The 70,406-nt window shown below is 37.7% G+C and overlaps 6 protein-coding genes and 1 long non-coding RNA gene across 17 annotated transcripts in view; 3 read left to right on the top strand and 4 right to left on the bottom strand.

The window, feature by feature from the left end:
- The first annotated feature begins 12,112 nt into the window (after nt 1-12,112).
- LOC148854134 (homeobox leucine zipper protein) lies at nt 12,113-14,619 on the top strand. The gene is made up of 2 exons (XM_088941612.1): nt 12,113-12,632; nt 13,992-14,619. Exons 1-2 carry the CDS (start codon nt 12,324-12,326, stop codon nt 14,214-14,216), a joined length of 534 nt encoding a protein of 177 aa, XP_088797738.1. The 5' UTR covers nt 12,113-12,323; the 3' UTR covers nt 14,217-14,619.
- An 898-nt stretch (nt 14,620-15,517) lies between these two features.
- Nucleotides 15,518-20,521, bottom strand: LOC148854133 (LRR receptor-like serine/threonine-protein kinase FEI 1). The gene is made up of 13 exons (XM_088941605.1): nt 20,236-20,521; nt 19,991-20,126; nt 19,819-19,890; nt 19,605-19,676; nt 19,406-19,477; nt 19,230-19,301; nt 19,064-19,135; nt 18,141-18,247; nt 17,805-17,978; nt 17,395-17,727; nt 16,814-17,062; nt 16,205-16,338; nt 15,518-15,898 (listed from the first exon to the last, which is right to left on the bottom strand). Exons 1-13 carry the CDS (start codon nt 20,315-20,317, stop codon nt 15,674-15,676), a joined length of 1,800 nt encoding a protein of 599 aa, XP_088797731.1. The 5' UTR covers nt 20,318-20,521; the 3' UTR covers nt 15,518-15,673.
- A 5,907-nt stretch (nt 20,522-26,428) lies between these two features.
- LOC148854132 (uncharacterized) lies at nt 26,429-27,936 on the bottom strand. The gene is made up of 2 exons (XR_016094992.1): nt 27,420-27,936; nt 26,429-27,230 (listed from the first exon to the last, which is right to left on the bottom strand). It is a non-coding gene; the product is annotated as an uncharacterized LOC148854132 (long non-coding RNA).
- A 256-nt stretch (nt 27,937-28,192) lies between these two features.
- On the top strand, nt 28,193-38,239 carry LOC148854131 (Regulator of chromosome condensation (RCC1) family protein). Of its 6 annotated transcripts, XM_088941610.1 has the most exons (11): nt 28,388-28,528; nt 28,784-28,846; nt 28,991-29,108; nt 29,174-29,273; nt 30,476-30,628; nt 32,774-32,932; nt 34,628-34,795; nt 35,492-35,623; nt 35,727-35,840; nt 37,600-37,698; nt 37,791-38,239. In XM_088941610.1, the coding sequence occupies exons 5-11, from the start codon at nt 30,487-30,489 to the stop codon at nt 37,958-37,960; spliced, it is 984 nt and encodes a 327-aa protein (XP_088797736.1). In that variant the 5' UTR covers nt 28,388-28,528; nt 28,784-28,846; nt 28,991-29,108; nt 29,174-29,273; nt 30,476-30,486; the 3' UTR covers nt 37,961-38,239. The 6 variants fall into 6 exon arrangements, with proteins under 6 accessions (XP_088797735.1, XP_088797733.1, XP_088797732.1 ...); XM_088941607.1 differs by lacking the exons at nt 28,784-28,846; nt 28,991-29,108; nt 29,174-29,273 and having other exon boundaries at nt 28,194-28,528; nt 37,603-37,698; XM_088941606.1 differs by lacking the exons at nt 28,784-28,846; nt 28,991-29,108; nt 29,174-29,273 and having other exon boundaries at nt 28,194-28,528.
- Nucleotides 38,240-39,431: 1,192 nt separating this feature from the next.
- On the bottom strand, nt 39,432-47,972 carry LOC148854130 (protein PTST homolog 2, chloroplastic-like). 5 transcript variants are annotated; one of them, XM_088982371.1, is made up of 8 exons: nt 47,018-47,972; nt 46,754-46,920; nt 43,623-43,817; nt 43,093-43,325; nt 41,819-41,964; nt 41,571-41,718; nt 39,999-40,067; nt 39,432-39,922 (listed from the first exon to the last, which is right to left on the bottom strand). In XM_088982371.1, exons 1-8 carry the CDS (start codon nt 47,668-47,670, stop codon nt 39,827-39,829), a joined length of 1,707 nt encoding a protein of 568 aa, XP_088838497.1. In that variant the 5' UTR covers nt 47,671-47,972; the 3' UTR covers nt 39,432-39,826. The 5 variants fall into 5 exon arrangements, with proteins under 5 accessions (XP_088838497.1, XP_088838499.1, XP_088838503.1 ...); XM_088982373.1 differs by having other exon boundaries at nt 43,623-43,712; XM_088982377.1 differs by having other exon boundaries at nt 40,010-40,067; nt 43,623-43,712; nt 47,018-47,969.
- Nucleotides 47,973-55,851: 7,879 nt separating this feature from the next.
- Nucleotides 55,852-58,797, top strand: LOC148854129 (Major facilitator superfamily protein). Its single transcript, XM_088982895.1, has 3 exons — nt 55,852-56,184; nt 56,321-56,538; nt 56,954-58,797. Exons 1-3 carry the CDS (start codon nt 55,989-55,991, stop codon nt 58,370-58,372), a joined length of 1,833 nt encoding a protein of 610 aa, XP_088839021.1. The 5' UTR covers nt 55,852-55,988; the 3' UTR covers nt 58,373-58,797.
- Nucleotides 58,798-68,410: 9,613 nt separating this feature from the next.
- LOC148854128 (uncharacterized) overlaps nt 68,411-70,406 on the bottom strand; it is a 2,662-nt gene continuing 666 nt past the window's right edge. The window contains exons 1-2 of one of the 2 annotated variants that reach the window (XM_088940920.1): nt 70,095-70,406; nt 68,411-70,009 (exon numbers count right to left, since the gene is read on the bottom strand). The exon at nt 70,095-70,406 is cut by the window's right edge and continues 343 nt beyond it. In XM_088940920.1, the coding sequence (XP_088797046.1) occupies nt 68,589-69,551 (963 nt within the window). In that variant the 5' untranslated portion in view covers nt 69,552-70,009; nt 70,095-70,406 and the 3' untranslated portion in view covers nt 68,411-68,588. The other variant, XM_088940918.1, reaches the window with a different exon arrangement.

The raw sequence follows: 70,406 nt of genomic DNA, 5'->3' as shown, positions 1-70,406 counted from the left end.
CAAATACTAATAAAACATAGGATTAATATATGTAGTGAAAGTTGAATTAAGATCTTAGATTAAGAAGTTCTACAATATTTTAAGGGATGGGAAGAAGGTGGGGTTGGGCCCAACCCGAGGTTGGAGGTATTTAGTTGAAGTTAGGGTTAGGGTTGGGTAGGTCGGGTTGAAAATAGGGTTTGGTTAAGTTTAGGGTTGAGAGTTTAGAACTTAGAGTTGGGCTAGGGTTGGCCTCAAACCGACCTAATCCGGTCCGACTTGTAGCCCTACAGCTAGGACATGAAGATTGTGTGCTTCTTGGTTCTTCCTTTTCCTTTATTTGTCCCTTTGATGTTTGGGGAAGAGCTATAGCTACCCATTATGCAGCTAGATCTTCTCTAAGTACCAAATAATCATGGCTTTTAAAGCCAACTCGAAGACTAAACCAGTCAATGTCCGGTTATCGGGTCAAACGGTTCAACCGTTCGAACCAAATGGCCGACCCGTTCTGATATAAAATAAAAATTTTAAGAAAAATAAAAAATGGTCAAAACCATTCGAACGGTTAACCACTCGGGTCAATGGTTTGTTGACCAAAATCAATGGTTTTTTGAGAAAATCCAGTTTTGAGGAAAAACAAGACCAATTCCCGGTTTTTTCTGGTCCAGTTTTGAAAACCATACAAATAATAATAATAACAATAATAATAATAATAATAATAATAATATATATTAAAAGTAAAATTAGTACCGATGGAGCACCCATTTTGTAGCAAATGGAATTTCAATGTATAAAGTTGTGAAATGTATGAAGGCCTTAGCCCTATTTTATAATTGTTATTAAGCATCAAAATATTTACAATGATATCACTATATAAAACAAATTGCCGTTTTATAATTGACATTAAGCATCAACATATTTACAATGATGCCATTATATAAGACAAAAGGTTATAATGACGCTTAAAAAGATATTTTATATTTATTTTTAAATATTCAACTACTTATGAGATTATGCCATTGTATCTATATTATTTAAAAAGTACCAATAGCCCCTAAAAATTTCTATAATTGTAGTTGGATAAATTTTTCCCTTTTGTGTTTTCAGATTTGAATTTGAGGACAATTTTGATATTTTGTCGATTATTTTAAATGAGTTACTGTAACTGAAATTTGATGAAGTGTTTAATTTGATATATTTATCTCTCTTTTAATTAATAGTGAATTGTAATTGAAATTTAATGGAGTTTTAGCTAGATGCATTTTTCTCTTTTAATTAATATTGAACAAAACCATTGTTATTTGATCATCTTTAAAATGTGGATTTTGAGTATGGCTCCACAATTTTGACTATGGTTTTTGGTAAGGTTTTAAAAAACAACCCAGAAACAGAACCACTTTAACCATCAGTTTTCGAGTTAGTGATTTAACTATCCAGGTTGAACAGTTCGACCCACAATATTATTTTTTTGAGAAATAAACCCCGTAATGCCCATATTAGATTCATATTCTAATTTATATTTTTTGTTCCTGTCATTCCATTAAAATTGGCGTTTAAAACTTAAAAACCTATGATGATACATTAATTGTATTAGGAGATAGGGGACTAGGGGGAGAGATAAAAGTTGAGATGTGTGAGAGATGACAGAGAGAGTGTGTCAAAATAGCATAATAGAATAGGGGGTAAGGAGGAAGAGAGAGAGAGAGAGAGAGAGAGAGAGAGAGAGAGGGAGGGAGGGAGGTTAATTGACTAAAAACCTACAAATCGTTGCTCGGGTCAAATGGTTTAGTGGTTCAACTATCTGGGCTAGTGAAACTATAACTAGTTCCTAGGTTAAATAGTGCGATTATCTGACTCGATCCTATATTTAAAATAGTGGTTTTGGGGTTATTTTTCAATTGGTTTATAAGTAGTTTCTCCCCAATCTTAAGATGTTTAAGATCTCATCCGAAATATCCATTTCAAAAAGTAATTTTTTTCTAAAAAAAAATTCCAGATAAGCTTTAAAAACTGATTTATAAGATTATGAGCATCCCATGTTTGGGTGCTTCAATTATTCAAGACATAACTAATAAGAAGGCTCTGAATAACATCACAACTGGAATTAAGAAGAAAAAGTTAAGGTTAGAATTTGAAAACTCCCTTTAAAGATGAAAGAACCTTATCAAATAAGTTTTGAATGTGGTTCTTCTATTTACAAGGTGCCAATATGCCAGTCGGTAAGGTTTCTTAGTGGTTATAGCTAAGAGACTTGGAATCAAATCCCACCTGCACGTGGGTTTGGGGGGTTATGGGTTTAGGGGATGGCGCACCCCTATTGTGTAGCCCCATGGAGCCAAAAAAGAAAAAAAAAATGTAATTCCTCTATTTCAAATGTTGTTCAAATGAATATACCCTAAAATTAGTGACTTTACCAAAAGAAGCCAAGGGAACAATTGTAGGACAAGATAGAAAAGGTTTTACAAATTAGTGACTTATTTTTGGGATAATAGTTAAGAACCCCAGGAGTTTTTGGAAAATCTATAGGAATTATTTTTCCCCACTGTGTTAATGTTTCCGTATTTGAATTTAAGGAAAAATCAAGTATTTTGTTGATTGTTTAAAATGAGATCAAAGTACTTGATTGTAAACTTCAAATTGAGCCGTCCATTGTTAACTTCTTAATGAATTGTATAAGAGGGCATAAATGAAATTCTTTTATGCATATTAAATAACTACACAACATGTATATTTTTTTTCATAACTCACAACGTGTCTAAATAGACATCTATAAATCATATAACTTAATGAATTGTACTTTAACTTGCATGGGGTATTTAGTTTAACAAATTTAATTACTCTAGACACTTAGAAATACATGTTGATTTGTAGATGAATTACAATTTACTTTGAATCTATAAGAAGTGATAATAGATCTTTAAGGCTTTTAGACTTTTTCTTGACTTAAAATACTACTTTTCATTTCATTCCACTCTATCTTGTTAAGTTTAATGAATTTTTGTTTCTTATCATTAAATTTTATGAATTAAATTCATGAATAACAATTTTAATAATATAAAAATGTGCATATTGAAAATCAACTTGGAAACAAAATTGGTTTTTAAGTATGATAAATAAGAAGAATTTTAATTATTGATAAAAAGTGAATACAAAATTTAAAATTGATTAGCAATGAAACCACTTTCTTATTTGTTAAATGATAGAAATGGAATACAAAAATTATGAAAAGAGAAAATTAATCTCTATTCCATCACCTTATTAGACAAATCAAATGAATCAATGGTTTGATTAGCTTGGTCACCATGTTATTGGTTAAGTCTGGCTTTTTATAGACAAGCAATTTGGGGGAGAATGAACTTAAAATCCAGGTCAAGGTTTTAGGTTCAATTAGTCTAATCGGTATCTAGGCAAGCAATGGTTCATAGCACAATAAATTGAAAATATTGACATAAGTTATAGAGTAAGAAGATTTTATATAAGTATATATATATATATATATATATATATATATATATATATACGATTATTGTTGTTATCATTTGAAATTGCCACGTACAAAGCACATGCACATTTACTAATAAAGCAAATGAAAATGATTGATAAGCAATGTTTTAAAATGTGTAAAGGGCTTAAACTTCTTTGAAAATTGCTATTAAGCATCAAAATATTTACATTGATGCCACTATTTAAGTAAAAAATAATTTATAATTGCTATTATTTATTAAGCATCAATATATTTATAATGATGCCACTATATAAGGCAAAAAGAAATAATGACACTTAAAAAGATGTTTTATATTTGTTCTTAAACATTCAACTATTCATGATTATGTCATTATATAAAACAAAAATCAAGGATGATCAACGTTTTTAAAACCAACCCTGAGGCCAAACCTTCTTCACCTCTAGGTCGTGTGTTACTAGTTCGACCATCTGGGTTGAAACGATCAAAGGTTATTTACCAAATGGCGGTTTTTACTAAAATAGGACCCAAAATTATGGTCAAGTGATGGTTCAAATTGTTCAACCGATCAAGCTAGCGATGGGTTGAAAATACTACTGATGAGAATTAAAGCCAACTCCATAACCTGATCCGATATTCAATCCAATTATCTCGGACTTGAATGACATGTTTACATTATTATATCTTATTCAGATTTTATTATCTGCATTCAATTAATAATCAGATCAGGCTCAAGTTTGACTCCATCTGATCTATTTAACATCCAAATTTGATTATATTATATTATAATATTTATTGATTTTAATATATAAAATCTATGTAATTATATTTAAAATTATAAAAAATTATATATTATATTATAATGAATTTATATATATATATATATATATATATATATATATATATATATATATATATATGTGTGTGTGTGTGTGTGTGTGTGTGTGTGTGTGCTGTGTGTGTGTGTGTGTGTGTTGTGTGTGTGTGTGTAATAAATTTTAGTATGTTAGATTTACATTAATTTATTATATATAAAAGTTGAAAAATAATTAACTTTTTAATTTTTATATTTTAAAAATTAAAGCAAAGTCAGATTAAATCCAAATTCAATATGAGTCCATTCGAATTCAAGGTCTTCAAATTTGATCAAATTTGGATGCAAGTTTTAATAATTGGACCACTTTCGGTGCCAAATTCAAGGTCTTCAAGGTCTTCAAATTCCCACAGACAACGCCAAATGATGTTGCGCGATCTCGCTGCTCCCAGTTAGAGGTGATCTGGCTTCCAGGCGGATGACGAACTAAGTTGTTCTGCAAGAGAAGGATCAGAGAATCCGAGGTTGCTAGCGTGGTGATGTCACTCCGATGCTTAAGTTAGTACTCTCATAGTAGACTACGAGCTAAAAATCACAAAGTATGAGAACTACAATATGCTTATTTGCCCCCCTCATGTCATTGGGGTTGGTGCCTTTATATAGGCATTGTTTGGCGTGGGCTTCACGCAACTTATTCAATATTTCCGAGCGGTCAACTAAGTGATCCGAGATTCCTGGAGGCAATTGCCATGCACGTTGACCACCTTTCGGATCGTTCGGCACATGGTCCAACTTCCAATGATCATGGGAGTGTTAGGATATGCATGTCAAATTCGTTGGCGAGCACATCTCCTAGGCCGCCGACCTGGCGACCTGGCACATCTCTCGTGCTTGTCATGGAGAAATGTTCCCAATACACAAAGAGGATGGGTTATGGGGTTCACTCTATGGGGAGTCCATCTAGTTTATCTTATAACTGAATTAGCGATTTATAGAAAAAAATCCAAAAAGTGCTCTTTACCCGAAAAAGGTTGTTTTGAAGAAGATAGAATTTTTAGGCGTTTGGCTTTTTACATTTTGGAGAAGCACTTTATATAAAAAAAAAGGCCCATATTAAATGTCACACCATGATCAAATGCACTTATCTAAATAAACACAAGTGACAAGTCATACCAATGTTTTAAAAACCAACCCAAAATTGAAACCGCTCTAGCCACCGGTTTCCAAGTCGACTGTTTGACCGTCTGATTCAAACGGATGGCCTGTTCTAACGAAAAATGTTAAAAAATAAAAATAAAATAATTAAAATAAAAAACAACCAAAACTGTTGACCAAGGATGATGATTCAACCAACTGAGTCAACGAATCATTGACCAATTCATTGACTTTTGGCTAGGGACCGGTTTTGGGGTAAAGGGGAACCGGTTGCTTAGATGGTTCCCGAGCCGAACAGTCTTACAATGTGAGTCAACAACTGTTCAAAAACATTGGATCATACTACCTACCTTCAGCACTACTTGTATAGAGTTCACACGTATCTAATCACCCTACAAGTGACAAGCCAACCTGTCCAACTAGACATTTCAATTCAATTGAAAGCATTGCTTCACACTATTCATCTCTCTCATCATCTTTAGGCAATTCAATTCAATTGAAAGGATTTGCTTCACACTATTAATCTCTCTCATCATCTTTCTACTATGAACTAATCTATACTGTATATATAAAACAAGGTTGTCCATGCCACATGGCCTCTCCTTTCTCCAAAGCCCACTTCCTACATTCTCTTTAATTCTCATTCCCACCACTCTCAATATGCCAAGTCATAACCCCTCTCTCTTCCCATTCCTGCCCTTTACCATTCTAATTACATAAGGTTGTGTTTGGTTTGAAAGAAAAAGTAGGGAAAGGAAAGGAAAGGTAGGGAAACCTTGTATAGGTTTTGATATCTTTCTCTTCCTTTCCCTACATTTTCCTTCAAACCAAACATAGCCTAAAAGTACTCCTAAAATCTCTATCACCTCTTCCCCCATCCGTCTTACCCCACTTCTCATATTCCTAAGATCTCTCTTCTAAAATATCTCCTTTTTTTATGCCACATTTATAGGTTTGCTAAAAATTAGCTCCAACTTCTCAACAAAAAATTTGTATACCACCTACACCTAGAGCTGTTCATGGGCTGGTTCAGGCTGGGTTTGGGCCAGACTTTATCTCTATATTAATAGAATATGATGTAACCGTTTTTGGCCACGTACCAATGTTTTGTGATGTAAAATTTTTTGGCTAAGTACCTCGTCATTTGACCCAGTGGTGGCATGCCTTAGTGATGAGCTATTTGGTAGTGAACTGCCTACTGGCAAACTGCTTGGTGGAGAACTGCCTGGGGGCAAACTGCCTGGTGGCGAACTGCCTGGTGGCGAACTGCCCGGTGGTGAACTGTCTGGTGGTGAACTGCCTGGTGGCGAGCTGCCTGGTGGCGAACTGCCTGGTGGTGAACTGCCCGATGGTGAACTGCTCGGTTGTGAACTGCCTGGTGGTGAACTGCCCGGTGGTGAACTGCTTGGTGGTGAACTGCTCGGTGGTGAACTACCTGGTGGCGAACTGCCCGGTGGTGAACTGCTCGATGGTGAACTGCCTGGCGGAGAGCTACCTGGTGGCGAACTCCCTACTAGGCAGCCGATGACTTAGAGAATGGTGGAGCTCTCTGGGGCGGCGCAATCCGACTACCCTCAGCATGAGGTGATCTTCTTTCCTTTGTAGGCAGTGGGAGCTGAGGGACCTGCGAGAACTGAATCAGAGGTCCCGGGGGTATTTTCCCAACAAGGGCTCTCTGACGCTTAAGTTAGCACTCTTATTGTAGAGAGCTTTGAAGATAATATGAGAGAGCTAGAGAGCAGGGGTTACTTCCCTTGTTTTCCATCCTCCTCCCCTTTGGGGGGATGAGGTCTTTATATACTGGAGTCATCGCGGGTTAGGTGGGTGAAAAGTCTCCAAACGGTAAGACTCATCACATCCTGTCAGAACCGAGGTATGGTGGTGAACTCCTCGAGGTCGTCAGGCTGTCGCTTGTGTCAGGTGGCCAGGTCGGCACCTGGGCCGGGTTGTCAGGAGGGCGCCTACGTCAGTCGGTGGGTCGGTGTCTGGGCCAGGTCGTCAGGTTAGCGCCTGTGTCAGCCGACGGGTCAGTGTCTAGGCCAGGTCGTCAGGTTGGCGCCTGTGTCAGTCGGCGGGTCAGTCTAGGCCAGGTTTGTCGGTGGGCGTCTTATGGGCGGCTTGGCCGGATCATGTGCTAGGCTGGTCCAGGTCGGCCAGGTCGCGCAGGCCGCGTGCTAGGCCGTGCGCAGTTCGCACAGGCCGCGCACAGTTCACGCGGGCCGCGCGTCAGGCCGCTCGCATGTTGCTTCTGCCGCGCGCAGGTCGTGCAGACGCGCGTCAGGCCGCGCGCAGGTCGTGCCAGGCCAGCCAGACTGGTGCCTGGGTGGGTCACCAACTTCGTAAGTTTGTTGGCTGGGTGTTTACCTAGTTGTCACGAGGTGCCACGTGTCACAATTTCACTGGAGGGCCAAATTTGCCCTCATCAGAATATACTCAGGCCCAAGCCTGAGCCTAGCCCGACCATTAGGCCTAGGTCTTGAGCTCAAGCCCAACCCTCATATAAAGCCCAAAGCCCAGGCCCGAGCCTGAGCCTGAGCCCATAAAAAAAATGGAAAAATATTTTTTTTCTTTTCTTATTTAATTAAAAACTATTTTGTTTATATTAAAAGACTTCAAAACTTAAAAAAAAATAATAATGAAAGATCTCATTATTACTTGAAAAAGAGAAGAATAATAAAGAAAAAATATATTATATATATATATATATATATATGTTTTATTATATAATAGATTATCAAGTCGGGTTTAGGTTTTTTTGAGAAAGCCTGAGCATGTCCTAAAAACTATTTTATTGTATGCCCAAGTCCAAACCCACGGGCCTGAAATCCTGTCCAAGTCTGACTTAAATCGGACCATCGGGCTACCCGGCCCATGAACAACTCTACCTACAAGAAATTCCCTAAATTGATTACGTTATGGAGTTGATCTTTACTCCTATTCAAAAAAAATATGGAGTTGATCTTTACTATTATCCTTTAATACAAGTGCAATATGTCAAGTTACTTTATTATCTTAAATTAAATTATTATATTTTAGTGAAAAATATTTAAAGAGGCTTAAAAAAGAAAAAAATAAAGTAACATAATTATTTATTTGACTTTAAAAAAAGGGGTTTTTATAGGTCGGTATAGGAGGGGGGGAGGGCTACTATTAGACTAAGACAGGGCTGCAATTCAGATTTCTGAGGGAGGATTGAAGTCCAAAAATCCCTTCACTATGGGATAACATTAAATTATCAAAATCTGAATTTTATAAACTAAATTAATTAATTAACCAAACTAACCTTTACTAACCTAATAATTTAGTTAGCGTTGATTTATTATGAACTTAATTACTTTATTCAATAAACTGATTAACCCGTTTACTATCCAAATAAAGCACTAGGGTTGCAACTCAGGTGGATTGAGTCGGGTTGTCCGTCAACCTAGGCCCAATCCTAAAGGTGCAACCCTTAGGTTCAAGCCAGGGCCAACCTGAGGTTATTAAGCCTGAATTTATCGCCCAGCCCAACCCGAGCTTAATCCAACAGAACTCGAATTGGGCTCTGGTTGAGCTGGGTTAGTTGCGCTTGGGCAGATTGATTGAGTTTAAAAAAATTATGTATACATTTTTATATAGCCATCCTTTATTATATTTTATTGGGCTTTTATGACCCAAATTAAGAGAAATTCATCCAGAATATGTATAGATTCTCATTTACAAATGTACATATACATTGAAAATATGTTTTTACATAAACATTATACACATATGTATGTATTTATTCAATCAAGCTTGGATTGGGTTAGGCATAGGTTGGGCTTAAGCTACAGGAGACCTGAAACCAATCCCATCCAAAGTTTAGGTCGAGCTCAACTTTTTTGGCCCAATTCAATCTTGCATACCTAAAACTTAGGCCCACCACGAGCAAAAATTAAGGCCCAAACATTTAGGTCCAGGACCAATCCAATAACCGAAAATTCTTTCCCAGCCCATTTAAATTTATAGGCCAGGTCGGTCCAGACTCAGGTTGGACTGGCTCAAGTTGCACCCCTAGATATAGGTCCCTTTTTAGTTTAGACTCATACTACATATGGATACATTAATTTGATACCAATATGGCTTCATATGTTATAAAATAGTTGTAAGTGCAAATTATTTAACAAGCCCGTGCTTTAGGTTAGCTATTTACTTAGGTAACTTATTTATGTGGTTAAGCAATCCTAATTAACTTAATTAGGGAGCATAATTACTATTTGTTATTACTAATAAATCTATGAGCTTATAATTTCGGTCCATTTAAATAATATTTAAAATTTATAAAAATTAATTGAAATTTGTTAATATAACAATAATAATAATGATTTTTATTAATTGAAAGTCCAATTAAATTACTAGTCTTATAAATACAATTAATTTACAATAAAATTAATAAAATATATTAAGCTTATAAAATTAAAATTTCTATGAGAATTTTATTAATTTAAATTCTGTTTAAAATAATTACATTAATAAAGCTTTATAATAGGCCCATAGCCTAACCTGGCCCATGATCACACACCAACCAGACTCAATACTATGCAGTTTCAATTGTATTTTTGTGATACTTCTTGAAAACTTAAGAGCCATTAATTTAAGTTGGAAATTGATTTATGGGTTCCAAATTACAAGAAAACCCTTTATATGTGTAGGGGTATCATGACCCAATGGCCAGGATTAACCAAACCTAAACCCAATTTGAGTCAAATAATCAAAACTCTAACCTAGTCCTACACCCAATTTTGGTCAAAACAAACATTGAAAGAAATCCTAAAGCTTAGGCCTCATCGTTTATTAGTAAATAAGAGGGGGAAAGTTGGTCAATGGATATCTTTTTTCCATTGACCAATTTTGTAGTGTTTTTTTTTTTTTTTTGTAGTAAGTACTAGGCCCCACGATAAAATCAATTTCACTTACTTGGGTAAAACTTACCCATCTCTTAGGTGGGTAAGTAATTTTCCCACATGGGGAGAAAGCTTATAAAACATAATGGAACAAGTTTACCCATTTTAACTTTGGATTTTTTATGGGTAAAAAAGTCATTATATTACTTACTTGGAAATCAAAAGAAGCAATGTTTTCAACTCATTGTTGACCCGGGTGGTCAAACCATTTAAACCATCACCCAACCAGGATTTCAGGTCCGATTCAGTCAAGGTCTGCTAAAACAGTAAAAAACTGTTCGAGCTAGCCGGTTCAACCATTGACCCATTTGACTCACCGGGTCGCAAGTTGCACACTCAATGCATACAAAACTTTCGAATGCCATAACTTTGCACTCCGATGTCCAATTAGGGTGATTTTTTTTTTATTTTGGGTAACTTTTTGAGATCTATATACCCCAAGGTGATGTACATAGGCACCTTACCCCACTACTTTCATGGAAAAACCCCTTTTGGCCTCAAATTATAAATTTTAATATTTTTTATAAATAAAAGAATTAAAAACATAAATTGAATATAAAATAATACATATAACATATCTAAAATATATTTATACACACATATATACATACATATATATATATATATAATCCACTAATGTGACATGGTTAGAACTGTTCGACTCAACCGATTGAACTAATGACATATGACCCAGAGGCAAAAATGATTCAGCCTTCGGATCAGTTTTTAAAACATTGAAAAGAAATATAAGTAAGTATTAACCAAAAAAATCATTTACATGAAAAAGTGTACTTACCCGAATAAATTACAAAATTTTAAGGTTAGGGGTTAAAAGTTAGAACAATTTATAAGAATATTTCAATAATCAAAAGATTCAAAACTCTAACATCAACCTATACCCAAATACTTGGCCATGTTGGGATGAATCAAGCCGAATTTACCACTTAAGCTCATTCATTGACATAACTTTACAAGATTAACCACACCAATTTGAATTATGGTAATAACAACTAAACATTACTCAAAATTCAAAAATAGAATAATTGAGAGGGCGTTTGGTTCCATTTATGTTTATTGAATAAAATGCTGTCATATAGGTGCCCCATCATCAAAGGCCTCATTATGTGCATCCATATTTGCAAATATCAATTTCTGTGTGCCTCTCTTGTTTTAGGAAGCTTCATTTTGGAACTTCCCCTAATGGGTAAGCGTTTATTGGCATCTTTGCTGATGTGGTGCCTAATGGCGCCTATGTATCATAAACACCCTCATTAATTGCTTTTCTCGGTTTTGCAATCACACAAGTACACAATGTTTACTAAATAAATGTAAACGGAACCAAATACATACTGAGTTTAGCTCGATTAGAAACGTATGGGTAGTTTTAGAGATTTACCCTTGAAATTAGGAAAAATTCCTAATTATTACCTTGTAGTTTGGGCATGGTGCCACATTGGTCATCGAATTTTAAAATGTGACAATTTAGTATCCGAACTTTCAAAACATGACAATCCCTGTTAACTAATTGTTACCAGCCATTAAATGAATTTTGAAAAAGACACAAATGCCCTTTGAGTGTCATCTAATTTTTTTTGTCAACCATTCAAACATCGACAAAAAATTAACAATATCAAATCTTTGCCTCTTCTATTCAAAAAAGTTGAAGTCACTAGAATATCCACTCAAACATGACCCCAACTTTCTTAAATGTAAAATTAAATAATACTTAAAGGGTAGTTATATCTTTTTGAAATATCACTTAACAAAAAATTTGGGTATTGAATTATCTCATTTTTAAAGTTCGGAGACCAAAATAGTAGTAGCCCAAATTACAGGATACTAATTAGAAAATTTTCCTTGAAAACATGCCGCGACTCCTAATAGCGTTGGCTCCTACACTCGATAGTCGAATGTAGGAACTAGGATTAGAGAAAGAGATAGCAGCAATTAGCAGGCTTCTTCCGATTTCTTTGTTCGGCCGGCCGCTGATATGAGTCGGAAGAGAGACAACCGATATGCATCCTCCTCTCTCCCGAAGCGGCGTCGCCCCATGCCTTCCCCCTCCAAAGAACCCGACACTGTGAAGCCGACATCGGCGGCCGTTGTGGTAACGGGACTCGGCTCTGATTGCTCCGTCCTCGACCTCAAATCACGATTCGAGATGTATGGTTCCATTTCTCGCCTCCGTATTGACCGTGGTGGAGTTGGCTATATCACCTTCCGTTCCAAGGAATCCGCCCAGTCTGCTATTAACGCTTCCCTCGATCCCTCCTTCGGTATCATCGTGGATTCCCATAAGGTATGCGGTACTACTCTTCAGCTTCTTCTTTCTGTGTTTCTTTATAAATATTTTGATCGTAGAATTTGAAATTCAGCTTTGGATGCTTCCTTTGCCAGTTGGTAGCTAGTTACCCTCCAATTTGTTAGGGTTTTATAAATTGAATCTTTTTCTTTGTCAGATGAGTCTGTGGAAATTAGGGTTTGAGTCATGTACTTTACGCTTAACCAGACTTTTGTGAAACTATGGGAAAATTCTGCACATCTGGTTGCATAACGAGTCAACGGAACGGATTTATGTGTCGCAAATGTTTTGGTCTCGACGTCTCGTCTGTCCAGTCCACTGCTGTAAAGACTTAGTGGAATATAACTATGCTCGAGTCAGAGAGGAGTGAAGCAAGCAACGCTATATAAGGGATTTCCATATTTTAATTCGCCCAATTGCGTAACCGTTGCAACATTGGGGGAATTCTGCTGCAGATATGTATGCTATATCTGCAAATTGATGGTTCTAGACTTCTAGTCGTGTTGATTTTCAGCGAAGGAGAACCAACTTTTACTACCCACGCTCAGTGTCTTGGATTTTCTTCAAATATACGAATTTTTCCCCATGTAAAAGGAGCAGAAAACAATGCTTTGGCCGTAATATCTGCCCCTTTTACAGGGAAATAAACGAGCCTAAAGAACTTATGTTTTTCATTGATTAGTAACACTTTACTGTTCAGTAGCCTGGAAAGGAAAAAAGAATGGACACCGGCTGGTTACCTTGTTGATAGCAATAGTAGTATGAAATGGCAGTTCTTCTGCAGATAGTTAAGAGGTTCATGGACTCAATTAACTGGAACCTAGATAAAATCTTGGGGCTCATATCGAGCCAGCCTAAGGTGTTCACCTTTAAACTTTCATTCAAGTGGGAACCACACCTGAGGTACTAAAAGTTCTAGAGTAAAGAAAGATACGAACATCAAAACCCAATTATTAGCATTTTTAGACAGAAAAGAAATGGAAGGAAAAACATGGAGACTAGACGAGATAAATAAAGGGAAAAAGATATGGGTGATGAAAGTCCAAGTTGCACAACTACCTTTTCGACTTCCCCTCTCAGATCTGTGTCTTCAGTTTGGAGAATTAGTCATAGGAGTTTTTGGTGATGATGGGTTGTGGAAGAGAAGTGGGGATGGTTTCTTTTGGCAACAACATTTGGCAGGGACAATAGGCAAGGTTGGTAAAAGAGAGAGGAAGAGGAAGTAGACAATGATTTGAGAAGGATTAGTTCTCACCTTCTATATATCTTTCTAATAATTATTGAGTAAAAATAGTGGAATTCTATGTTTTATTTTCACAATGGTGTTGTCAATATAACTTTGTGGTTGGTTTGCAGGTCCAGGTTTCGTGGGCAGATGATCCTCTTCCTCAGTGGAGGGAAGGAATTGGACTCTCTTCTAGCAAGGAGCGGTCCTCATCCAAGTTGCTGCGAGCAGAAGTACCTCTAAGGAGACATGGCAGAGGTAATAGGCTAAGTACAGGAGGTTCAATAAAGTCTGGAATTGGGTTAGACTTGCCTTTCAAAGGCCGGGAAATTGTTGCCTATGATGATCTTCTCTAACTTGCAAAGAATTTGAAGGGCTCCTTTCTTCCATTACAAATACGAATCCTGCTCAAGGTATGGAGAGGAATTAAATTATACTTGGGCCCGCTGCTGCTGCAATGGTGGGACCATTTCAGAACTAGAAAAGCATTTGGTTGTGAGTGTGACATCAAGTTTTGTTTTCCCAACTCTTGAAGGCGTTTAATGTCTGGTTAGTATCTCTTGTTTGGCGAGTTAGTTGGGTAAATATCCGAAGCCATCTTTTATGCGTTTGGCTTCTGATGCATCAGTTTGTTCTTCATCTTTCACTCTCTTTCTTTGGATCTGATTCTGTATTCTATTAGATATATTGAGTAGAGATGCTATTGTACTCAATGTAGTAAGGGAATGGGCTGTCGTCCACTCGAGTTGTTTCCTTTTACTTATCTAGTTCGGTGAATTAATTCGGTGGCACATGCATCTGCATACTCAACTGTGTGTGTCTGTGTCTTTGTGTGTGAGAGAGAGAGACCTCCATTACGTACTGGCTGTTTACATTGGACCCATACTAAGAGTGTCATTGCTCAAGAGAATGCACAGGACTTTAGAAGGAAATTGGTGGAGGTCAGGACAAGCTATCTAAGCACCTATCAATGAGAATTGAGATATTGCAATCTCTTTCTTTCCTTTTTAGGCTTTAATCATTACTGGTATCTTGTGGAGGTAGGTTGGTCAATTAGGTAAACAACTTAATTATATTCTTGCATTGTTATTCCCTTAAGGCAATGTTTGGTTTGAAGGAAACTGTAGGGAAAGGAAGGGAAAAGCAGGGAAACCTTTACAACCCTTGGATTGGTTTTCCTGCCTAAGGGTGGATAAGTTGTTTACCCATCTGTCAAAAACATAATCTGTTTCCTGATTGCCTGTTACCGGTAAGTAATGGCAAAAAAGAACATTTACTTTAAAAGTTACCCAGACAACTTTTTCCCACGAACCACTTGCCTGGGGAAAGCAGGCACCAACAATTTGGGTGCCAGAAACGAACAAGGCCTTGATGAAATCTTCTTTGCTATTAATAAAAGGGACAATCCACTGAACTAGGATAAAAAATAGCAAGTATAAAGTGATATATATGAACATAGTTCATAGGGTAGATTTCTTAGGAAGTATAAACGAACAAGGCCTGATTATTCTCGTTCTTCAATTCATCAGGGTAGATTTCTTAGTTCAGAACTTACCTCTATTCTTAGTTGCGTCATGCTTAACCCTTTTCTTTCTTTTGCTCTAATGTGCGCTGAAGAAGCTTTAAATAACTCAAGTGTGCACTGGGGAATAGAAAGTTGTACCTCCAAATTTGTTTTGAAATTACTTGCAAATCTTAGCAAAATTACTAAAGGAATGTACATAGAGGCCCCTAAGATAGGGGAAGAAAGTCAGAAATTGGAGGGGCGCAGCCTAGCAACTGTGCTCCAACTATATTCCACTGCCATTCTCTTTCAGAGACGGTCTGAATGAGATTCAGAGAATTCACTTGGGCAAGGTGACATGACCTCTTCTTCTAGTATCTGCAAGACCTCACTCGTAGAGGGACGAGCATCTGGGTTTGCATTGGTGCATCTAGAAGCAATATCTAGAACTACTTCCACAGTCCCCACATCTGCATCAGTGCATCTTTTGTCCACAATGTCTTCCAACCGTCTTTCTCTGACTAGAGTGTTCATCTACAAAATTTTTGCCAGAATAGATGTCAAATAAAATGCTCTTGCATTGAGAAGATTAGAGGTTCTAAAACACAAAGAAACAAAGATATAATTGATCAGGTGGTTACAGTCTTTTCTTTTTTCTTTTTCTTTTTTTTTTTTTGGGGGGGGGGGGGGGTAAAGTAATGCAAGTTGAGAACCTAAGGAAGTTTTCTCTTCTCTTCATTGCCAGAGGCAAAATTGGGTTGGCATCCCCTTTTCAGCAGTAGGCAAGACAAGAAAAAAAGAAAAAGCACAGAAGCAAAATGTAGTTTTTCAAGAACTTACCCAGCCAACAATATTTAAGCCCTTCTTGACAAAAGATGGATCATTAGGCCTCTTCCCAGTTACAAGCTCTAACAAAAGAACTCCATAGCTATAGACATCTGATTTCTCGGTTGCTTGCCCACTCTGCAGATATTCTGTAAGGTAGTAAATAAGATGTAAGCAAACAATGTTATTTACATTATATTACACAGTTAAAGTTTGGAAAAACAGAACATTATAAGTTTATTACATGAAGTGGCTAATATCAAAAGTGCAATTAGAGAAAATGTAAGGGTTATTAGAGTTTTATTACCAAATTTTCCAACATGAAACCATGTTTATCCAAAAAAGGGTGCCCTCACCTAATATGTTCTTTTTTTTTTTATCAGTTGGAGGATTATTGCCCAATACAATTTACTACTACTTGGATGAAATAAGATGAAATATGGCATCAGTGCATGCACAACTGTCAAACCCAAACACCCAAGGCTTTTGTATCAAATTACATCAGCAGCAACCTTTTTGACCCCGTTGACATAAAAGTCAAACCTAAACTGGGTCTCTCAAAGTACCAAAATAGGTCTCTTTAGGCTAACCTGTAAAATACGTTATACGTGTAACAACACACACCTGGTGCTAAATAACCAAAAGTGCCAGCAACAACGGTAGTGACATGTGCATCCTCATCAACTAAAAGTTCGGAAAGACCAAAGTCAGAAACATGAGGCTCCAGATCTTCATCCAGGAGTATATTGCTAGATTTTATGTCTCGATGCACTATTCTTGGACAACAGTCATGATGTAAATATGCCAATCCACGAGCAGAACCAAGAGCAATTCTTAGGCGAGCATTCCAGTTCAAATGTTCTTGCTCATTCTCTGAGACAACATAAGGAAATACATCAATAATAATTAATTGCCACAGTAATACCAACGATGTTGGTTTTGTCCAGAAATGATAAATGAGCATTTCCATGGGAAGTCGTACAAAATTAATGCAGTTAAATGTTTTTCCTTCTAAGTGATGATTGTCAAATCTTTCCTTATACTGTCTAAAATAGTGCAACAGTCCAGATGGCCTTTTGTTTTGATACCTATTATGTACTGATATTCTTCTTATAGAAGAGAGCGAATGGTGTGTGTAAGGTCCCCAAGTTACATTATATGAACTATGAAGTATATGCCAATATTCAGTTAAAGAATCAGCATACCATGCAGAAAATGATCTAAGCTGCCCAAGGCTACATAATCATAGATGAGAAGCTTCACATTTGCAAGTCTGCAGTACCCTCGCAGGTTGACAAGATTTATATGCTTGATGCTACCCAAGATCTCAAGCTCCCTTTCAAATATCTTATCAGATCCTTCACAACTTCGGTCGATCCTTTTAACAGCAAATGTACTATAATCGTTCATTACCATCTTGTATACAGTGCCAAATCCTCCTGATCCCACCACATCTTCTTCATCAAGTGACTCGAGCTTTTCTATGATTTCAGAGGAGGAATAAGGAAGATCACCTTGGAATGTTATGAGCTTGATACCTATCAGTAAGAAAATAATTAGGTTTAGATAGGCAGATGGAAAGATAGAAAGCAGATACGTAAAACAATTTTATTACCTGGATCCCGACCAACTTGCTTTTTTACTTCAGTATATTTTTTAGCAACTCTTTCTTTCCTTGATAGTAAACAAACCCAGAGGAAAACAAGGAGCAGCATAAGCACAAGACCCATTGCTGACATGGCACCAATAAGGACCCCATTGAGGTAATGAGGGACTCGCTTAGTAGGGACTGCAGTAAATCCATCCATCACAGATGGTTAAACCAGTGTTAGTACTGTTTGAATGATACCACTTGTTTTTAGGTATTGCAGAAGGAAAATAAACTCAGACATTATTGCTAATAACAGTTTCTCAGAATATCATATGCTCAATAGTGTGTTCTACATCTTACCTGGTGCTTCATTAGCCTCTGCATGTGGTAATTCCGCAGGGAATCCCAATGAGCTTAGGCATGGTTTCTGAATCTGATGACCACACAGATCTAAATTGCCAATAAACCTGTGAATAAGCAAGGTACTTGGCAGAATTAGTCCAATCAGAAAGTATGCAAAAGAACTTATCAGGCGAGTTAAGAGAGGAAAATTAATACAGGGCAGTACATGATACTATTCTAGAGATACCATCATGGCTTGTAAAAAGCCTATTGATCTTCTTTGTCCAATTGTTAGGCTGCACCTATGCATGTTCGAACCCCTAAAACAGCTGGTTCAGATGATTATCATCGGTATCTTCTCAATGTTGACGATGTACATAACAACACAAGTAGGACTTTTGCTTGGGACTTGAGAAGCTCTTTGGAGGGGTTTGATCCATATTCAGTCCACCACTCCCAAGACCCCAAATAGCTGAAACCAACATAGGGCAATGGCCTTTTTTTGCCTCAAAATGAAAATCATATTTACCAAGCCAAAAAGCCACCAAAACTTGACATGCTCTCTGAAGCACAGAATGTGTGTAGTTCAGGAACTTAACAACAACCACTACAAAATGGAATATCCAATTCCATATGTACATATTCCACCTATTCAGTCTCCTATTTTGAAGGTAAAATGCAACAGGAGAATGGCAAGCAGTAAAATAATTCACAGTAGCCGGTGTGTCATGCTGATGCACTCAAAAGTATCAACATCCAACATTTTACAGGTTCAACCTGCCTAGATTTTTTATGTCAGAATTTATCTTTCCAAATTACTTATCTATCTATGGCATTTTACTCGCATCTTTTATATAGAGGGTCACATTTAGGATCTTCACCAAAAACTATCATGATAACTAAGCATAGTTAAAATTGAAGGAAGATGATAGGTCACTTACGACTTTTTCCCAAAGGTGACCAACATGCCGAAGTTTGGAATTTCACCAGACAAGAAATTGGTTGATAAGTTCCTGAGATGTCAGCACCAAATAAGTACATTATTGGCATGCAATCTGATGCGTTTACAACAGAGCATTATTAATTATTTTCATGTTTTTAACTTACAGAAAGCGTAAATGTGTCAGACGGCCAATAGAGGGAGGTATGGATCCCTTCAGCGAATTGCTAGAGAGGTCCCTGCATTTCATGTCATACAAGTATAAAACCCATAAGATTTAGAATAACTGAATAAGGTACTTCATTTCTCCAGAATTCAAGTAAAGGAAAACCAGAAATCTTACAGTATGGTGAGGTGAGAAAGATTTCCAATTTCTGGTGGAATGATTCCTTGGAGGTAATTAGCCCTCAAGTATCTGTTGATTCATTATTGGAAACCAGAACAGTTAATGTGACTCGTATTTAGGTAAACAAAAAACTAATAAAGGTGGAAACTAGAAGGGGAAATATTCCATTAAAAACATAGAGTCCTTTTTCTCTTACAGTGCTTTGAGCTCAGTACAGTAGGTAAGTTCAGTAGGAATTGATCCATGCAAGCTGTTCTGGTGAAGTGCCCTGATCAACAAAAGACAAATGAATAGAGAATATATCTACATAGTAATAACACAGAAAACAGTAGAAAAAGAGGGCTTCCGGCTCCCCCCCCCCCCCCCCCCCTTCTCCTATTTTCGAGAATAAAGTAAAGTAGAAGACTTACAATCTCTGCAACCTACTAAGCTTCCCAATGCTTGGTGATATGATCCCTCCAAGTTGCATGTAAGGAAGGTTTCTGAGGATCCCATTGTAGAAAGCATAAGAAAGAATAAACGCAGAAGGACAAAGAGAAGAAATAGAAATGAAAAGTAAGTAGTTAAGAAATTGTGACATACATTGAACTGACCCGTTGGTCATGGGGATGACAAGAGATGCCGGTCCAGTTGCAGGGGTTGTCATCAGAAGCCTTCCAGTTTCTGAGGAAACTCCGGCTATCGTTCAGAGCCCCTTTTATTTCCAGCAATGTCTTGCCTGAAGACAAAGAACAATGTTAGACGCACCAACTAGAGAAATATAGCTGCAAATAAGAGGGGAGGAGGAAGAGGAGCAAGACTGGAGGAAAAAAAAAAAGGAACACTACCATCTTCAGTGAGAGCAAGACTGAAGGTGCTTAAAAGGGTTGCTCCAGCAAGTGCCGAGAGGAGCAAAACCAGCAAACCCATTTCCTTTCCTGAACCAAAAGGAGCTTATCTTAGCTAGCTTCCTCTCAGTATTTCGATTCACAGTATACAGAGGTTAGAGAGATGACAGCAAATGAAAAGGGGTGCGAGTGAGAGAATGGCGGGGAAAGCAGGAGAATCAGGTTTAAAGTTTAAAAACGAGAGCAAGAGATTGGGATTTGGGAGAGAGTGAAGATTTTAATTTTTACTTCTGCAGACTACAGTTTCATTATTATTATTATTATTTTACTATTTCAAATTTGTTGTCGGATACTGGGCCTCAGACTTTAGTCCTCCGGATAGAAAATGTGTATACGGGAAGTCGTGCAGGAAGAAATAGCCGTTGCTAATAGGGATTAAAAAAAAAAAGAAAAAGAAAAGAAAGAAGATGGCTTGGGCAGCCAAACAGAGACCAGAGGGTAGAGACAGCTGCAGATGTCGGAGTGGCTCAGACAAATTTAAAAGCGCAATGAAAAACAGGACAAGAAGGAAGTGTAAAACTGTAAATGAATGTGGATATGTGGAGTTGTCTTCATGCACCACGGGACCCACATATAATAGATCAAAATGGGGATCATGAGATCCTCCGAATTGGTGCACCACATCATCATACTCGGTTGTCCCACCGGCTACCACCACTCGTGAGTCGTGATATTCCGGCAATGAGATGAAAACTGGGAATTTGTCGTTTCTATAGTTTTATTTTAATAACAGAATCTGTATAAAATATAAATTATCAGAGATGGACCCACAGCACGATAATCGAAATACTATGCTGGACCAATCATGATATGCCACGTCAGACAGATACTTATATGGAGGATGGGGATTGGGGGACCCATGGCTGAAACTGAAATCAACATGATTTGACCATATCCACTGTGCATTTCCAATTCAAAAATCAAACCTTATTTGAGTACATTTCCAATCAAAGGATTAATTTTGATTTCTCCAAAAATAATTTGATTTCTAAAGCCCAGTTCTTCTAATGCTAAAGCTCTTGGATTCTTCAATGCTAAAGACCACCGTTTATACGAGTTCGGCTTCAGTCAAGCAAAGGCCGTTCCACCAGCCTTTTCTGTCTTGCATTGAGAATATATCTGTAGTTATATTTTATTTCATGGAGAGAAATTTTTAATACAAAGTTGGAAAAGGATGTTAGAATGAGACCCATATCCTTCTCGCACCTGATGCCTCACATGTACATCCTATCATGCATCATGCATTGGGAACATTTCCTGTATTTATTAATTATTATTCACCAGAGGTGTTTCTAATCATAGTGGATGTAATTGTGAGGCACTCATTTGTGAGGAATAGATCCCAATTCTGTTAGAATGGTGTGGGCATAAGTTTGCCTTGATGGAAGCCAATCTCCATTTATACACATACAAGGGCTCGTTTGATAACAGCTTAGAATGGAGCGACTTATTGTTTTGTTTTTCTCAATAAGATAAAATAATTAAATATTCAAGAGCTCAATAATGAATAATCTATTTGATTTCTTTTCTTAAGTCATAGTTCAAATATCGGTACTTGGAGGACCAATATAAAAAGTATCGGTACTTTTAATATGCAAACATATCATACATCGAATTTTTCAATAGTTGATATTTTTCTTTTTCTTTTTTTTTTCTATTTTCAATTTGATAATTCACATATAGACAAGCTCAAAGTATTGATATGTATCGACCGATACGTACCATGTCAGTGGCTTCTCGATAAGTCCCTACAGGGATTGTATCGGGTCAGCCACTGCTTCAGAGGATAGTCAGCCTTAAACCGGTCCCTCTGAGTCGATTTTGAAAAAAATAAATAAAACATAAAAAACACTAACATAGGTCGATACGCCGATATTTAATATATTTAGAACTTTGCATATATATATATATATATATCCATGTAGGATGAATTTTAGTATATATTTGGCATCAATGATGCAGATAGAAAATGGTGCATCAACCATGTGTTTAGCTATGACCATAGTAATATTATGGCTAGCAATATGTTGTGGTCAATAAATCTGGATTCACATAAAAAAATCAGTTTAGCTATGACCATAATTTGTAGATAATGATCTTAATACAAGAATAGAGTACGAATATAAACCTCTCATCGGCTAAGTAAGGCACCTTGATCAAATGCCTCCAACTAGACCTTGATGGGCTTATGAAAAAACGACTATGCTTCCCATGTTCTTAGATAATCTTGATTCATACATTAGAAGATAGGAGGGAATGATTTATCTCCCGAGTAGAATAGAATGGTACAATAAGATTCATGTAGTAGACTCCATTTGGTTGGGATAAGGCTTAATTGAGTTAGATTTAGACTACTCCCAAATTGAATTGGCAGCCTCAATCAGGTGAAGCCTGAAACATTTCATAATATGAAGTACTAGCAAATGCGGAAAGGAGACTGCAACTTTTTTAGTCACTATTCCATTAATTTTTAAGCAGTTTTTATCATTGTTTAGAAAACCAGACTTGATCGAACAGTTGGACCATCTGACCGGGAACTAGTCTGATTTTTGGGTCCGGTTTTAGTCTAAACCGCTGTTTTGAAAAAAAAATGTTGATTTGGTCAGAAAACCATTGACCCGAATAGTTGAACTGTTTGACCAAACAACTGTTCACAGTTTAATGAAAATTTATTTATTTTTTTTTGTTGGGAGGATTAAAGAAAAAAGGATAGATTTCAGATTTGAGATCATTATGAGAGAGAGAGAGAGATCAGATCTGTTGCCTGCCTCTACCATCATCAAAATATCGACACATATCGGCCTGTATCGCCCGACACGTATCGGCCTGTATTGCCCGATATGTATCGTTCTGGGACCCCTTCAATACATCAGAGGTCTGACCGGTTCAGGGGGTAGAGGAGACCTAAATTGGCCCCCCTGAACTGGTTGCGAAAAAAAAAAAAGCTCCAAAATGTGTATCTATTCGCCCAATACGCCCCTATTGACGTATCGATATTTTGAACCTTATATGATACATTTTACCTTAATATTCCAATTTAAGGATTAAATTTATCAAAGCGTTAAAACTATTCAACTCGGATGATCGAACTGCTGACCCAAAAGCTAGTGGCCAAAACGGTTCTGTTTTAAGATCAGTTTTTAAAACCTTATTTTTTATTGTCTTAAAAATGGGCATTTATAATCTTTATAACATGGGACAGTAATCATGCAAATTAAATAAGGTAATGCTGAGGTGCTGGAATGGATGTAGCTGAGGCAAAGTAAACCCAATTTGGAGAGGATATTTCTTGATATAGAAGACAATGGATGAAGCAATCTGTAGCGCATTCCTATCAGTCTCTTGCTGGCTCTTGTTAATAGATAACCAGCTTAGTAGCTCACAAATTGTCAAAAATATATCCGAGATTGTGTCGTTGTATTCTGTTTGAGGATCTCCTCCATGATCACCAAAGTTGGTCAAAAGAGTTTGTACTCTAGTTACCTTTCCTAAAATTATTTGGTTTGAAGGAAAAAAGGTAAAGAAAGGTAGAAAAATCTGTACAAGGTTCCTTTAAATCAAACATAGTTTCAAGGAATTCAGATCTGCTATCAGCAATACACTACCAACATATTGCAACTGGCAACTGCAGCTATACATCTCTTCATAACTGACAAGAGAGATGTTCTCAATATACATCTGCAATGGCCTGTTGGGATCCCTACCCGCCTTCAACTATGATGACTTGCTGAGATTTGGCGTTTGAGTGCAGCGTATGAGATCGGCTTCAATTAGCACAAGGCCCGTTCAAACACTGTTTGAGTAGCCTTTATAGCCTTTCACTAAGAATGTCTCCGTACCCATGTATTTTATTTCATGGAAGATATTCCTAATGCATGACTATGAGGGTGCTTGGTTCCGTGGGCATTTATTCAATAAACGCTATTACATAGGTGCCACTTCAGCAGTTCTTCTCTTATGCTCTTCCATAATCATTGAGAATAGTAAAAATGGACTTTGGTTTCTATGCATGCCTACTATTTATGGAAGTTATTTTTTAAAAATTTTCACAAACAGTTAAGAATTTTTTTCACTGTTATGCTGATGTGGTGCTTAATTGTCATAAATGATTATAATTATTATCTTTCTCACTTTAGGATCAAATAAAATACAAACATTGAAGATAATTACTTAGTTAGACAAAGGCTGTAACCAATCGTTTCTCATTTAAACGCAGTGGGGCAATCAATTCTGACGTGGATTGTGGATTAATAGATCCAGCTCGCCCAGTAATTATCTTGGGACGGATGCTTTCGTTCGTCCTTGAATGAGCGAAAGTGAACTCATCTAGATGCATTCAATATTTCATTTTTTTTCTACACAAGCAAATATTTTTAGGTGCTGTAAAAGATCTCATTCAAAAATATCATTAAGATATTATACATATAAAAATAACAGTTAAAAAATTTTACATCCAAAACATAAAAAAAAAAAATTGAAAATTCGTCAGGGATCAAGAATAGTCGTGATTTCCTAAATTTAAGGGAATGTTTGGAACTGTAGCCATTTTTCAACATGTCGGATCCATATAGGCGTTTCAACAAATATCTATGTATTTTATTGTTTGGTTCAGCCAATTATTAAAAAATCGGGCATGCCTTGAAAATCGGGACCCCACCGATGCATGAAAATCGGGACACTAATAGTTGATTGATGTGCATCCTATGTGATAATTACCTGTCAACACATACATGAAAAGCGGTGATAAAAATCACCTTACCAAACAGCATAATATTGCTCACTGCCTACGTGGCAAAAACATTTTTTTTTTTTTGTGAAAAAAACAGGTCTTGGAAGCATGGATGTTTTTTCTTGAAAATCAGTTCCAAAAAGCGCCCACACTTCCAAACACCATGTAAAACCTTAGCATGGAGGAAATTCTACAATTCAATATATACAAATTAATATAAATCATTGAGAAAAACATTTTTTTTCTTATGACTAAGTATAAAATAGATTTGGCACATGAAAAATTCGATACATGCATAGTAACAAATATTACTACATTGCCTAAAAAAAGAATATTACTATATCGCCTCGAGAAATTAAATGGATTGCCCAGTTTAAGGTGGTGTTTGGCATCAATGTTGTTGCTCTAGAAAACGGTGACACATCAATGCCACGATAGAAAAATTAGTGCTCAAGAAAACGGTAACATGTTTAGAACCATTTTTCCATAAAAAACGGTGCTCCAAGTTATGTCTTAGAAATTGAGAAGGCGTGGTTTGGAGCAACACCAAATTTGATGTTTTTTCAATTTGGAGCTCGTTGCTTCTAACAGGGATATGATGTGGCAATGACATGGATTTCCTATAATGAGTACTAGTGCTGAAAACAGATACAGAGCACTGGTACCAAACAAAAGGTGTTATTGCTCCAAGAAACGCCTACTTGGCAACAACATTTCCAAACAAAAAAAAGACAATTTTCTCATAAAACAGTACTTTCAACCCACACATAGAAAACAATGTTGTATATGCAGCATTGATGCCAAACATATACTAAATCAATGTAAACCTTCCCATATGTTGAGTTTTATATTAATAAAATCAGAGGGATTTTACCGTTTAATCCACCTCTGAAATACTAGTTCCATCGTACAGTTCAGGTAGGTGCTAGCTCGAAATTGATGACACTTCATGAGCAAGTATAGATGTTATAGGTGGAGCTGTTTATAAATTTAAGTTGTTCTAAGTCAGCACATCAAATCAGAGTTTTGAGGTGGAGTGCAGTGCAAAAATCCCAAAAATCAATTATAGTATTTGGATGATTATCACTTTAAAAAGTTCCATCGGTTCACTGAAGCTTTAAAACCCATTGGCATTGAATGAAGTTTACACTATGAGGGACGACAGTCTGTCAACAAGGGACTAAGTTTGTTGGCCCCTCACCAGCCTGGTTTTCTAACCATTATTGAACCAAACACTCAGACCGTTTGACTGTTTCAAAAACAATTGACTTGGTCATTTGGCCATTTTTTTGTTTTAATTATTTTTAGGGTAAATTATAAAGACCCTCCTATAATATGGGATTTGTGACAAAGACCCCCTGTACTATAGGGTTTATGACAAAGACTCCTTTTGTACTATGACTGTGAGACAAAGACCCCTTCATTTAACCTTCCGTCCAAAAATGTCATTACAATATTTTTTAATCCCCGTATAATAAACAAATGAGAAAAACACTATTCATCTTCCCTGACCTATACTGCCCTTCCGTTCCTTCACATTTCTCTCTCCCTCTCCTCTCTCCTATCTCTCCCCCGATCTCTTTTCTTGCCCTTCCCCTTAACAATGTTGGGATTGGACCCATTTAATTCTATCCCAATCTCTCTCTCCATTACTGCTTTCTGCAAATCTCTCTCTCTCTCTCCATTTGCCTGCTTCCCTAACAAGTTCACAACTTTCAACCCGTCTTCAAATGCAGCAGAATAGGCAACTTTTGCCACCGTGAAATTGTAGAGTGAAGCTCATCTTCTTGTTAGGGTTTGTTACAGTGAAGCCGACATCCCAATTGCCGGTGACCTGAGAATTGTTGATGTTCATAGAGGAAATAGAGACCGAATTGACTCGGAACTCAGGTACATGAGGACGGAGAACGAGCCACTGATGGCGCTGATGATGAGGAACACGACAATAATTGTGGCGATGAAGTAGCAAAAGAAGGTAGTGCATCGTTGGTCGTAATGCGGGGTATACTATGGATTGGTGTTGTAGCAAGCTGCTGGCGGTGGTGCGGTGTATGGGTAGGATGTGTCGGTGGCGGTGGATGCGGCGGAGTAGCTAGACTGCGCTGGTGGGTAGCTATTGGAATTGTAGCTAGCTTGCCCCTGGTGGTAGCTGGGTAGCCTGTTACTGGTTTGTTTGGATCTTCCATGATCGAATTGAAGTCAAGAGCTTTCTCAAAAAAAAAAAAAAAAAAAAAGTCAGAAGTCGAGAGCGAGCGAAGGAGATAAGTACCATACAAGAAAATCAGAAGTAGAAGTGGATCGAAGTGAAACCCATGGTGGTGGAATTGGAGAAATTAGTTTCAGTAGTAGAAAAAAATAAGCAGTTAAGTAAGGATACGTTGTTCAATGAATCTACCCTTGTCAAGTGGTGGAGAAAACAAGACCCTGAGATCAAGTCGGTGGCTACCATTATTGCAAGACTCGTGGATGGCAAAGGAAGGATTAGCAACGGCGACAGGGTCTTCAGGTCGGGACGTGATGCCGGCTCCGGCTCCACAAGTGTTGCAGGGGAGGCGGCTCCGACTCCGGCTCCGCAAGCGTTGTAGGAGGAGAGTGTTCGGCTCCGTCAACTACAAGTCCTTTCGTCCTTTTTTTTCTCCCTCTGCTGGTTGCCATGGAAGTAGAAGAAGTCGACGATGACGATGAGGAAAAGATGGAAGACGGAGAAGACGAAGATATGGGCATACATCTGTTGTTGGGCTATCAAACATTGCAGTTTACCATGATCGCAGCATCGTCGACGACAACCATAGAGACGAGATTGAAAATATAGAAGAGAAGAAAGGGAAGATGAGAAATGGGTTTCTCTGTCCTTTCATTTCGGAGAGAGAATGAGAGAGGGTGGTGAGCCAGGGAAAAGAAGAGAAAAGAAAAACAATGGGTTAAATAGGTTCTAAGAGAAAAAAAAAAAAAAGGAAAAAAAAGGAGAATAGAAAAAGTTTAGTAGGGTATTTTGATAATTTAATATATTTTATCATTTAACTTAACGGTCAAGGGGGTTTTTGTCGCAAAATAAAGTACAGGGGACAGGAGGTCTTTGTAACAATAGGCGGTCGAACCTCTGACTCGGAAACCGGTGGCCAAAGCGGTTCCGGTTCCGGGTCGTTTTTTTAAACATTGGCTCAAGTTTTCTCCAGTCCGCCGCCGCCCCCCCGGGCGTTGTCAGAACAGAGAAGTGACACTCCCCGCCTTAATTAGGAAATTACGGAGTAGCTTCGCCGTTGTTAGCAGTGACTACGAAAGAGGTTTGCACCTGGCCGATGGACGAAACGAACATTGAAGAAGAAGCAGTAACGGAGGAGGAGACTGGTGGCGAGTGGTGGAGTTGGGGAGCTGGAACTGACGGGCAGCTTGGTACGGGAAGGCTCGATGACGAACACCTCCCGCAACGGCTGCCTGACCTCTCTTCTGGCCGACCCATCTCTCAGCTTGCCTGTGGTGGTGCCCATGTTATTGCCTTGTCTGGTAATTTCACATAAGAGGCCATTTAAGCCATTTACATCATCATGCCTTTCTGATATGCTCGGAGTTTTTGTCTGTTCTTTCTGGTCGCGTTAAGGTCCAAAACGTGCTCGTTGCTCACATAAAGTCTGTAATTTCACCTGTAACAGATACGGTTATGGCTTTCTAGGATTCTGAAGTGCGATATTATTAATTTACTCTACAAATCCTTTTAATATTTCTAATTTGAGGTTGTTCTTTTCCTTTTTAATGAATGAGAGCATGCGTATGGAAATGGAAAATCGAGGGTGATCACAATTTTGAATTTGTGGTAAATTCACTGTAAGTATGTTAAAGCATGTACTTCGACATACTATATGACTCAGCTTCTGCAACATTGGCATAATTGCTTTGAACTCTTTGATAAGTCTGCTCCAGTGGTATGTATACTGTTGGTTTCCAATATGGCTACTTGACAACCTTCAGGTGCCCCTCATAAGGGAAAATCCAGCAACAAAGAAAAAGTAATTATGCTGCACGAAAGGCATGCAATTTTTATTTTGATAGTGAAGGCATGTGATCTTTTCTAATCAACAACGAACAGGTAAAGACTTGATATTGATGCAAAGGAAAAACAACCCCTGCTAATTATATGGAGCTAATAACCAGGGAAATCAATACAATGGGTGTACAAGACAGCATAATGCTTAGCAAAGAAAAAGTATACGGATTAGCTCATCTTCCCGGCTGGTGCCCACCAAAGAAAAATGTATGTTATTATACAGTGACTAATTAGTTAAGGATGCTATTATCAAGCTTATCCCATTTCTTCTCAAAATACTCGAAAGTTTGATCTGCTTGAGTTCTTTGAGAATACAGCTAAAATGTTATATGCACCCCATAAAATGATCAACATCTCTGCTGGATTATAATCTTTGGAAATACTTGGATTATTCTCATTCGATAAACTTGGATTATTATCTTTCCATGGGACTGGGAACAGGGGAGGGGCTATATTTCTATTTTGTGAAGGAGCAAGGGATAAGTGAATAGTCAGCCAACTCTTCTTTGTTCATAATTCAGACGCATAATAGGTATATTTGGCATAACCAGCTTCTGATCATATTGTAGTCTTATTTATTCGGAATCAATGTTTTAAAACAAGGAGGCATGACACAAGGCATTCCACTACCTAGAGGCATGAGGCGTAGTTCAGAACACAAGAGGCATAAGCCTCTTGAACACAAGGATTAAGAGGAGGGGGGGGGGTAGGAGGAGGATGAAGAGGAAGGGGGAATCTCATTTTTTCTTTATTTTTAATAAAAATCTTTTATATTAAGAAGAATAAAGATGCATAACATTAGTTGAAAGGGGGTTATTGTTGAAGCAGAGTAAGACCCCCCGAACTCAAAAAAAAAAAAAATGGACTGCATTGAAAAGGGGGGCAAAGCCCCCCAGCCGAAGGGGCAGGGGGCAAACCACTTTCTTTCCCCTTATCTTCTCTTCCCTTCCCTTTCCTTCCCTTTTCTCTTTTTTTTTTTCTTCTCTTTCTTTTTCTTTCCTTTCCTTTCCTTTTTTTCTTTTCTTTTTTTTTTCTGTCTTTTTATATCAGATGTGCATGAGGCGCATGAGGCGTACGCCTCTAGCACGCCTCATGAAAAAAGCGCAAGAGGCGTATGCCTCAGAGGTGTCAGCACCTCTGGCATACGCCTCAGGGCGTTTTGGGAGTGCCTCGCCTGGAGGCATGCCTCTAGGCGTATGCCTCCCACGCCTTTTAAAACACTGTTCGGAATTTCTGGAACTTTGTTGTTATATTTTATAGTAGATGATCTTGCTAGTTTTCATTTTTCAGTATTCTTGTGTCATCATTGCTTCCTGTATGCTAACTATGACATTCTTTTACATAAAAGTGCATGAGATACCATCACCACTATTTCCTTCTAGGGCATGAATGTTATCTTGCTTTTGCAGGTGGTGGTGTAATGACATGGGGAAGGGGCACATCTGGTCAGCTTGGCCATGGAGAGTTGGAGAGTTGTTTACTACCAAAGCCTGTAAAGTTTTTGGAAAATTTTACTACATCTTATGTTTCTGCTGGATGGAATCACTCAGGGTTTGTGTCAGGTCTCTTCAGGCATATTAGTCTTCTCCCTGATAATAACAGGAGTTTCAAGTTGAACTGATAAAAAAAAACGCGAGTTTCAAGTTGATACTTATAACCAAATACTGCAACAAATTTATTTTCTTTATTGATTTTTGGACAGTGATTGTAGCAATACTTTCATGTTCGGCTGTTCAATTTTTTATGTAATCTAATATCATTTCAAGCTGTTTCAAGGGGAACTGTTGACTTTCCCATTTAGGCAAGATAGGACAGATGATTGGAGGGGAACAATTGAAACTTGGCAACTTGTAACTTATACCTGAATCTTATAGGCTTCATTGTAGTTTTACTGCTACTGTTGTTTTGAGACACAATATTATATAAATAACTCATTACATCTATTGCCGAGCAAGACTATGAAGATACTTCATATTTACAGATTTAGTACTTATGATGTTGTTTTTGATTGGTTTTGTGTATCATTAATTGCATTTCAGTAACTAATCTGTCAAGTAAAGTGGTATCGTTGAGTTATTTGTTGGAATATTTTTAATTGTATAGTATTTTGAATGTTATCATCATCATCCATGCCTTATCCCAACTATATGAGGTTGGCTACGTGAATCATGTTTCATCAATCTGTTCTATTTATAGCCATATCCACTGTTAAATTATTAGTTCTTGAATAATTTCTTACTGTTTCTACCCATGCCCTTTTTGGTCTACTCCTAGCTCTTCTAGCCCCTTCCACTTGTAACAAATCACTTCTTCTAACTGGAGCTATTGGTGGTCTTTTATCCTTGTAAACAAACCATCTTAGTCTATTCTCTCCCATTTTATCACTTGTTGGAGCTACTCCTAAGTTTCTATGGATGTCTTCATTTCTGATCCTATCCTTTCTAGTGTTTCCATTCATTCATTTAAACATTCATATTTCTGCCACATTCGTTTTCTGAACATGTTGTTTCTTGACTGCCCAACACTCTACTCCATACAACATAGCTGGCCTTACAATTGATTCATTCCTCTCCCCAAATCCAAATACTCCATTTACCATATCATATCCAACACTTCTTTTCCCTACATGCCTATTTACGTCAATTCATGAGGTTTGACAAAAGTTTTAGTGCTAGCTGCCAACCTGATGCAACCCTCCTCCTTTATCCAGGCTTGGGACCAGCAGTGTAAGACAAGCTCACACTGGCAGAGTACAAAACAACTAAGTGAACAATTAAAAATAAGGGAATCAATGATTGTCATTAGGAAACAAGGACTGAACAGAAAAAGGGAAGACTAATTTCTAGCTGAATAGGAATGAAAGACTAATTTGGAGCATTATTCCATCAACCATATGTTGGGCTCTGTGGAAGGAGCCAAGGGATGTGCATCACTTAAATTACTTTTTCTTGGGAAAATTTTTCTAGTTAATCTTTAAATTGCAAGAGAGGTGATGCTTCATTCTTTGCTCAGTCACTCTATTGGATCATTTTGTAAATCTTTGAACATTGTTTCTTTATAGGAAGTAAGACAATCCATACTTTACCCTTTTTAGAAAAAAAATCCTGAATAAAATATATATCCTAGGGTGTTGTCCTAGGACTTGATTGCAGGAAATTTCTACTGGTGTGCTATACAACCACTCTATGTTCATGGGAATGTGTGTTAATTGGATCATTTTGTGAGCTTCCCTACCTAAACAATCCAAGGACCTGCTTGAATACTTAGTTTGGAATTCAAATGAAGTTACCATCTTCCTCTCCCGATACTTTATTTCTAGAAAGAATCTTGGCCCAAAAAACCTTTGCTTTTGTTCAAAATAAACACTACTATAGGCAAACTTTATATTTCATTGAAAAGTTTGCATGGCTGCTATTGATTGGGAAAGACTCCAATAAAAGTTTGGAGTATATGGTTGATTGGACTGCAGTACTTACATGATTGATATGGTTGATCCCTTATCTGATGGATGGTCTGTATTGACCACACAATTCCTCTACATGGTAGAAATGGCAAATAGGTGGAGTCATCAAGGTAGCTTCCTTGTTTATTTGACCAGGAAACCTTTTTTCTAGTAAGATTGTCAATTTATAAATTGTGTAGCCATTGATTTCTGTACATGATCCTTTGTGCTCAGCTCTCTTTCATATCTTTTTCTTTTTTGCCAGATACCGGAAAACTTTTCACTTGTGGAGACGGCTCATTTGGGCAGCTTGGGCATGGAGATTATCAGTCACATTGTTCTCCTGTAGAAGTCTTATATTTTGCTTTTAAGCATGTTGAACAAATAGCATGTGGCATGCGTCATTCGCTTGTTTTATTAAAAGGTAAAAAAACACAGCAGGCCTACTGTTATGTTAGTGGTAACTTTATCCTCCACCAAGTTTGGTTGGAAACCTTATTGACCACTTAGTTTTGGTAGGAATTATGTCCTTGATATGAAGATGCCATTATGTAGATGTGTGTGGCATTTTTAAACTCTTGTTTTCATTGATAGATCATTTTTCCCTTTTGTTGCTTGAAAACATGGTTAAATGGAAAAAATCTCCCATATATGTTCATATTTGATAGTTGTACTTCTTTATTCATGCATGCCGGCAATCAATATGGTGAACCCATAGAGTTGGGACAAGGTTTAGTTGAGTAGATTTGTGAAAGAATAAAGGTGATGAGGGATGGGGGGGGGGTGTTGGTGGTGTTAGGAGAGAGGAAAACCTAAAATATTATGTTAAAAAGGTATATGTGGAGGTAAGAATGAAAGGTCGGTTGGGATAAAATTTTCCACCCAATGGTTCTCATCTTCATCATATGGTATTCTTTTCTTAGAAATCTCCCATATTAGCAAAAATCGTGCTTAGGAACCAAATGAAGGAAGAATTTATTCTTTTTTTTTCTAAGGTTAAGGTAGGTTGTGCCATTGTATGTCTGACTGTTGCTGCCTTTCTGTTCATATTATCCAAAGCCAGTGACCATTCAAGATGGAGGACATCTAGTAAATAGAAAACTTAAACTTCTTAATGTTTACCTTTCTTGAGATTTGGACTGTGAAATTTCCTGACACAGTTGAACTTTCTCAGAAATTTATTTCATTTTGTAGAGGATTATTTGATGAGTCTCATTATAATTTGGGCAAAGAAGGAAAATTCAGTGTAGAGACATCATCTATCATTAACTCCAACGACTTTGCTACTTATGGAATGAGACCACCTCAACAAGACAAGCACATGGAAGCATGATTAACAGGAAGAAAAACTTGGTTGTAAACAATAAATAATTGGAAAACAGACTGAACTGCTTAGGGCAAACACCGGACTTTCTAGGTATCTGTATAATGGAAGACATAAATTTTGACAAACTAGAGTTTTGACTTTTGTGGCAATTCCTCTAAATTGTTCTCCTTAAATATCCTCCCAAGGGACTGTGTCCTCAATTATCAAAGGAATTTTGCTCCTCTGATTTTTCTTCGTCACATCTGCTTTTTGTTCCACAGCTATTTATCCCAAAAAGCAAAAGCCAAAGAAAATTTCTTGTAATGTTTATCCAGAAAAAATGATGCTTATTTTTTTTGTGCTAAACCATATGATTAGTTTCTCATGAAAAACAAAATGCGTATGGGGGTGCACTCTTTATTGTGTAGCATAATATTATTCCTACCTTCAGCTACATGTTGGTCACGGATTGACAGTTTATGGCCTATTTCTTAGTTTTCCTTGATACCAGAGGTACGAACCTGATAAAATTAGTGGCTATCATATTTATGAAAAAAATTGATTGAGAATTCTTTCATGTTCCTTGCTGCCCTTATTCATTCATATCATCATATGAAACTTCAACTGGAATTTGATTTTTATTCTCTTTTCTCTTATATAATTTTCTTGTATCAAAAGATCATAAGTTATGTTACTGAAATATTTAATTCTTCAGCTCATAATGCAAGAACTTGTTTGGGCACCTAGGTTTTGCCTAGTTGGCTTGACATCCATCACCTTATATACTAAAAAACTTGAATAGTTCTGATGCAGGTTCTTCAGAAGATCCAGTTTATGGATTTGGTTCAGGTAAACGTGGCCAATTGGGTGTTTCCAAGGATCGTATCAGATCATTTGCTGTTCCCCAAGTTATTTTTGGACTTGGAGGTATTAAGGTCATCTCCATTAGTGCAAATGGAGATCATAGCGCAGCATTGTCTGGTGAGTTTCTCATTTCATGTTTTCCAAAAACATATCATGGTCTTGTGGGTGATTGTCATTATTCAACTTTATCTCTAGCAATACATGCATCTGATCAATTCCCCAATCCAGAGCCTTAAGTTGGTGAAAAGGCTTTTAGACAAGGAATTGTGCAGAAAACAAGAAAACATCAAAACACCAAAAGAAACAGATCAGATGAAGGATGCTAATCCTCAGTTGCAGTAAGGGGCGATTGATTGGTGCATTGGTAAAATCTTGGGTTAACAAGCATGAGAATGTGGGTTTTAGAGAGGCCGCTTTGTGCAAAAATTTCTAAATGTTAGGCCGTATCTACCCTTCCCAAGACCGGAGATGGTCAGGACAATGATTGGGTAATGGCCCTTTTTTCAGGATCTTCTAAGCAGTTCCACATGTTGGATTGATAGGCAAAGCGCTCTATGGATTCAAATGTCTCAATTTGTAGGATGGCTTGAATTTTGGCACAGAAAATTGATGTTAAATGTGGACAATAGCATATCATATATTGAAGGTGTCCTCTTGGTCTGGTTTTTTAACTATGCCTTGTTCGGAATATGGCCAACTAACATTTAAGTGGTGCCTCATATGGTTGTGGACTTACGATTCTACATCAGTAATGTATTTTCTTTTATTAGTCACTTTATTCATGATGTCATCTATCTGGTATCACTACATCAGCCAACAGGCAACTGTACACCTGGGGCAGAGGATTTGGTGGCACTTCAGATGTTCACCTCCCTCAGACTTTACCTTCACCTTTGAGATTCTCTCAAGTTGCTCTTGGATGGAATCATGCTCTATTATTAACAGGTAGAAACATACTATCTTATGTTATTTACATCTCTTTGTATTTCTGAATTAAAAATTATGTATGCATGGTCACTTAAATAGTTCTCTTTCATATCTTGGATAGGTGAAGGAGAAGTGCTAATGCTAGGTGGGAACCATCATGGGATGCTTAGTGATCCTCAGACAAGCAGGCAGCAGCATTCACCTGTTCTTGACAGTTCGAGTGTTGGCTCAGTTGGTATGAGTATCCATGATTGTTTAATTATCTATTCTATATAGCATAATGACATAGGCCATAGAACTGACATCCTGAGCCAAGGTACTCATACCCACACAAAAGTAAGCTTTCACCACTCTAGAGGTCTCCCTTCTCTTGTTATACTTACTGATTTAGAATGTTAAGTACCATAGGTGGTAACTACTAACTACTATAGATCAATGTTTCAAAACGCGGAGGCGTGACACGCAAGGCGTTCCACTACCTAGAGGCGTGAGGTGTAGTTCAGAACGCAAGAGGCATAAGCCTCCTGAACACAAGGAGGCATAAAAGCCTCCTTAAGAGGAGGGGGGTCAGGAGGAGGATGAAGAGGAAGGGGGGATCTCATTTTTTCTTCATTTTTAATTAAAATCTTTTATATTAAGAAGAATAAAGATGCATAACATTAGTTGAAAGGGGGGTTTTGTCGAAGCGGAGCAAGACCCCCCTAACTCAAAAAAAAAAAGGCTGCATCAGAAAGGGGGCGGGGGTCTGGGGGGCGAAGGGGCAGGGGGCAAACCACTTTCTTTCCCCTTATTTTTTCTTCCCTTCCCTTTCCAGCACAAGAGGCATACGCCTCAGGGCATTTTGGGAGTGCCTCGCCTCCAGGCGTACGCCTCCCACGCCTTTTAAAACACTGCTTTAGATAAAATATCAGGAGATATTACATAGGATCTGAAATGATCACTTGAAGAATTCTAAACTAGAATGTCTAGTAAAAAATAAAGCTGCTCTGATGATGATAATCCTTCTAAATCATAAGCTCAATCACTTGTCAATGACAAAAAAAAAAAAAATGCAGTGCAAGAGTTTGGAAAGTGGCCCATGTGTATGGTCAATAGTACTATCTTTATCTATATATAGATGGAAACTGGTTCTGTACTTTTAGTTTGAGCTAGTGTGCTGAACAATCCTCTAGGTTAGTGGGTGAAGATGGTTTTTGGATCCAGGTCTGTGATGTCACAATTCAATGACTTTCCAACTAAGAAGGATGGGATCTAAAGAAATGCTAATATCGATTTCAGAAATGATAGATGAATTCTGTAGGAGAAAAAAATAGCACATCTACATGAGCAAAAGTGTATAGTTATTTATATTATGTGACCATTGGCAAAGGATGAAAGGAATACAAATTGATTATGAGTTCTTTCACTCAATGTTGTCAGACGGTCTGCACAGAAAACTGGAAATGCTCACTGGATCACGGTTTTCTGGTTAAACACCTTGTTTGATTGTTTAGACCATAAAAGGCCATCAAATAATCAGGATCCAGAAAGTTCACTGGGTTATCGAGTCACCGGTTCATCTGGTAAAACTATTTTCACTTACAATGAGATGGAAACATGTAGATGGTGACTTGCAATGCTGTCTTTCTTCACTTGCCACCAAGTGATACACATGCTCTGGTACTGAGTTAGTAGTCTCTAATCTCTATTCATGCAATGATACTTGAGTCCATTACAAATTAAAAGGAAAAGTATAAGTTCTAAGATTCTTATTTTTTATTTTAGCTAAGTAATTGCTAGTTACCTATCTCCCTGGGAAGGTTGGTTGAGCTGAACAGACCAGATAATGAAGTACCCTAGCTTGTCCTAATACTTGCATCCGATCTGACCCGTTGGTTCTAAAAGAGGAAAGAAGACACCCATAGGGCTTCATGCAGCCAAGAACTATCAACTGTTTTCTTTATTTCATTCAATTGTGTTTTATTCCAACGTATTTAACTGGTTTTATGTTTCAGAAGATTCTATGGGACTCATTCTGGCTAAGGTCTGTGGTTTTGACGGGACAAGGGTCTTAGAAATTGCAGCAGGAGCAGAGCACTCCGTTCTAGTAACAGGCAAGTCACTCCCGGCATCGTATGTTTATATATAAATTGATGGGTAGACATGTTGATTCCGTTTGTATGAATTTTGCACTCGGTATTTGCAGAGAATGGAGTGGTAATGACATGGGGCTGGGGTGAGCATGGGCAACTGGGATTGGGGAATACGTTTGATCAAACCAGCCCTCAGATGGTAAAACTAAGTGATGGTCACAACCGATTCCGTGTTTACTGTGGAAGCGGGTTTACATATGCCTACAGAATTCTGTTGTCGTAATTCCAACTCCAAGGGTGGTCACTTCTGCTACTTCGGTTATTTGGAAGGGCCTGTGGTTGATTATTTTATATGGGCTACCTGGTCAACTGAAATTGAAAATGCTGTGCAAACTTCCTATAATCAGCTGGCCTATGCTCGCTCCATCAAGATTGGAGTTATAATTAATGGAATGGGCAAAATATAAAGCCCTCCCCTGGGTTGTCTGACAATTTTATAAGCCTCCCTCCCGGTGTTTTTGACTTTAATAAAAACCTCCCTTTGTGTTTTGAAGAAAAAAAATGCAAATACTTGCGTGGGATTTGGAGTCATTACCTGGAAACGGAACCATTCTGGTCGCCTTTTTTTAGGTCTACGGTCTGACCGTCCGGTTCAAACGGATGGCTTGTTCTGACAAATAAATTAAAAATAATTAAAAAATAAAAAGGTCAAAAACTGTTGAATGGATCAATGGGTCAACGGTTTGACTGCCCGAGCCAATGATTTATTGATTTTTTCAATGATTTTTGACCAAATACTAGGTTTGGAGTAAAATAGAACCAATTGCCTGAACGTTTCCCAAGCTGGGTCAAAGGTGGTTCGAAAACCTTGTCTTAAACACCCCATTTCACATCATTGTTTGCAGCACCGGTCATTCTCCATAGAATAACAATGACCAGCCGAACCCCTTTTATCTTTCATTTCTTCCCACCCTTTACCATCGGTAATCAATTGAGGTAGCAGTAGCCAAATACTACCGTCATTCTCTATTTTTATCAAATTTATTTGTTTCAATCGGATGTCAAATGTTGAAGCCAGCAGAATGATTAATAGTTAAACCTGGTACACTTCCTAATCTACCGATATCGCAACCTCCCATCGTTATCATCATTGACCCAAGCTTCCAGCTCATTGTCCCACGCTGTCTTTGCGGCTCTTATGTTTCAATGTTGAAATATAGAAACATCGTTATCATCACTGAGGTGGGACCCTTCCTTTTTTTTTCTTTGTGCCATTGATCCTTTACAATAAAAGGTCGGCCAATAGCAGGCACAATGGGTTGTATTTCAGAATCAGGATTGGGATCTTCGTTTTCCTTGTGAAGATGAAGCATTCAACATGTTCATTCTCTCAAATTCGTAGCATTTCATGTATCGCACACCCTGAAAACCATTACATATTGAATATTGAAACTCTGATCCTTGAGAGATATCAGATATCACTACCATATTGCAGTGTTTAATTTATTTCTTGAGCTCTTCCTTACGGCTCAACACTGGACAAACGTGTGGTCGTCTTGGTTAGTTGGTTGAATCGACTTTTTTCTAAAAGTAGTTGCTGCTTGTAATGTATTCGACTCGTATGGACACGACCACGCGGAATTTACGCCAATACATTTTCTTTTGGCAATTACTAGCAAAAAAACTGAAATGTTTGGCCAGATGAGGATCCGGAGCTTCTTGTTAGAAGGATAATATAACTCAGAACAGGGATGTTTCCAATCAGAATTGACCACTGGGCTAATTGAATTATCTTCATTTGATGAATAGGATAATCACCAAGAGCAGCAATTAGGAAACTTACAGTGGGGAAAAAAACAAAATGAAAAAGAAAAAAAAATAATCACCCAGAGCTGCAATGACCATTACAGACGGCATGAGTATGCATTGCGACAAAAAATAAAAGGATCACTTCACCGACTGGGATGATGGGATCGACAAAGGGGGGGAAAAAAAGAAGGAAACAGAAGAAAAATCTGTTACATCATAGACTTGTTTCTGTACTTTGAAGCAATGATGAAACTAGCGTCGGTTACAACCTCTGATGCATACCGTTATGAACTGACGAGGAAGCCACTATCACGGGCATCAACGAGTACTCAATTTGATTTTATGTGATGATGAGAAGATTATTTTCGTAGCCATTGTTCTTTACAATGGGTCGCAGGGGATCCACTGACCACACCCCATCCACAATAAACTTGATCTGTAAGCACCAGATCTTAGTATTTATTTACATTACAAGAGAGCAACGTTCATGAAGGTAAAAGATGATAACCCACCTCATATCTACCTGGATACAACTTTAAGCACAACGAAAATATTCCAGTGCTTGACTTCTCCATCTTTCTCTGCCAATGCACCACAAAAGTCGCATGATATGCAAGTAAACCAAAGATATAAAATAGTAAGCTTACACGCAAGGTTAATCAGAAAATGTTATAGAAGGGGGAAAATAAAGAACAAATTGACTTGTAAGGACGACATTTAGTAATTCTCTTTAGGGTTCCTCTGCCCAATTATTAGTTGGTATTTACCAACCTGGTTGCTTTTCCAACCCCTGCCCCACCCCACCACACAAACATAGACGAAATAAAAATAAAAAAGAAACAATACACCTGAAACAAAAAAGAAAATATGACAGAGAAACAGTTGAAAACCTGAGTTGGGAGTGCCTTGATAACTACTTAATCATTTGCATGTCGGTTTGAAATTTAGTGGATAAAATGGCTACACAATGAAACGTTTAGGGGATAAGTTGCTTGTTCAATAAAAGATCCTATATAGATATTAAGTTCAGTCAATTCAGCTGGTATAAAAGGCTCCTTAGTTTTACATGCACCAGAAATATGAAAATTCATAAGGTTAATTTTAACATTTTCATGTCATTGAAAGGAAGTTGTGAAATAAAATGGGTATACTACAACCAATGAATAAACTGCTATAAGCAAAAACACCAAGCCAAGGTTTTTAAAATCGAACTGGACAGGGAACTGTTCTGGGGTCCAGTTCCTAGGTCAAACGGTCCAACCGTCCGGTCCGAATGGACAGCCCACTCTGACAGAAAATAGAAATTTTAAAAAAGTTTAAAAAAACCCAAAAAACGGCCAAAACCGTTCCCGGGTCAGCGGTTCGCTGACCAAATCAATGCTTTTTGGCCAAAAAGCGGTTTTGGGGTTAAACGGACCGGTTCCCGGTTTTTCCGGTCCAACCGTCCGATCCAGTCTGGTTTTGAAAACATTGCACCAAGCAATGAGAAACATGTGTTTCCCAAGGGGAACATCAGGTGACTTGCAAGCAACTACATCAACTTCTCAACTTTTGATTACACAAACCTTTCCTTGTTATGCCAACAGAAATATCTATATGATTAGTGCTTGCCTTGTGGTGTCCATCAGTATGATTTGGAATGGACAGAAAACTTAAAATTGTCAGGGCGTCGTTTAGGCGCCTTTGGCTGGGTGCCTCGCCCGAACACCTTGACTTATAGCAACTAGGCGACTAGGTGCCCGCCTAGGCGATTATAGGCACATTGGGGCACCTAGTCACCTTGCCGATAAGAATTTTATAATACAAAGAAATAACTTTTGGCTAGTTCCCTAGGTGACTAGGGAGCCACACTAACATTTCCATTGTTCAGAGAGTTAAGTGGAGTTCATGTCAGAAGAATTTTATCTCTGGTGTGAGAAGGCTATATGATGTGTATCATCTACTAAAGATTGACCACTATTATTATTCCACATGCCTATTCAGGATACCATGTGTAGTAGGTAGTACAATTGATCTGGTCAAAGACAATATATATCTTAACTAGAATAAAATCTAAGAATCATTATTAGAGTGAGGGGTCAAACCTGACTGGTCCAACCATCAAAAGATCCAGCTAAGAGAACCTCTGAGGCTGAATTAGGCCACACTATGCAAGCAGTCCTGAGAAGGCGCAAAGCATTTTGGGCATCATCAATTCTCTTCTGTTTCTCTTCTACCATCTTTTGTGCTTCTCTGCAAAAAGACAAGTATGCCAGGGCCAATGAAAAGGAAAGGTTGGATAACCGGATAAAGCAAGAATAAAGGTGAATGGCTCAAATTGCAGTAGACATACATAATCTTCATTGCCATCTTTCCTTCCAACACTACCAGTTTTGCATGTGTTGCCCGCAGTTTGTCTTGGATCTTCATAATTTCAGTTTCCTGGAACTCCCAAGCATCAGAAAGCCTTTGTAACTCCTCTGATGAGCTTTCATGGCCCTGTGGAAGAATGTTTAGTAGGATTTAATAAATCACCTTCAAGTCCAAACCTGCTTCTATTGAATCATTATACATTCTGCATTTTCTGTGTTTGAGCTGATGGGATGGGGCAATGGATATCTATTTTCTATCACCAATAAATAAGATCAAATTGCAACATTAAGACAAACATTATACCATTTCGACAGAGTAACAAGAAACATAACTATATTACAAGCCACAACCTCCTTGACACACACCTATTACAAAAGCAACAAAAACTGAACTTCTAAGTTCAGTTCTTCACTGTACCATAAAGGCATTTTCTAAAACTTGGAAATACCTCAATCGGAGTCCTATCCAGTGTCCATCCTAAAGAGATAGCAGCCATACACTCTTCTCTCTTAATGAGCTCCATAAAAACCACATACAAAGGCCTGATAGATGTCCAGAAAATTTATTCCTTTTGAAATATTTGTGAGCCCCAACCAGAAAGAACTAATCAAGCATGTTGCAATTGAATTTTACTACTTCTAGTTCTCAAAGTCCACTGTATCTATTTGTTTATCTAAGGAGAGAAAAGGAGGAAAATGTAAAGAACTTAAAGCTAGAAAAGTTCAGGTCCTCTTTAACAAAATATGGTTCTGTGCTCGTACTGAGTCAGTGTGTCCTATAAACCAAGAAGCACAAAGGGGTTTCCGCTTTCCCAAAGCCTAAGGTGCAAGATGAGGTGTTGCCTGTGAGCTTAGGCACTCCTTTTAAAACATTGCTCATACTACTAAAAGCCTACTAAATCATGATAAGCAAGCCACTTTGATACAGATACAAATACACAACTTTCATCACAATCATCATGGAAATGATAAGTTAGGTAGTAACAAAACATGACTTAGACTAAACTTTCCAATAACTGTGACAAGTCAGAACTAACATAGCATATTTAAAGGATCAGAAGTAAGTTACTATAAGGAGATAGCTTGGGAAATGGATACATTTTATTAATTGAAATAACTGTTAGTTGTTCCTATCAAGTGTAGGTACCGATGGAAGGGATATGCTGTCTACAAATCATAGCTCAAAGACACAATAACAACCCATAGCAGATAATACCTATGAAACATATACGAACAAAAACATCAAGCCACCCACCTTAGGCATGATAACTGCATTTGACCTCAGCAAGTGGAGTACAGAAGCAAGTTCTGACTCCAAGTTCAGTAGGCGAGATTGTATTGGATTGTATTCATTTCCTTTATCAGTAGAAACATGTTCTTTCATTAAGTTTCTTATCTCATTTCCACCCTTCTCACTTGTGAGCATCTCATTGCTCATAGCTTTAATCACTCTTTCTGCTCTACCTTCTCCAGAAACAACTTCAGCAGCTGCACATTAAATGAGTAATAATAAGAAAATGTTCTTTATGCAAGATGACAACATCAGCAACAATAATAACTTAGAAGACCTATAATTTGCAGTTATCTGAATGAATAGTGGTTCAAAGAGCATCAAAACCATATAGTTTTTTGAGAGGGAAATACTGAATCCAAATGCAATGTGCATTACTGTTCACTCCATCATGTACATCTCCCCTTGTCTTTTAATCTAATGATTAACAGTTATCTTCTCAAATAATAATGATGTTAACCTAAAAGTGTCACTGGAATTTGGAAGTAGAATACCTTCAAATACATGATCTGAAGCTCCTGCACGTTGAGTGCTCCATGTTCTCCACATATCTGGCTTAAGTGAGCTTCTTATGCCATCAAAATCTGAGAAAGATCTGTTTTCAGTGTGCATATCATCATTATAATTGAATAAGTATTTATCAGATCTTAGAGAAGATCTGCTCCATCCTTCAAATCCAGCAACTGTCTCTTTACAAAGTAAAAAGGAAAGAAAAAAACATCATATTGAGATTTAGATTTTAAAGAAATTCATAGAAATATATTTATGTCCCTTAATGCATGACCCGCAATTCTCAATTTAAAAACAGATTGGTAATAAAAGGGAATTGGAATTTAGATGGAAAAATTAATGATATTTGATTTGAAATGGCAAACAATATAAAGAAATTAAGAAAGTAGCAAATGATGTCTTAGGAGAATATAAAGGGAAGTGGTGAAGTACTAAAGAAACTTGGTGGAATCAAGAGGCTCAAAATATAATTAGATTAAAACGAGCACGCTACAAAGAATGGGAAAAGCTAGAGATGTAGAAAACTGGGAAAAAAACCATAAGAAAGGAAGTTAAAAAGAAAGTGAATGAAGTTAAATGTAAGGCTTATGATGAGATTTACCATAAATTAGGCACTAAAGAGGGAGAAAGGAATGTATAAACTAGCAAAGCTAAGAGAAAGGAAAGGCAGAGATTTAAACCATGTTAATAGGGCAGTCAATGGGTTGGGTCAAACCTGATAGATCCGATGGACCCGGACCGATTGGACTGGTTCTGGTTCCGGTTCCAGAATTTGTCCCGATGGGTCACTTCTAGGTCTTAAAAAATCCCAATTATGGTCGGGTCAGAACTGGGTCCACCTTGTCCCGAACCTATTTGGACCCAACCCGACCCTATATATACTATTAAATAGATATATGATTTATGTTATATCATATTTAAATAAGGTGGGGCTAAAGGTGTCATTTCGGTGGGGTTTCTTTCAAAACCCTACCGAAATGCTGCCCCCGCAAACCAGCTAACCCTTTTTGTTTTTGTCTTTCTGAAGAATTCTTCTTTCACAGTTTCACTTGTCACTCTTTCTCTAAGACTGAATCTCTTCTCAGTTCTCTCACTCAAAAATCGAAACCTGAAGCACATCGATCGAAGGCTACCGGCTGGTCCGTCTCAGTGGTCTCACTGTCTGGAGAGGAGAGTGGAGGCTGCACATCGCCTCACCATCTGGTTCATCCATCCAGCGCTGTCCATCCGTCAACAGTAACTCAGTAAGTAGTAACTCCCACTCCCTTTGTTACCCAATGATCAATGACAAACTGAAAGTCTGAAATGTTGATTTTTTATTGTGAAACCTTCGATCTTCCTCCATTTAAATATTTTGATTTTTTTTATTGTCAAAATGTAGATTATTTTTTGAGTGTAAAAAAAACTGAAATGTTGCATGTTAGATTTTTAATGGGCGTTTGAATTAATGGGTGTTCATCTTGTTTATGGAGTTATTGTGAATATTGCATTCTTTATAAAATTTTCTGATATTCAAACATATGGGAAAGAAGGCCTAAGACCATGAACACCATGAAACAAGAGAACAGAAATTGGAAAAGAAACAAGAAAAAAAAATCACTTCTATGACTAGGTGTGAGCAGGAAGCATTAGCCTCCTAGTTCTCGACTGATCTGAACTGATCCTACTTTTAGTACATGCATCACACAAGGTCTGGGTCTACATCTTGAATTACACATTTTAAGAATCAGGTACTGATGCAAATATGAAAGCAAGGAAGGAATTCATAATTGGGTCCATCGGGTTGGACCCAATTGTCCCAAGAACCGATCGGTTCAGTTCTGGGTCCAAAATCATAGACCTTATAGGGTCTAGGTCGGTTTCAGGTCCATGGGTTATCTTATTGGTTCCGGGACCAGTTCTACCTGGTTTCGACCTAGAACCGACCCGTTGACAACCCTACATGTTAGGCACATTAAAGATGAAGATTAAAGAATTTTGGTAGACATGAGAAAATCAAACAAAGATGGAAAACCTAATTTGTAAAATTAGTAAATGAACAATAGGAACTAATGGAGGAGAAGCTAGATATACTAGTAGTGTTAAAAATAATGCATACCTTTGTAGGGTTAAACCTACTAAAGTAAAAGAGGCACTAAATAAGATGAATAAGGAAAATGCATTAGAACCTAATGAGATTCTAATAAAAGTATGGAAAGGTATGGAAGGAGTAGGCTTGCTATTGCTAACCAAACTATTGAATAAGATAGTGAAAGAAAAGATGTCTGATGATTGGAGAAACAACATGGCACCTATATTTAAAAACAAAGGCAATATACAAAGTTGTAATAACTATCAGAGGATTAAACTTATGAACCACAAATATGAAACTTTGGGAAGGAATAATTGAACAAATATTACGAATGTTTTAAAACACAGAGGCGTGACGCAAGGCATTCCATTACCTAGAAGTGTGAGGTGTAGTTTAGAGCATAAGAGGCATAAGCCTCCCAAACACAAGGATGTGTAAGCCTCTTTAAGAGAAGGGGGATGGAGATGAAGAAGAGTAAGGAGGATCTCATTTTTCTTTACTTTTAATATAAATCTTTTATATTTAGAAGAATGAAGATGCATAGCACTAGCTTAAAGGGGCTAGAAGATGGTTTGGGTGCGTGCATAGAAGACCACCAATTGTGACAGTTAGAAGAAGTGATTTGTTACACACTAAAGGGGCTAGAAGAGCTTGGGATAGGCCAAAAAGGACATGGGTAGAAGTTATAAGAAATGATTTAAGCACTAATAATGGATATGGCTTTAAATAGAATGGATTGGCAAAGCAGGATTCATGTAGCTGATCCCATATAATTGGGATAAGGCACAGATGATGATGATGAATGCATGAGCCACAATTACCAATAAAATCAAGTAAGCCATGCCTCAACTTGCAAATATAAAACTCTAAAATCCAATATCACAGCGTTCGATGGTTGATACCATATAAAAGAAAACAGGAAGCACAGACATGTCTCTCGCATTCACACTACACAGCTCACAAGTCATTCATCCATGTTATCTAAAAATCTAATATAAGGAAATACCATCAATTCGTAAGTTTCAACTAGTAAACCTAACTTACCCATATCTACTGAGTTTTCTGGTCTCCAGTCATCTCTATCTTGCTTTCTCCACAAATGGGTGCTACTTCCTTCATTCCTCGAATCAATACCAAAACACAGACTTCTCTCTTTCTCCAACCGGTTCAAGATACCCTCAATCCCAGGATCCTCTCCACCCTCCATTTCTCTGAACCAAAAAGGATTAATCTGAGTTAATTTCCTTTCCAGGAAAACCAAGATTATTTGAAAACAGAAAGAAAACGGTAACCATATATGAACCTCACATTGGTTTATCAGATGATGAAGCCAAGCAAGAAGAGCTAGTAAACGAAGAAGAAACCTCAGAACTCTCTACATCAATTCCGTCAAGAGAATTTCTCTCATCACCACTAATATTATCAAACCTCTGCTGAGATAGTCTATCATCGCCAAGAACTAGACCATTATCAACTTCTTCCGACATCATGGAATTCGGATATCGAAACTCGTCCTCTTGGAGGGTGTCTTCTTCCTCATCGATATCCCAACCTAAGGCAAGCCAACCACATTGTTTCTCAATAGCCCGAACCAAATCCATCCTGCCGGCGACAATCAACTCTTTTTTGGTGGGGAAAACGATAGGGTTGTCAGATTTCTCCATGAAATCCAGAATCTCAGCCTCCAGAGCTGGGTCTCCTTCGCTCTCCCAACCCTTGCACATCCGAAGCGAACCAGAGGAAGAGGTCTTCCGTAAGAAAAGAACCGGGCTCAATAAAGTCGTACTTGCCGGACAAGAAGTCCCTAAAGGCGTGCTCTTCTTAGCGACGAGAATACCAGAAGAAGCAGATAGCCGTCTTCTTGGATGAATCAAGAAAACCAGGGAGGGGAAGTGAGGGCGACTTACAACGAAAAGAGGCAACGAAACGAAGTAATTGGAAGCTGTGATGAACGAAACCATCTTTTCCGCATTTCGGCAAACAGTTGAAGCTCTTTTCCAAAAGATGAACGTCTTGATGTATAGTCGAATATTACAAGGATGGGGAGGGAAGGAAAGAACCAAACTCACTCTCTCACTCCTTCACCTGAAAACTCCAAAGCGCAATTACAAATGAAGCGGTGTCGCCTGTTACAATGTTTGTATTTTCGTTGTCAGGTATAGATTGTTTGTTATTAGCCGATCCTGATTTTGTTATTATTGATAGCGCGGGTAAAACAGAGTCGTCACTCGTCAGTGGTGTGCTGGGACGGCATTGAATTGATGCCTATTCTGCGGCACCTCATTCCTTTGATATCTATCTTTCGGGTTCAGGCGTCTGAATTTTGTTAACCATGCCCGAATCCGGATTCTTGATTCTCCGGCCCCTAGGTTGCGTCTGAATCTATACACTCGTACAATACAAGATCCCTCTCAAGTACACATTGGTTAACCAAAATTGAATGGTGTATTTGGTTTTTTTAAATTAGCAAATTAAAATCCAATTGACCAATTCAGTTAATCAGACTTTTTATTGGTTCAGTTTAGGTTTTCGATTTTTGGTGTTGGATGAACATCCCTAATTGAGATGAACAAATTATTACCAGAATCGACCCAACCCAACGAGACAAAACTCAAAAACTAAAATTGATGTGACCTGTTCGATTCGACCCATTGGCCCTATTCTTTTTGCTTGTTACATTGATTATATATGTGGTGCATATAGTAGTAGTTTTAATTTTTGTTATTTATAGATTTAATATTGGTTAGACAGATATAATGTTAAGCAGGGATGGAGACAAGTATATTGGCTAGACAGATTTAACTTGGCCAATATACATGTCTATAGAAGTCCAAAAGTAGTTTAGTGGTTTAGTGTTTTCAAACATCCATTTTTGGCTTTTAATTTGAAAAGAATGCTTTTAAAGCAAAATTTAACAAGCAGTTTCGTAGCCAAAAATCTCAAGTAAAAAAAGTCAAAAACTAATTTTCTAATTTAACGTTTAAGAGGCATTCTTTTTCTAGATTTTGAGGGGGGAAATTAGTCAATGGGGTTTTGATTCTCATTGACCAAGAATTGTATGTTCTTTTCTCATATTTATGTGGAGATCAGAGAATGTTTATTTTCCTAAATACTTGAATGAAACAAAAATACCCATTTTAATAATAAACTTTTATCGCTAAAATGGTCATTATCTTATTTATATAAAAAATAAAAGAACAAAATAAATGCACTTATCCGGATAAATAATTTATCGAAAAACAAACGAGACCATACATTAAAATATTAAAGTAGAAGGTTACGAAAAATAGAAAGATCCGCTGAAAAAAAGAAAATAAAGGAAAGAAAGGAACGAAAGATAATGAAGGCGGTGGCAACAGAAATTGCATATTCGTATTTTGTTTGCAACTGTTGTCTCGTTTTTTTCCTTCTTCCAATCGAAGCGGATCATACGGTCTTTATTGCTTTTGCAGAATCAACTGCACTTCAAACAGACAGGCGTCTAGGAGTTCAAGAAACTGGAATTAGAATGTGTTAGCAATGTCTTGTCGTGATTTGAATGTTTTTGAAATTTGGAAGATCAATTTTCTTTGATGAAATTGTGTTGATTGGACTTTTTTTCACCAAGGGAGACAGATAGAGATTAAGATGCAACGTGGAGCGTGGTTGCCTGAACCAGAAGTGGTGTTCATTAGACTTTTTCAGTCCCTCAAACTCTGGAGTCGTGCAAAAACCCAACAAATTTTAACGTGTTCCGAATTCCATAACCATTTCAGTCAGGCATCCATCCCCTGTACCTGGAATTCACGAATGATGGGCAGAGGAGCAAGCTTTAAATTCCCAATATCACATGGTGTAGTTCAGGGACTGTCAACTTATCATCTCAAATTCTAATTTTCTTTGATGCTTTAATGCATGATATTATCGGGCCTATCTCTTACAACTTACAATTCTTTTGTAAACACCACCCCTTCCATATTCAAATACTTTTGCATCTTCCTCCTTCATATGAGATCAATAAGTTAAGTTGAACAAATCAGATTTAAACTTGAGTCTGTATGACATGAATCACGTCAACAAAATCAGTCTTAAGACCAATTTAATTTATAGAAATGATGGCTCTTGCCTTCTATATGAACAATGTTCGGGGAGAGTAGAACCGCGTGCAGTTTGTGAATCTCAAATTGTGTGATTCACACTTATGGTATGTTTGGCTATTGTGACCGGGATGAGAAAATAGTAATATTCGCATAATAATGTCTTTAGTTTGTGGGAAGATTTTGGTGGGATTGGAAATGATGGGATGGGATGAGAATGGGAAAATTTTAATGTTTCATTGTTTGGTTGCAACAGAGAAAATAGTGGGAAAATTAACCCTAGTAAAAATTATTAATTAATTAGTAATATTTTTATTATTTTATATTTTACTACTGCTACTACTAATTAATAATATTTTATTGAAATAATTTCGTGATTAATTAATATTGACAATTATCTAATTAATTATTAATTAAGAATTAATATTTACTATGAATTAATCAATATTCTCTATTATTAATTATTTTCAATATTTAACATTTTTATTGCTTAATTAATTTTATTGAATAATTAATTATATTAATAATGAAATCATTATCTATTTATTCATTAGTTACTTAGTTAATTAATTATTAACTACTTTTTTTAATTATTAATTACTTAAAATAGTATTTTTTATCATGATATTAATTATTTAAAGTATATAATTAGTTATTTAATTATTTTAATTGATTAATATTTTACATTTTATTAGTTTATAAGTTATAATTATTACTATATTTTACTAATACCCATTAGACCTATTCATGGGTCGGGTGGCTCGACGGGCTTGAATAGGCTTTTTGGCCCGCGGGCTTAACCTCGGGCCAAAAAGCCCGACCCGCATAAAATTCGAACCTCGGGCCAAAATAGCCCTGCCCGACCTAATATTAAACTTAAAATGAGTTATGTGATTATGTTCATTTGAATAAATTTTTTGATTTAATAATGTAAAATTGTGTTTTAAAATATAAAAGAAATGGAAAAAATACCATCTTGTAGGCCCACTGTTCATTTAAATAGAAAAAAAGAATACTATATGAATTTTTAATTCTAATTTGAATAAGAAAAATTATTATTTTTTCAATTAGGTCAGGTTTCGGGCTTTGGGCTTTTTATCAGGGCCGGGCTCGGGCTCGGGCCTAGTATATTTTCATTAGTGACAAGTGAAAGCCCAGCCCGAGCCCGGCCTGGCCCGGCCCATGAACATGTCTAATACCCATGACTTAATTAATAATTTTAGTATTAATTATTCATAAATTATTAAATCATTTATCATTACTAAATTATTTATTTTAATTAATTTGTTAATTATAAAATAATTAATGAATCACTAAATATTTTATTGTTAATTATTAATAATATTTTTATGATTGATTATTTTATGGTTAAATATTATTTTGATATTAATCAGTAATTAATAACATTAATTAATATTTTAATTTTATTAGTTTACATTTTATTTCATTAATAAATTTAATATTTTTATTTGAAAAAATAATTAAATATATAATTATTTATTTATTAATATGTTATTAAATAATTAATATTTTATTTATGGGTCATGAATCTAATATTAATTCTTAGAAATACTACAAGGAAGGTGTTTTCTAGGTTAAATAAGTTTTCCCCTACATTCCCACTTGTTTCCTACCAAAATGAGGGGACTCCACATCCCAAGAATTGGGATCTATAATCCCACATTTTTCCCATCCCATCTCATGACATCCCACAAACCAAACATGAGAGGAGAGGAATATTCCATATTTTCCCTTCCCATCCCAAAAACCAAACAGAGCCTAAGATTCCTAGTTTTGGTCTAAACAATGGGATGGGATGAGAACTTACATCCCAAAAGTGGAGAGGTCGAAACAGTGGGATGGACATCTCAAAAGTAGCGCGGGGTCTCACTAGTTAGGTGCGACCCCGCTGAGAAATGAAAACAATGAGAAGTCAGTGAGAAAAAAATGTCAAAGGCGACATCTCCATTCACATGTCCCTACGATCAGATCTCCAACCATTGTTTTCTTCACCTCTAATGAATCTAAGACCTCTGTTCACCGTCTCCATCTCCGTTTCACATTTTTTAGACATTTTGTATTTTTTTTTTTGAAAACTCATTATCGGTTGTCTTCCAAGTCGAGCTTCAGACCCTATCAATAGGGTGATTCATCTCCGATGAAGTTAAGACATGGAATCTCCTCCGTTTTCTTTCATTGAACTTTTTTCTTTTTGTATTTTTTTTTCCTCAAAAACCTCATTGTTTTTCTTCCTAGCTAAGCTTTAGGACCCCAAGCGCCAAAGAGTCCAATCACTGTTCTTAATCTCCAACGAAGGTAAGACCTATCCATCCTCCATTTCTCTCTAGTAAACTTTTTTTTTTTGTATTTTTTCTCTAAAGCTTCATTGCTTTTATTCCCATTCATGATTTCTTAGCCTTTCGACAACCAAATATTGGTAGATTTGCTTAAACCTCTGTTCTCATCATTGTAGATCTAACAAGTTTGTAATTTTTTTCATGATATATTGGTTAGATTTGTTAGGCATCCCCGATTTCTTGGCCATCACCATCGTTGCAGATATGCTAAAACCTCTATTGCATATTTGTTATCATTGAACCTCTGCTACTAAGTGGAATGATTTATTATTGCAGATCTAAACCTTGCTAAACTTCTGTCATCATCATCGATAATGGTTGAAGGGGAAGATAGGAGACAATCATGGGTGTTCATGTTTCACCGTTGTTAATGGTTGAAGAGGAATGAAATCAAGCATCTTGCAAAATTGTCTCAACAATCATACACTAGAAAACAAATTTTGTAGAATAATTGGTCTCACCAACCGAACATAGGATGCCAAAATGAGAAAATAAAATTTCTTTTCTCATCCCATTATTTCTCGGCAACCAAACAGACCATTAGAGTGATTGCGCAAAGACAGCCCACTGCTAAAACAAATGTAAAAATAGAAAATTCTTTCCATTGATCAACGTAAATGCTTATAGCTGTATGGAACACTTTAAGGGGGCATTTGTTTTTGGGATTTTGAGAGGGGGCCAAGAAACTCCTTTTTTTTTTATTGATTTATGTGGGGATAGGGAAAGTTTATTTTAATGGGTGATACCCATCTCTTAAGTGGATAAATTAACTTTCCCATATTGGGAAAGTTGCCAACACTTGGATGGGACAAGAATGCCCCTTTTGATAATGAAATTTTTATGACTAAAATGGTTATTATATTACTTACCTGAAAAATAAAAGAACATGGGTAAATGCACTTTCTTGGATAGAAAACATTTATCTGGGTAAGTGCATTTACGTGGATAAATAACTTACCAAAAAGCAAACGGGCCTAAATACGTTCTTTTAGAAGTTTAACTCTTGGATATTCACTTTTCACTGCACCATCTCTCTAGTGTTGTACAGGTGTAGATGCCCTCATCTAGTATCTTTAAATGACAAAATTAAGTGCAATTAGTAGGGAACTGTCTGATGTTCGAATGCATATTATCATTTAATGATTCCACTACATGTTGTGCATCTCAAAAACCATTTTCTCATGATTGAACAAATTTCTCTATGGCCTCAAACAAATAGATTCAGCCCATTTTCTATAATGGGCTGCTACTAGGTTCTTCTCCAATGACATCTTTGAGCACGAAAATTAGCCTACATATATGAGTAGAGTGAGTTTTACTCAACCACCATTGAAACTTGATTTAAGGTAAGACATAAACGGACAAGTTGTTATGCTAGATAGTTCCATTTGTTTTGGTAGAGTCAACAACTCTTCAAAACTTTCTTTTGTTGCCTAGCACTAGCAGTGGAGAAAATATTGACAAAAGAAATTGTTCGGGTCATGGCTGAGCTAGTCCTATGAGACACGTGGCTGCCCAGCTATCGCTCGACCACGTCACCCTAACTCGGCTGAGCTATACTATTACTGTGGCCCCCCGTCTTGTCCTTCCAGCCACATCAACTATACGTCATGCGGATGAACACAACTACAGATAAGGAGGAGTAAGGAAAGATGACTCCACTGGGGAATGGGACTCTATCCTGAGTACCTTGGCGGCTAACCTCACCTCGACAACCCCGGAAGCCCAATCCGACCAGGACACGGATCTTCGGCTATAAAAAGGCACTCCATGCTTGAGGTAAAGCATCCAACTTCTAAGACTAGTACTGCTACTTAGCTCGAACTGGCATCCTCGTAGTTTGGCCTGACCACCCACCACCTCTTATTGAATTGAGCACCGGAGTACTTACCCGGGGATAGACCTGTTCATGGGCCGGGTCGGGTTTTTACTCTTCAATAATAGAAATATGTTAGGCCAGAGCCCGAGCCCGACCTGACCAACGGGCCTACAACTTGGGCCCGAGCTCGGCCCTAATGAAAAGCCCGAAGCCTGAGCCCGAGCCAAAGCCCGACCTAATAAAAAAATTAGAAAATTTCCCTATTCAATAATCAATATAAATTAGAATTTATTTACATTAAAAAATATATAAATTCAAAATTTATTTATATTAAATATATATATATATATATATATATATATATAAAGAAGGGAAAGAGAATGTGGAGAAAAAGAATTTCGTTGGAAAAAGAAGGGAAAGAGGTGAAAAAAAGAGGGGTATTCAACTAGGGTTTTTAGGTTTATTTATAGGTTGAGCCAGGCCAGGCTCGGGCCGGGCTATTTTGGCAAATCCCGAGCCCTGCTCGAATTTATTGCGGGTCGGGCTTTTTAGCCCGAGGTTAAGCCCGCGGGCCTATATACCTGTTCAAGCCCGTCCGGGGACCGGGCCGGCCCATCGGGCCACCCGACCCATGAACAGGTTAATAATAGAAAAAAGTATTAGGAAAATCTACCATTCTTGATCCGTCTTCCCAGTCCTAGCAAAAAGCTGCAGTGAAGAAATTAAAACAAAAGACTGTCAAATGTTGCTAATGTAGCAACCTCGGAAAATGCTGATAAATTGGGATTAAAAGCAAAATTCCCCTCACTAAGCTTATATGTGGTCCTGCTGACAAATCTTCTGAGAAAGCAAGACCTGGGATTATGCAGAATTCTGAGAAACCTATCACTTCTGATGCTGAAACTGGGACTAAACCTATTGCAAAGATTAGTAAGAAAAAAAATTCCAACAAGATGCAAAATGAAGATATCTAGGCAAAACCTCAGAAGCCATCCATTGTGATACATCCACCAACAGAGGCAGACAGAGATCAACCTTGCAAGAAAATCATAATTAAGCAGACAAAGACAGTTGCTAATGTGGACCAGGTCAAATAGGAAGCTAGCTCTGGACTGGGTGAAGAACACCGAAAGACAAAAAAGATGATTGAGTTGTCAAGTTTTGAGAAACATAGAGAGAAGGAGAGATAGCAATTGGCTGAAGAGGCATCAAGGAGAAAAGCTGCGAAAGAGAAGATTGTAGGAAGAGGAGGAAAAGAGGAGATATACAGACAGGTTGAGAGAGGAGAAAACAAGGAGGCTTTATGAGGAAAAGAAGAGGATGCAAGAAGAACGAAGGCTAGCTGAGATCGGAAGACATGAAGAAGCCAGACAAAGGAAGATGGAAGAACAGGAAAGACAGAAAGAAAAGAAGAAGAAAAATAAGAAAAAAATAAAGATGAAGAATGAATATTTAGAGGAGCATAGGGTAGTTTGTAGTCATTTCCGTCCACCAATAGAGGAACGAACGACCCATTCTGACTCTGTAGGACCAGATATCCATTTCGGTTAAATAGGTTTTAAGAGAAAGGGGCAAGAAAAAGAAAATAGAAAAATCTTAGTGGGGCATTTTGATAATTTAATGCTTTCCGTCATCTGACTTAACGGCTAAGGGGCTTTTATCTAATGCCTAAAGTTCAAGGAGTTTTTCTCGCAAAAAAAGTACAGGGGGGACTTTATGACCATAGTACAGTGCGGGTCTTTGTAATTTACCCAAAAACTAACGAGAACCGAGTCGGCTCAGCTCAGCTCACCGTGTGGTTTGGCTTAAAAAAAAGGAAAAAAACAAAGAGAAAACTAAAATTAGATAATCAGCTTCATCGTTATAACAACACGTGCAGTGGTTAGATTTGCGTTTACATGTCTGACAGACCAGAATTCCTTTTCCCATCTTTCAATTAAATCAGTTGCAGATCTGTTTTAACCAAAAAAAGAGAAAGTTACAGACTGCTTAGAACAAGGCATGATCAGGCTTTTATTTAACAAGGCATGATCAAGGAGAACGATGATGTGGTCAGAGTTCTAACAGAGAAACTATCCGGAGTAAAAAGAGAAGAGAAAATGAGAGTTTCAGACGAGGGGTTGAAGAGAGAAAACGAGATGGAGAAGGGGCAATGTTCTTCTCAGGAACAGCCATCCCTCCAGAGGAATGCTGGAGGATGGAAAACCATGCCTTACATCATTGGTATTGATTCTTCTAAGTGCAAACGCTAGTTATTTTTATTGTGCCATTGATTTTTTTTTTTTTTTTTCCTTTTTACAACATTTCAATTTGTGAGATACATGCACGAATAATTAATGGTGGATCTTGTTTTTCAAAGGAAATGAGACGTGTGAGAAATTAGCTTCGATGAGCTTGATTGCAAATATAACGGTGTTTCTTCGTAGTAAATACAATTTAGATGGCCTATATCTGGTGAATGTGGTGAGCATTTGGTTTGGGACCTGTAACTTTGCACCCTTGGCTGGTGCTTTCGTCTCCGATTCCTATTTTGGCAAGTTCTGGACTTTGCTCTTGGGTTCCTTTTCTTCGTTTCTGGTAAGTGGGTACTTCTCTCTCTCTCTCTCTCTCTCTCTCTCTCTCTCTCTCTCTCTCTCTCTCTCTCTCTCTCTCTCTCTCTGTCAATTAATTAATTTCTTCCTCGATCCTTAATTTAGATCAACCATTAATTAATCTCATTCTCCCACGTCGACCTGCACATTCAATTCAATTGAACTTGGATTGGTTCTGTTATTGGTCCATCTTCTTCTTTAATCTTTAATTTACCTGATGAGAGTATCCATGCATGGATCATTCATCATTCATCAATTTCCATTATTTTTAATCCATTCCTAAATTTCTAATCTATGTATAAAATGAATGCCATTCAACACAACCAACACTCAGAAAAACTTGAACACACTACTGATGGTATGTAATGAATTTTGTTTTTAAATATGAACTTTTCCAACAGGGTATGGGGATTTTGACCTTGGCTGCTGGAATAAAGCACCTCAGACCACCGCCCTGTAATGAAGGAGCCGGTGATTGCACCAAAGCTCAGCCATGGCAACTGGGTATCCTATTTTTTGCTCTGGGATTGCTAGCAGTGGGCGCCGGAGGCATTAGACCATGCAACATAGCGTTCGGTGTCGATCAGTTTGATGTCACGACAAGCCAGGGAAGGAGAGAACTTGAGAGCTTCTACCATTGGTACTACCTGTCCTTCACAATCGCTCTGTTCGTGGCCTTCACAGTTGTGGTCTATATCCAGACAAATGTCAGCTGGGTTATAGGCCTCGCCATTCCGACCGGCTTCCTTGCCATCTCCATCTTGGTTTTCTTAGCTGGTGCACACATTTATAACTATGTGAAACCACAAGGAAGCGTCTACACCGATCTTGTGAAGGTGGTTGTGGCTGCCTACCGGAAGAGAAGACTCAGTGTCGGGACACTCGGGCAGTACAGCCTTTATGATCCTATCTCAGACGATGAGTCCGAGACTCCAATGATCAGGCTCCCTCATACAGAGCGATATCTGTGCCTCGATAAGGCAGCAGTTATCATAGACGCGTCTGAATTGAACAGCCAAGGAAAATCAAGATGTGGTTGGAAGCTCTGCAGCGTACAACAAGTGGAAGGATTGAAACGTTTACTGGGTATCTTTCCTGTTTGGTTTTCGGGAATCACTTGCTTCATTGTAATGGACCAACAGAACACATTTGGGATCCTTCAAGCAATGCAATTGAATCGGAAAATCACACCTAAGTTGGAGATCCCTGCAGGTTTAATGGGGGTGACATCAATGCTTGCGCTCTCTGTATGGATAACCTTCTATGAGCAACTTTTGATTCCCGTCTCACGGATAATGGCCAATAAAGAAGTAAGGATATCTCTGCGGCAAAAAATGAGAACCGGCATTGTGATGTCAATCCTGTGCATGCTGGTCGCCGGGGTTACAGAGCACAAGAGACGGGAGGTGGCCTTGAGGTATAGGTCCTTTGTGGCGCCCATGTCCCTCGCATGGCTATTGCCGCAGTTCATCTTATCGGGCCTCACAGAAGCCTTCTCTGCAATTGCAGTTATGGAATTCTTAAACAAGAAGTTGCCGCAGAGCATGAGGACTGTTGCAGGTTCAATCTTCTTTCTCTCCATATCCAGTGCGAGCTACCTAAGCTCGGTTATAGTCAACATTGTCCACCATGCAACCAAGAAGAATGATGGATCTGCATGGCTGGGTGGTCACGATCTCAACAGGAACAAGCTCGACTACTATTACTACATCATTGCAGCACTGGGAGTAGTAAATTTCATCTATTTCACTGCCTTTGCTAGCCGTGACCTGCCCAGTGGAAGTTCGGTGGGGGATGAAGAAGCCGAGGAAGTCCAATAGAGATCGCCATGTGCAATTTGTTGCGGCACCATGCAAATTAAACAACTCCGTTTGCCTGACAGGAGCTCTAGGAAGAAGGAAGAGGCTTACAACTGCATCTGTTTGACAGGAGCTCTAGGACTAGGAAGAAGGCAGGCTTACAACTGACTAATGCGGTTCATCAGAGATTATATGAGAACGAATCTAATCGAATTTGTGTTTTGGTAGGAAACTGTTATTCTCAATGGGTAAGCTGGGACAGGCCGGACTCTGCACAAACCTCCACTGGGCATAAGGTTAACATTGATTCGAAGCTGTCAAGTGTTAACTACCTGTAGCATAAACATTTTAAATCATTTGAGAGATCTCCAAAGTTCATGAGTGGAGCATAAAACTTCAAGCATATATCTTGACTAATTTTGATTAATTAGATCTCTCTCTATCTATCTATCTATCTATCTATATATATATATATATATATATATATATATATATAACATCACCATGTCTTTAATTTTTTATTTTGTTCGGAATTATGGATATTGTGTCTGCTGTGTTTGGTACACATAGCCATGCTTTCGTCTCAGATGCTTATTTCAGCAGGTTTTGGACGTACTGTGGATCCTCTGCAGCTCTGCTTCACCCGATGGGCTTAACAGTATGTCAGAAACTCAGAACGGAGGCACTGATCTCTTTCCATTTTTAGGTTTTCGGCTTGGTTAAATTGCTTTGATCATTAGAGTTGTTCTCATGTTTAGGTGCTACAGAACTAACTGATTGTAGGCTTGTAGGTGTGTAGGTGTTTCTGATTCCATCCAACGACATGTATAGCCTAGGCTGCACCGTAAAAAATTGCTACATTCCCCGTGTTAAGTGATTCTTTAGCACAAGAACTTGGATTATGTTTGGTTTTACAGAAAATAAGAGAAGAGAAAGTTGAGAAAAAGTACTCAACAAAAATTGTGAAATTCCTTTGGTTTGAGAAGAGTGAAAATGCCCGTTCAGTACTCTATGCAGTCTAATTCGGTTTTTACAGGTATATGGTAAAAGTGTACGTGTATTGATAATGGCAGCGAACACAGATTCCAAGACATACTTGCATTTAAATGAGAGCAAAAATTTTGCATCCATGAACACTAAAGTTGTTCAATGTAAAAAAAAAAAAAGCTGAATTTTAAAAATCACTTGATCAAGAATACAAACTTATTAGTAAAAACTAAACCAACTTTGCATTTTTTTCTAGACCATACATTGTTTCATCATTTGGAAAGAGTGAAAAAAACAAATGTTATATACATTGCTCATTAAAAGTATTTCATTTGAATATTAAACCTGTTCAGTTGCAAAGGTTTTATTGGAATTCGAATTAATAATTTTCTATGATTCTTCCTTGTAATAATAGGCCGATTATGTGGGTCCACATGTTAGGCTCAGATGATTTATCATGATTTGGCTTTAGTGTCATCTTGATACTGGCTCCCATGTAGGAATGAGAGAGGATTTCAGTTTTTTGGCTGATATTTACCCCACTGATAGGGGGTAGTAAGATGATCTTTAAGGGGATGTTTTTAGTCCCAAACCAGTTTGCCCCATTCAAGATTCACTGGTCATTCGGATCTGGGTTTGTAATGACCGTAATTTCCTAAATTTAAAACCTTGCTGAGATCTTTTTTATGTCCGATTCAGAATGTTTTGGATGGTTTAGATACTAAAAACTGTTCGACCTCCAAAAATAAAATGTAAAGATTCTATATTCCGGAGACCAGCCAAAAATGGTGGTCCTCCGCAGTCTGGACTGGCTTAGCATTAATGGGGCGTTCTTTTTTCGGATTTTGAGAGGAAAGTTGGTTAATGGGATTTTAGTTCCCATTGATCAAGAATTTGATGTTCTTTTTTCATATTTATATAGGGACCATGGAAAGTTTATTTTCCTGGACCATCTTCTAAGTGGGTAAAAACTTTCCCACCTAGGGGGAAGTTGCTAACACTTGAATGGGATAAAAATGCCCCTTTTAGTAATGGATTTTTATGGCTAAAATGGTCATTACCTTATTTACCTAGAAAATGAAAGAACATAAATAAATGTATTTACCCGGGTAAGTGTTTCACATGAAAAACTTACCCAGATAATTGCATTTACTCGGGTAAGTAACTTACTGAAAAGCAAATGGGACCTAAAGCATTAGGTCGGGATGAAAATGGCAAACCATTCAGCCATTTTAAGGGTAAAAATTGACATCACAAGATCAAAAGGGACAAAACTATGGAAATGTTCGCAAAAGCTCAAAACTTACCAAAATAAGGCTGAAATTTTTGTAAGGCTCACAAGTAGATGTGGAACAGTGGAACTTTTCTCGCTATTAAACCCATTGCATATCTAAGAACAGAGAGGGATTATTAATTTTAAGATGAGCATAAATACATTTTTCTGCTTAGTTGCCACAAAGATAAACTACATGCATGAGGACTTGAGAATCTACACCACGAAAAAAAATACAAGTATGTGAGTCGCCGCATCATTAGCAAGTCTTCTCAGAAGTAGTTAAACAAGTACATCCACATAAAGCCCCGGGTCCGGATGGGTTCACACCATACTTTTACCCACATTTTTGGGATCTAGTGGGGTCAAACGTCTTTGATATGGTTATGAAATTCTTCAACTCAGAGGTCCTGCCAAAAGAAATCAATAACAGGAACTTGGTTTTTGTTCCCAATAGCAAACAACAGTGGATACTTCAAGCTATCGTCCCATCAGTCTATGTAATGTAATTTACAAGATTATCACCAAATGGATGGCTTGTCATCTCCAACCTATCTTACAAGAACTGATATCACCTTACCAATCGGGTTTTCTAAAAGGCAGACAAATCCCCGACAGTATTTTTGCTGGTAAAAGAGATTCTACATAAACTAAGAGGCCAAAAAAAAAAAAAGAGAAGGGTTTAATAGCTCTTGAATTGGACATGTCCAAAGCGTTTGATCATATGGACTGGTCATTTTTATTTCCTACTCTTCAAAAGATGGAATTTCCTACGAAATGGTGCAACATGATATACCAATTTATATCCACGGCCACCTTCTCGGTCAAAATTGCATGAGAATCCCATGACCATTTTAAATTGAATCATGGTGTATTATCATAGGTATGGATGTCCTTACACAACTATTGAATCAGGCCACAATCTCCGATCAAATTGAGGGAGTCTAGCTCAGCAGGAACAGTGCACCCATTACACATCTTCTCTTTGCTGATGACTGTATTCTCTTCTGTAAAGCTGACATGGCATAGGTCAGAGTTTTTCTCAACATTCTACACAAGTTTGAGCTCATGTCGGGTAAAAAAATAAACTATTTCAAGTCGAGCATTTTCTTCAACAGAAATGTACCCTACCAGCATCGTAAGTTCCTCTCTCATGCTCTTCATGTCAAAAAGCCATTAACAGGAACCAAATACCTTGGAGCTCAAGTGGGGACAAACATACGACTAGGTAGCTCTCACAAAGAAATCATTAATAAAGTACAATCAAATATTTGCTCTTGGACCTCTAAACTTTTATCACAAGCTAGCTGTACCACCCTAGTTAAATCGGTTCTCCAAGCAATTCCAACTTATTCCATGTCAACCTCAATTCTCCCCAAGTCCATAACATCCAAACTTGTTAAAATGACTAGAACCTTTTGGTGGGGTCAATCCTCGAAAACCTTCTATCATACCATTTCATGGAATAAATTATGCCAATCCAAAAGGCGAGGGTTAGGTTTTGAGATCATCGAGTGCCATGAACTAAGCAATGTTCGATAAAAAAATTTGGAGATTGTTAACAGAGAGACGAGGGTTTTGGAGCACACAAATTAAGGCTAAATACTTTCCCCACACATCCTTGTTTGTGGCATAGAAGGGCAAGCAGAGCTCACAGTGGTGGCAACAAGCTCATCAATTACTGCATCCTAATATGTTGTGATCGATCAAGGATGGCACGAAGGTCTCTGCTATCTCAGATCCATGGATTCCATCTCTGCTAGGTAACATTACGTCACTGAATTTAGGGTTGTGCATTCGGTTTGTTTGGTTAAAAACCGAATCGAACCGAACAAACCAAATTTCATAAAACCGGTATGCTATACTCCAAAACCGAACTTCACCTAAACCAATCAAACCGAACTGAAATTTTTTTTCAGTTATTTCGGTTTATTTGGTTAGAACCGAATTTTGCCATTCTTTGATTATTTCTTCCTGAATCAGTGGATTGTACTCTCCTGAATCACAATTCACAAACAGTCAAATCTGGAAAATGGTCAACTCAAATAGAAAGGTTTGAGGCAAGCCATACTCTTCTAACGACCAAACGTTGAAAAAAATAAGTGAGAAGTCTCCTCTTCTTGATTACAGTTTGCATAAGGGTATAACATGTTAGGATCGTTGGGAGATATACTTTGCCATAGGCAGAGCACCAACAATACATCTTAGTTAGGGGTTAGGTGATTGATTTTCCAAAACAAACTCTAGGAGGTATCCCCCAGCACATACTGTCATACTAAAATGAAGATGAATTTGCGTTGCCTCCCGTTCATACTAGCCCAAGTATGAGACACATTATGCCGATTAGGTGCAATCTAAAAACTTTCATTTGTTTTCAAATACTTTGGTTTTCAAACTCTAGGAGTTCACTATCGCCGCCTTGCCAGCTGCTGGAATATCACTTGCCGATGCTGCTGGTGAGTGAGTGACAGAGTGGTGCAGCTGCCACTACTGCCAGACTGAAGAGATGAGAAGACGAAGAAAAACTCAAAAGTCACTAAGTCAGAAACGAAGAGAAGAGAGAAGCCTGAATGAGTGAACTCTGAAGAAGTGAAGAGTAGAAGACGTAGTGGGCAGAGAGAGGCATAGAGGGAACTGGGATGGGCGAAGGGAAACTAGAGAGTAGAGACATGTCAAGCTCAAGCCCTCGAGGGTTTTGTGTTTTGGCCTAACGGCCTATATAATTACAAATTTGCCCTTGCGTGTTCAGTTATTTGGGTTAACTGAAACTCTAAATATCAGAACCAAAAATGAAAACTGATAATACTAAAACCGTATTTAAAAACCAAATCGAACCATTTAATCCGAATTAACCGAACCAATCAAACTGAAACCGAAATTTCAATTCGGTTATTCGATTTCAACCGAACTATGCTCACCCCTAACTGAATTCTTCTCCCTCCTAGCATCAAGTTCAGGACCTAAGAGTCTCAAGACTAATGAACCTGGACAGCTCATGGAATCTTCAGAAGTTGCAACAGTTCTTTTCAGCCTCCACCATCCCTCACATCCTCTCAATATCTCCGGAACCAAGTCAACCAAATGACCTCCTAGTCTAGATAAATAATGCTTCAGGCATTTACACAGTCAAATCAGCATACCACTCTCTATCCTCATTAGGAGCTTCCACGTCAAGTGCTTGCCTTAATTGGAAGCTTATATGGAAGCTCAAAGTGCCATTCAGATTCCAAGTTTTCCTTTGGAAGACTCAATGGGATGGGTTACTTACAAAAAACAAATGCACCTTATGGCGAAGATAAACTATGTGTGTTATACAAACTCCAAGAAGAAACGGTTCAGCACCTGTTCTTCCAATGCCCATTTGCGTGTGTATTATGGTGTGGAACTCAGGTTGGTCTGAACCCATCGCTCATATCTCATCTTCCCCTCCACACAATCATCATGAACTTGTACACTTCTTTATGTGGACATTTGGGTAAACACCAAGCTTTAATGTGTCTTGGTAAATTTTCTGTAGTTACATACCATATATGGAAAGCAAGGAACAAGTAGATTTTTGAGAAAGATAATAAACATCCCATACAAGTGGTAAACTCAGTACTAAGTTATCACATGGAGCATCCATCTCCCCAGCCTCTATAACACTACCAGATTCAGTCACGACAAAATAATCTTCCCACTTTGTTTACTGATGGCTCTTTTGATTCAAATACAGGCAATGCAGGACGAGGGTTCGCCCTCCAACATTCCTACGAGCATTACACCATCGCTGAAGGCAGACCTTCCTGGGCCTTTACTAGCTATGATGCCAAAATTCGAGCCCTGTTAGGCAGTCTACATATGGCACTCTCCAACGGCCAGATAATGCAACACTAAGAGAATTTGCAAACACTGACCGAGTATCCTAGTGGTTTGAGCAGCTGCATAGAAGTCATCTGAGGCGTTTAATAGACTCATTTGAATATATAAAATTTGTAAATATTGTAAGGCAGTACAACCAAACAGCTCATCTTTTTGCCTATATATCCTGTAAGGGTCAGTTTACTTTGCACTATAACTCCAAACAATCTCAGCATGTAACTTTTAATATATAACATAGTTCCATCTTTTGCCAAAAAAAAAAAAAGCAAGTCTTCTCCATCAGGTCCAGAGCTCCATATAAGATAGTATCATGTCATATCTCCAGCTATCCCTACCTAAAAAATGGACATCAAAGCATCAAAGGCCCTGGCACCATCAGCTACACAGGATATGATCATTTTCGGCTTCTACCCATGACCAAAAAGGAAATGGGTCAAAGTAATAAAAAATGACTTACGTGTTCATAATTTAACAATGGATATGGCATATTAAACAGAACGGAATGGCAAAATAGGATTCATGTAGCCAACCCCATATAGTTGAAATAAGAGTTGGATTGGATATGGGACCTAAACTCCAGCATCTATTCATGAAGTGGATAAACTAAAAAGGTTTCCAAATCCATTTAGAAACCAAACCTTCATGTAACTAATATGTTAATAGTCATGGAAAGTAATTACATTCTTGGGATATTTCATATCTGAGGATAAAAAGACGACCTCATTTCCATGCATATTCAACAATATCTTTCACTCTGCATGTCTTACTGCGCACCTGATAAGGTCTGATCATTTGTGAAATTTAGAAGCTTCCATGACAGAAATGATAACAATAAGATCATAGGTCTAATCTTTGCCAAGTTGAGTTTGACATGAATGCGTCTTTAGTGGTTTGAGTTGCCTACCATGCTTACCAACATAGCGATTCATATACCATGACAAGTATATCCTCCATGAAGTTCCACTTGGAAGTTGGAAGTTAGAACAGTTTATGGATTACATTTCATTTCTGAAACTGCATTGCAACCAGGCTGACTTTCTACAGAAATTTAATTTCAATTGAGAATTAGACTTTCATCCATGACTAAAGAGGATCAAGATACTTCAATGTTATCTGATAGAAAACAATGCTTGCCACTTCAGCAGTGGCCTCCATGATCAAGACTTTTATTTGGTGTTTCTCCTGTTTTTAGGTGGAGGAGCTTTTTTTTTTTTTTAATCGGAAACAGTAGTGGGGGAGCTAATTATAGAATTCTATCTTGGTGGGGATGGCCTTGTAGTTGCAATCTTAAACCAAGTGAATAAAAACACACAATTGTTAAAACTGTCTCGAATTAGTGATCCATTTTTTTGAGCTTATACTTTTTACAAGGTAACATATTATATGGGGCTGTACATTGGGAACACACAAAATGTGATATCAGGTAGGAGTTATTTATTATTTCAAACATCATTTCAAAGCCATAAAACCCATAAATCATTGTGAAACAGTTTTATGTCCATGGGATCATGATAAATGAAATGAGAACCTAAAAATACATTAATTTTATTCATGAAATCTTAGGCACATAAGAACACCATAATTAAGAGAGGTATCTGGACCAGGAAATGAGAACCGTCAAATAAGCATCACTTCTGATTGTTTGACTAATTAATAAATAGAAAGGTAACTGCACCAAGTAATCCTGATGTCAAGAAAAGTTGTATGCATTCTGGGCATAATCAAAATACAAAATAACGCTTGAACGTATAAATATTGAGGACTTGTACTAAAGTCCCTAATAAGAGACTTTTCTGTATGTGTTTAAATAGATTAAGGCATTAAGTCCATAAAATAAAAGGCCATTACCCAATGTTGGTCCCAACCATCTGGGGTCTTGGGAAGGATGGATTGAGTATGGTCCTTACCTTTGGATTGCAATGAACATCCCAGCAACCTAATACATATATTGGCTTCAGCTAAGAATCAAAAGACTTAAAACCTAACTTTGAATTGCAACGAACATCCAAGCAACCTAATACATATATTGGCTTCAGCTAAGAATCAAAAGACTCAAAACCTAAGAAAGAAATATATAGATACATTTAGGGAAAGCAAATGGCACATCATATAACTACCATGTTCCAACATTGAGGCTGGAGTCTCCCCAAGTCAGGGAAGCAGAAGACGGTTCTATCTACCATGGAGTAGAGTCTCAGAACATGATGATCTTTATGTTATCACATCTCCCCAAGTCACTCTTCTATACTTACAAATAATTCGAATATAAAGGTATTTTTTTCTTTAAAGAGGGTTTGATTTCCTCACTCATCCATAAACAACAATTAAAAGCAATAAGCCATTCAGTTCAGCTATTTCATCCATTATCAAATGGTCCCTAAGATCTTAATGACAACAGTTAAAGCAAACAAGAGGAGAAAGGGCTTATAAAAATCTTAAGACATGGAAAAAAAAAGTTAAGGAGAAACTTAAGGAGTGTGTACTTTTAATAAAGATACAAACATAGATTTATCATGTGATATCAGTTAAAATGACGCATAGGCGGTGTTTGGTACCATGTCCATTGCTTAAGGCAACATTTTCACCTTGGAAAACAGGAGAGCAGGTGAGTTGTGCACAGACCCTGGAGCACATTTGTTTATTCTGTTTAAAGATACCTAGGTGCCGCATAGGACAGGGGGTGAAAACACCTCTGGGAGACTGGGAGCAAGAAACATAAAAAAAATGCTTTCACCAGAAGTTGCAGCATAGGACTGGAGGTGAAAACACCACTGGGAGCAAGAAACATTAAAATAAAAAGCTTTCACCAGCAGTTACTTTCACAGAAACCGAAGCAAGGAAATACAACCACTTTTATTTAAACCACTCCAACCAAGTAAGAACTTGCTGAAAATGCCTACATGACACTGACATTAGGGGTGCAACTTTAGTTGGCCCGAGTCAGCATTTTACACTACTTTGGGCCCAGGCCTTCAGGCTGGGCCCATTCAAATTTTAACAAATGCCCAACCTGAGCACACCTAAGTTGCATCCCTAGCTGACATGGCATTGTTTCTTGAGAAAATGACCATGGGCCCATTCAAATTTTAACAAATGCCCAACCCAAGCTGCATCCCTAGCTGACATGGCAGTATTTCTTGAGAAAATGGCCACACTACCAAACACCACCATAGACAGTGGTAAATGAAGAGGTGAATTGGTGATTTAGAGGAGAGTTATATCACTAGGAATGAAATAGTTCAAATGCTTGATAACTCTTCACGCTACAAGTGTCCACATCTTGGACGGAAAAACCTATGCTTCTTCCTTGTTAAAATTTCAACTAAATTCCAAAAGAAACAAAGAAAAATATTAGACAAGAAAAACAACTAGTTTCAGGTCTCAAGTCACCACACTGATTTATTGGAGCTTCATGGAATTACTTTATCTTATGTGACAATAATACATATTGATCAAGCCACATGCATTTGAATGATAACATTGAAATGACCAATAAAACCATGAGAAATTTTTTACCAGTAAAAGCATTGAGAATATATGTTGATATTTGGTATTCAATCCAATTTTTTACCAAAAAAAAGGTATTTAATTCAATCAATGGCTGATCAAATTTTACAGTCAGTATCTACTTGCATTCTGCACTGTATCCCTTCTCATTCTTGACCTAGCCAAACAGGTTGAAGTCAGTCCAGGCTGCAAGCTAGCTTAGCTAATTCATTAGCCCAACTGTAGTAGTAGAAAACTCTATATATGGCACCCTAAAATATATAAACCTTACAACATGTTAATCATCAAAAATGATATCTCATAGATCAACTAAGCGAAGAAGATGGTTCTGCTACATTCAAATACCTCTATGTGCAGATTTAATTTTAATTTGCATACACATTTGTGTACACAGTGTTAAGCATATATATGTGAATAAAATTAAAAAGTCATAATAAAAATCTGGTATTACTATTACTCTATGCAACAACAAGGAGGCATACATTAAAATGAAAAAAAAAATGAGAAAGGAGAGAAGAATAGAAACAAACAGAAAGAATGGATGAGAAGAATATCTGAATGCATGAACTGAATGTGAATAGTGGATATAGCTTGTACAAATGGACAAAATTAAGGCACATATTCATTCTCCGGGACTGGTTGTGTTCGTGTCCCCAGGGCCATAGGTGCTCTTGTATTCCCGATTGAGGCCATATGCAAGGCTTCACCCACCTCAGATGCTTTCTCCATCTGCTGTATCTTCTTTTGGTGCTTGTACCTCTGTACCCACAACACCAGTAAAGACAATAGTACCAATAAAACAAACCCACCAAGCACAGACCCTACTATCTTCCACATCTTTGACTCACCACCACCCAGACTTGGACCCTCATTTGGCCCTCCATTCATCTGAGGAGACACCGGTGAGGGAGAAGGTGCAGCAGTGTATTCAGCCACAATTGAGAAATGACCCTGTTTGGTTGCTGAACAGATATTGTCCGATGTTATATTGCTGAACTTCATCACACCCTCCAAATCAAACCAAATGCATTTTGCACTCAACCCACTTGGGGCTGATTGTACACCTGAAAACTTAATTGAGATGGGGTTAATTGGTGCTGTTATGTCCAATTCAGGCAAGTTTGTCGATGATAAATTGAAAGCATCATATGCAAGGAGACCCACTATGGGAGTCAGATATGTGTAGCCAGGTATTGGATAGTAGAAAAAAGACCATTTTCCCAGGTTTTGGTAAACCAGAACAAGCCTCTCTACATATGGTTGCACGACAACTCCCTTGGGCATCTCAAATTCCCAGTAGCTCTTAACACCTCTGGTCCTTAAGCTACCACTCCTCAGCCGCATTGCTGAAATCTTAATCCCTGTTAAATTAGAAGGCGGTTCCCCGGCATAAAGTGTGCCTGTTCGTGGATGAACAGAGGGAAAAGCACGGAAAGCGTAGTCTTGTAGAAGCGCATCTAGAGAGCGTGCAGATCTTTCCTTATCTCCAGGCAATTGAGCTCTGACTGCCGGCATCCATAGAACCCACAGCAATAACGGGAGAAGCATTGAGAGACTTCCAAGAAGCCCCATCAATGCTCCGTAATACTGAGATAATCAAAGCTAAAACTATCAAACTCCTTAAACAGATTCCCAGAGGTTACAACTTACCCGTTACTAAATATAAAATGAGTCAGAGGTTTTCTCCGGCGTGCAGCAAGAAATCTTAAGAAGCTTGTAAATTAGTCTACTAACACTTCAAACTCCACAAAGGATATCAGATCAGATCGCGTTTAAGGAACACTGTAAATGAAACCAAGTTAACCAACGGCAACTTGCTAAAGCAAAGAGTTCTTCCAAGCAACAATTTAACGACTTTGAAGCCTTTTAAGCCGTTTCAACTTACAACCTTGAAATTTAGGTCAACTTTTTTGTACGTAATCTTGAAACAAAAATTCCACTCCTTGGCATTTCTCTACAGCTCAAATAATGCAATATTCTTCAAACCAGAGAAAGGCCAATCTCGTTTTCTGAAATTTCTCCCAATTTCACTGGAAAATTTTCGCAGTTCATCGACACAGCCATCAGAGAACAGGCCAGGGAAGAAAAGCAGAGACTGTAATTCAGTTAAAATACCTGATCTTCGTGAGGCAATAAACAGATTTCACTAGAAAACAGCTAAAAAGCTCCAAGTGAACTTCAAGTCTTCAGCTATAGCTACGCTTAAGCTCTCCTCGAGATGGAACCCTCCCAAAAGAAGTCAGCTGAGAAGACGACGAACTCCTAAATCCTCTGCAACACTTGATATTCCACTCGAAATTCCTTGCTGCATGATAAGATTTCTGGAACAACACCCGCCAAAGAACACGCCGGAATACAAAGAAAACCCTAAAAACTTCGGAAAGAAGCTCATTTCCCAGGCGTTAAACACTGTCCTACTCCTTTCTC

Source organism: Nelumbo lutea, chromosome 4 (genome assembly GCF_056320005.1).
Source record: "Nelumbo lutea isolate HS-2025 chromosome 4, American lotus-T2T, whole genome shotgun sequence".
NCBI lineage: Eukaryota > Viridiplantae > Streptophyta > Magnoliopsida > Proteales > Nelumbonaceae > Nelumbo > Nelumbo lutea.
This window is presented reverse-complemented; position numbering and strand designations above follow the sequence as displayed.

Bases quoted from the DNA above. Each gene is read 5' to 3' on its own strand.
- LOC148854131 (XM_088941606.1), top strand. From the start codon at position 28,324: ATGGACGAAACGAACATTGAAGAAGAAGCAGTAACGGAGGAGGAGACT. The intron at 30,629-32,773 runs GTCTCTTCAGGC...CTTTTTTGCCAG, and splicing joins TCACTCAGGGTTTGTGTCAG to ATACCGGAAAACTTTTCACT. The intron at 35,841-37,599 runs GTATGAGTATCC...TTTATGTTTCAG, and splicing joins TTCGAGTGTTGGCTCAGTTG to AAGATTCTATGGGACTCATT.
- LOC148854130 (XM_088982371.1), bottom strand. From the start codon at position 47,670: ATGGTTTCGTTCATCACAGCTTCCAATTACTTCGTTTCGTTGCCTCTT. The intron at 43,818-46,753 runs GTAAGTTAGGTT...TACTTTGTAAAG, and splicing joins AGAAAACTCAGTAGATATGG to AGACAGTTGCTGGATTTGAA. The intron at 41,965-43,092 runs GTGGGTGGCTTG...ATTCTTCCACAG, and splicing joins ATGCAGTTATCATGCCTAAG to GGCCATGAAAGCTCATCAGA.
- LOC148854134 (XM_088941612.1), top strand. From the start codon at position 12,324: ATGAGTCGGAAGAGAGACAACCGATATGCATCCTCCTCTCTCCCGAAG. The intron at 12,633-13,991 runs GTATGCGGTACT...GTTGGTTTGCAG, and splicing joins TCATCGTGGATTCCCATAAG to GTCCAGGTTTCGTGGGCAGA.
- LOC148854129 (XM_088982895.1), top strand. From the start codon at position 55,989: ATGATCAAGGAGAACGATGATGTGGTCAGAGTTCTAACAGAGAAACTA. The intron at 56,185-56,320 runs GTATTGATTCTT...TGTTTTTCAAAG, and splicing joins AACCATGCCTTACATCATTG to GAAATGAGACGTGTGAGAAA. The intron at 56,539-56,953 runs GTAAGTGGGTAC...CTTTTCCAACAG, and splicing joins GTTCCTTTTCTTCGTTTCTG to GGTATGGGGATTTTGACCTT.
- LOC148854133 (XM_088941605.1), bottom strand. From the start codon at position 20,317: ATGGGTTTGCTGGTTTTGCTCCTCTCGGCACTTGCTGGAGCAACCCTT. The intron at 19,302-19,405 runs GTAAGATTTCTG...CATGAAATGCAG, and splicing joins CTTTCTCACCTCACCATACT to GGACCTCTCTAGCAATTCGC. The intron at 17,979-18,140 runs GTAAGATGTAGA...GATTTACTGCAG, and splicing joins AGAGGCTAATGAAGCACCAG to TCCCTACTAAGCGAGTCCCT.